This window comes from Miscanthus floridulus, chromosome 5, assembly GCF_019320115.1.
Source record: "Miscanthus floridulus cultivar M001 chromosome 5, ASM1932011v1, whole genome shotgun sequence".
Taxonomy (NCBI): Eukaryota; Viridiplantae; Streptophyta; class Magnoliopsida; order Poales; family Poaceae; genus Miscanthus; species Miscanthus floridulus.
The window spans coordinates 137,130,021-137,200,784 of NC_089584.1; the positions used below are offsets into that span (position 1 = coordinate 137,130,021).

Below are 70,764 nucleotides of genomic sequence, written 5' to 3' on the forward strand. Positions count from 1 at the left end.
GTAGAGCCTTTTCCAGACAGAACACAGTGGCCTGTGGTGGATCTTGGGTTCACAATATTTCCACCCTTGCTAGGAAGACCACCAGGCAGACCAAGAGTACAGAGAATTAGGGGCTGCCTTGAAGGGAAAGCGAACAAGAAAAAGGTGAAGTGCAAAAGGTGTGGTGACTTCGGTCACTTTGCCAAGACTTGCAAATTTGCTGAGGTTGACTCCGATGGAGAAATTAGGGGCAGATCACAGAACAAGAGGTTAGTGACTCATTCTCAAAGCATTTCTTGTGCATTCTGTACTGAACCTAGTGCTAACCACTATACTATGCAGGAAACGGCAACAAGATGATGACACTGCTGGGCCATCAGAGGTGAAGAAGAAGAAGACAGCACAAAAGAAGAAAAAGAGTCCCAAAAGGAAAAAGACGCCCAAGAAGAAGAAGACTCCAGTGAAGAAAAAGCAACAGAAGGCTACCGCCGCACCACAGCCTAGAGTTGTCACGAGCTTGTCACAGTTCCTTAATACCCAACTCACTGCTCACGTCACCGATTCCTGAATCTTAATGTCGAGTGCTTTTGATGGTTGCTGTGTGTAATCAGGCTGTGATTGTGAACCTGTAATAAGGCCATGCTTTTGAACTAGAAATCAGGCCGTGCTTTTGAATTTTATTAATCAGGCCATGCTTTGTTCAGTTAAAGTCCTGTGAACTTTATCCATTTAAAGTCATGTGAACTTTGTATTCAGTTAAAGTCCTGTGAACTTGTAGTCAGTTAAAGTCCAGGCACTAGTCTGTGAACTTGTTATCAACTTATCTGTGACCTTTTATGGCATATGCTTTGTTCAGTGTGTTCAACTTGTTATCAAATTATCAGAAGTTTTCAACTTGTTATCAAATTATCTATGACCTTTTTATGTCATATGCTTTGTTCAGACGGGTCAGCTGGGCAATCCAATGCAAAATACAGGTCAGCTGGACAGCCAGGCACGGTATCGCCCAAGGAGCGGATGCTGCAGGCAATGTGACGTGCGGCGGAGGTGCTGCGGCGACTGGACAGGGGCAATACGGGCCATACTAAACATGTTGCCGTATACGAACGCCTGAAAGCCTACTTAATGGCATGAATCACGTTTCACGGGAATTACAATGGCATATTTACAATATCACGAATTGCAATGGTATATTTCTAAACTCGAAGAGTTACAATGGCAGCGTTCGAATTAACCCTATTTGTTAACCAGGAAGTTGTATTTGATTTGGACATATAGTTCAGTCTCCTTTGCAATGTCTATTAGGTTGCAAATATGAGAGGCAACAGCTTGGATACTACGGACATTTGATTGATTCACCTCTCAGATTTCAATCACTAACTGCATGGAGGACGTCTTTAGTACTGCAGTAACAACTTTGCATCTGCGGTTCTACAGCATGTCAACAATGTTCATATTCATCTCTCTGGAGATGCCAGTATCAAGGACTAGTGAAATATTCAGTGATCAACATTGAAACTGTATTGCAAAGATGCGGAATTGTAGAAAACCCTTCTTTTGGTGTCACAAACAGTAATGGAATCACCCAGTGATTCATATATGCTCGAAGCAAATACTGTAACGGTAATTCATTCCGCTGTGAATCGAAAGACACGCAAAGCAAAAAAAAAAAAAAAAAAAAAAAAAAAAACGCAGCAATTAGTCGTTTCGCTGTAATTCGAAAGACATGCAAAGCTCAGTAATCAGTAAACACGTCACAGTATCTCTCATGCAACACGCAAATACAGGAATGAAATCTCTGGTTGGCACGCACCATCAGAAACGAACTGATATTTACATTGGTGCCGCAAATAAAATGACACTCATAGAACCACGGCTGATGGCTGTATCAACTTACAAGAGAAAAAAAAAATGGTGGTGACTTTATTCCTCACTGTTCTTATCACATTAGTTTTACCACCCACTGGCTAGAGGTATCGGCTCATCCATCCAAAGACCATTACTCTATTATAATCTACTTCACGAAGCTCGTCACTCTGCCGCCGAATATGCATATATCCTCTACTCCGCCAACAGCATGGCAGCAATGTGGCTTTAGAGACAATTAGGTCAAATCTGCTAAAAAATACTCTTTTCCTCTGTCATGGAGGAGCCATGTTGTAAGATAGTCAAGGTACATGCTGCTCTGTTGAAGAAACAGTGCGCCTGCTGTCAGAAATGGAAGAGTTTAATTCAGAGATGTTATGGATGTTGTGCACTTGTTAAAAGGATAGCACACATCTTTGTAACAATCGGCAATTATTTCCTCCATTCCAAATTATAGTTCATTTTGGCTTTGTACTAAGTCAAACTACTCTAACTTTGACTAAGTTTTTAGAAAATATTAATATATAAAAGTCCAAATAAATACACTATCAAAATGTCTTTTTGTTTTCCTCTTAACACAGATACACAACTCTCATGCATGTTCAAGAAAAAAATCTTTGGAGAATTTAACAAAACTAATTTGATGTTTTAAATATTGGTGCATTTTTCTATACGCATGGTCAAAGTTAGAAACTTGATTTAGGAAAAGCCAAAGTGAACTATAATTTGGAATGGGAGTACAATCTACTACAGTAGAAAGCAAGGGGAGAACCACCTCTTCTACAAAATCATACAGGAAGAAGTGGCTGCCTCTCGTCAGATCCATGGCGGTGTTTAGCCTTCATGTAGAATGACCATTAGTTATGAAGAAGTATGAAACAAACCACCTGAAATTCTAGGCAGTAGTTATTTACCTCACTTGCCACTGAATCAGGCACATTGACATAACTAGGTTCCTTTCTGCTGAGCATCATAAAAAATGTATGTTGTTAACAAACATGAAAGTCCATTAAATGCAATAAGATGCACTACACCAAGTTTTTGGAAAACAAGAAATGCCACCCGATGGTGGTAGATGACAGAATGGACCTCAAGAACTGTTCCAAATATCTAATTTTCATGGTATGGAAAGGGTGTGAAAACCTTACCCAAAGCACAAACTACTCTAAAAGGAGCACCTGAGCACAAGACTTTAAAGGCTTGCCTTGAATGTACCTAAAAGATAAAGATGCTACTTCGAAATGGACAGACTACCGAGGAACCGCTACTACATACCACGCTGACCAACATATGGCCACCAAAGAGGAGGCAAACCATGTGATCAACACCACAACATCAGCTACCTGATCAAACTATGAAAGTAGGAATTGTCATCTTTATCCCTTCTATATATCTTGTTCCGACTGTTAGAGATATGTGTGTGTTTGTATATTCCCATATGTATAAGGGCCTTTCTGCTATTGTACATGTACACATCATATTGGGCTTCAGCCCCTTCTACTGAATATAGTGTCCATTCAATCCTAACATGGTATCAAAGCCAGAGGTCTCGAGTTCGAGTCATGGCAGAGGCTTCATTTCTGCCTCCACCCCCTTTATTTCCACGTTTGCGCCTTCATCTCTGGCTGCACGTGGGCTTACGTTTGCGCCTTCGTCTCTGGCTGCACGTGAGTGGGGGCGTTGAAGTGTATAGGTGGATTTCCTACCTCGTCCCAACGCCTTAAGCTTTTGGGTTCATTTGGTTAGTGCAGTCCACTCTAACATCGACGGTCGACCACATGGATATAAACAAAAAAGCCTACACAAGTCATTGGGTTCACTTTGGCCCTCATGGAAAGGACCTATGTGAACGAGGCAAATGAACTCATTTGGAGGACTTAACCAAACTTAATATTTTAGTCAAAGTGACAGACTATAGACCCGACCCGGTGCAGGAGCAAGCACAACTACAGTATAATCGACAATATGATATGACAAACCTGTGATCGTGGGCTTCAGCCATTTCAACTTTGCTGCTAGGCACTTCGTCCTTAATTTGGTTAGAAAGATACTGAAAAAGAATAAATAAAATAAATTTTAGTAGTAGAAAAACTTCAACACTATTGAATCAATGCAAGGGGAAAAGCAAGTTACCTGATGCATAGATACGATTACTATTGAAATTCCAAGAACAAAATTAATCGTCAGTGTGTGGCCAAACAATACAGCAGAAGCTACTCCAGTGAAGATAGTAGCAATTGTCGATGAGTACTTCTTCAAAATTGTATCTGCATTCACCATTGATTTGCTTAAAGATAAATGTAGTCCACATGCAAAAACTACTACATACGTGTAGCAACCAACACGGAAATGTACTGATTTAGCTTATTCATGTACATGTACAAATTTTTTTCTTCAGATATGTAGAAGAATTGAACACCTTTATACTAAGAAGAAGAATACCATCCATATTACAAACCAAAAAAAAAGCAGAACTGCCACAGAGATAAGCACGCGTGGCACAAACAGGATATTTGACCAACCACTAATAAATGTGCAATCTTTTACCTCCTAATAAATGTCCATGATGCATGCTCATGCAAGGTAATCTTTTATGGGTACATCCATGCAAGATAACAAGTTTTCAGAGATCCCTGTATGTGATATATACAGTGCCATTTAAAGAACATATTCAATAAGAACTAATGTTTTTTCTCTTTGCCGATAATATACCTGCATACTTGAAGAAAAATGATGACAGTATGCCCTGCGCAGCATTGTTGCAGATAAGAAACATTGTCGCTTTTGAGTGTCCTTCCAGAATGTTAAAGCTACTGGGCCCTGTAAAATGTACAGGACAACTGATTTCTTACAGAACCATCAAAGTACTTAATCACGTGAGAAAATATGTGGGCAACAGTTTCAACAGAATTTTGATATCCTGAGTCAAAGATTACCAGTTAAAGTTTAGTTTAGATATCTAAGAATTGGATGCCTTATCTTCTAGATATTATATTTACCGAGCCAATACATCAGATCAAGTTGTAAGGGTAATCTCTAAATCATGAAAAACACAAAGTTACAAGGACAAACCAAAATAACCTACCAAAAAAAAAATGATGACATCGAAAACCTACTAGTATTTTTTTTATTTATCTAAAAAAACTAGTATTTATATAGCCTTGAGTAATTGACAACTTTGCTCAACTCAATAGAACATTTTAAAACGACTTTACATTAAACTATGCAATAGCCAATAAGCACATTGTTTTCAAGTAGACATGCATTCTCAATAATTACCTTGGATGATGGCAGTGATCACAAGCCCAAGAAAGTTAAATATCGCACCATAACCATACAGAAACAAGTTCTGAAACCATGAGATAAAAATCACGATCAAATGGTAGCTTCACACAGATCATAAAAGCATTAGCAAGATAGCTTAGAATAGAATGCCAGGCCAAGAAAACTAACCAAATGGACACATACCTGAAGGTAAATACTGGTATCAAACTGGCTTTTAAGAGCCTTTTCATTGTAAACTGAAGCCAATGCGGGAACTGTTACCTGGTTTTGCATCAAGTTAGTATGAAATATCAAATGCCAAATTTATTTCTGCTATTTGCAATTTTCAATTTCAACTAAATGAGAAAAAAACACACATTGTCTCTATGTGAAGCAGTAATACTAGTAAATTAGTCCAAGAGTGCTTAGAGCCTATTGTTTCTCTCCAAAGGGCTAGCTAGTTCTGAATCCTTTAGTTGTGAATATTGTTGTTTTGGAAAGAGATAAATGAACCTTGATCAGTTATATGACTGAATAGAGAATGGCTGGAAGCCTGAAACCTGGAAGTGTCAAACAAAAGGGCTCAACAAAATGTCGAAGAGATGGAATGGTTGCAGAATCTATTAATATTATTACTACAGCTAATGTACAATGCAGATGCAACATTGTGCTGCAGTCAACTGACTGCAAGAGCACCATGCCTATTCTGTACACGAAAAAAAAGAGCTCACCAAGAAAAATTGAATGTTCCAAATTTCATGGGAGATGTGTTTTACAATGCATCAACATGTACATTACAATAATTATGAGAAAATCAGAACTTACAAAAAATAGTGTATATAGGTAGGCTCCAGCTGCAACAGGAAGACCTAGTGCACTAGAACCTTCTGGCAATGATTTCAGCTGATTAACAGATATTCCGATTAACAAAAGGGCAAGGGCCTCCCACTGTCAATATAGAAAAGGATGATGTCAACTAAATAGGTTGTTGAAGTCACTAAAATATCGTACACTCAGAGATTCCTATATGTTAGATACAAATTGTTAAGTACCAATTACTACAATTGGAATTACCCAATTTCAATAAAAATCTAGGTTTGCGTCACTTTTAAGTAGAAATAGACATAGGAAAACAAAGAGTATACTTGCCTGGATTATGGAAAATCGCCTCCGCATTATCATCTTTAGAAGCACAGCGATTACTAGAACCTGCAAATGTTACAATTCAGTATAGCATGAATACATGATTAGTGCCATGTGCAGCCAAACTCCAACAGATGAAACATCAAAACATAAACATGTATCAAGGTGGTGGCTAATAGATAATTTTAAAACAGGCGAAACAAAGAGTGCATGCCCAAGCCACCAAGTGCATATGCATGTACATACAGGCATTTGGCGAGTTGCATGCCCATGTCCTAACGTATGCATATTTGCAGGCATTCAAGTGCGCATATTCTAATAATCCTAACATTTTTTAAGAAAAGGTTAACATAATAATTAACCATAGTAGCATACCTTGAGATTACTCAGCATTTTCACGCTAGCAGGATTAAAATATAACTGCAAAAATCATAGGACTGGTAGTTAGAGAAGATGTACGAGATCCAAGTTAGGTCAATACAACTGTTAGAATCCACTACTACAGACAGATAAAGAACAGTAAAACCGGAGTACACCAAGTTCTGACCACTGGTGTGCTTAAAAAGATGTTTTACCTGCATTATGAACTTCAAATAGTTGTTGATAGCATAGAGAAAAGCAGGTACTGCAAGAAGAACATTATTCCGAGCAGCCTGGCCAGTGAAGAAGGATGGTTAGTGTGGCAGACATGATCACTAACTTTGTATGGTAATATTTCAGAGCAAATCAATGGAGACCTATGGACTACAAGAAGTAGTAAAAGATTCACTGTACAGTTTCTGTATATATGTTTAAATGAGCTTTCTAGTAAGCTGCGATATTATGCATCAAAATGACAGCATATGGCCAGGTAGTCAAGGTCCTATTCTCTTCAAAACTAGCACATATTTCCAACATATGGGTTTTCCAAGACCAAGAGAACAATAAACTCAAGATACAAATCAGGAAAGAACTGATCATATCCAAACTATAAACATGGCATGGTTTCAGTCTTGCAAATCATATTACCTGCATAAATATTGATACTGTGAAGAATGGCTTGTCTCCCACCTTTAGATGTCTAGCCTACAAAAGAAAAAACCAACTCAGTAAGAAAAGCAAAGATATCAGTGATAGCAGAAGTCTACAACACTCAGTGCTGAAATTAAATGTGAGAAATTTTAACATAACACTACACAAGAATAGCATTACCATTGCTATCGTTTCAGCTGCATCCAACAAAACAATATGAAAAAGAAAATGAATAGAAAGCAAAGAGCGGTAATGGAAATACCTGGATGAATAACATGACAATGGCAAAGATAATTTTTGTAATCTCTGTCAAGAAATTCACACTGATTGGGCTAAATTTGAATTTCCCATCCACTTTTGACATGTACACTAACATAGGCTACAAAAAAAACGAGGTAGAACTGTGTCAAGCAACTTTGAAAAAAAAAAGCACAACATAGCAAACAGACAGATGAAAGAACATGGTTATTATTTTGCAAAAAATACTAGGGCAGAACCACAGAAGTACTCCATCCCAATATCCAGACATATGGTACTCAGAAAAATGGGGACTAGAATGAATTCACTATGATTGATATCATGTACTCCATATTGATCATGATAATCAAATCCTCTCCTAGCAGTAGCAAATGAAATTAAGACCAGTGCTCAGGAGGCACATCCAAATTTGGGTGTGTATTCTAACAAATTCCGAAAAGAGAAAAAAAGTCTGACCATAACCGTCTGCAGCATCCGCACAGCCTGGTAAAAACACAGTCCCAGAACAATCATAGGCCCTGAAGCTCCAGACAATATTTTGAGAGTGTGCTACAGTACAGCTAGCCAAATTCACCTGGCTACAGACACATTCGTGGCATTATACTTTCACCTTGCTACTCAATTCGCCTCCTCATGCAGTAATCGCACCTATCAGGTGAAGTTCAACAGTCCTATGCAGCACACGGCGATTCGACACAGAACGCACTGATCAAAACCAACCAAATGCAGATGGGAAGCAGCCTTCACCTGGAGGCCAGCGAGGACGCAATCGCCGGAGACGAGGAGCACGTTTAGCGCGCGCTGCCGCGACGACACGGTGCTCCGATGGCTGTCGTACGCCTTCGACACCGCCGGCGGCACCGGCACCTTCGCATGGCACACGCTACATTCCACCTCCCCGTTCATTCCTGCCGCCTCCACCGCCTCAGGCTCGCCAAAACCCCGCGGTTCCAATCAGCTGCGCCAAAAAACGGCAGGAAAATCAGAGGAGAATCAGCAAAAATCGCGGGAAAAACCAGGAGCGAACCGGGACAAACCAGGAGAATGGTGGGAACTGGGAACCCTAGCCTCTGGTGCGCGCCCCCACCATGTGAGCTCGCGGGGACCGAGGCGATCGGGATTCGAAGCTCCTCGAAGGCGCGGTGGGCGAGGCCGCGAGGGAGAAGGGGCGAGGGAGGGCAATGCGGCAATGGGGAGCGGAGAGGGGAGCTGAAAATGTATATACAAAAATAATTAAATTATATTCCTATGGAATATGCCACGAGAACGGAAGAGTGGAGGGCTTTTCTGCAAGATTTCTTTTTTTTCAAATAAGCCCCTGTATTTTACTGTATTTTAAAAATATTTTTTATCACTGATGGTCCTATATAGCACTAGTTTTTTTTGTCATGTTTTATCCCTGCCCAAGCATAATGTAAGTGAGGCTTGTTTGGATACACAATAGATTCTAGAAGCTAGTTCAAAAAGTTGAATTGATAGAAACTAGGGCCCCGTTCGGCTTGTTGAATCTTGACTGAAATTGACTGAAAACGCTGTTCTGGCTGAAATGTTGTGAGAGAAAACATTGTTCTGGCTAAAAAAAAGAAGTCGAACAAGTCGGATATAGGATAAGCCGAACGGGGCCTAGATTATAGAAGCTAGAGTGTGGAGTTGTTTGGATCCATAGATTCTAAGAGCTAAGGTAGACTACTATTTATCATGAAATTACCTTAATACCCTTACCCTTTGCTCTTCATGCTCGTGCATTGTAGTACATTGGATAGTGGGATAGTTAGGTTTCTTCAGCTTCTCATATTGTGGATTTTGCATTGTGTATAAGTTGGGCATGTTTGGATCCCTAATTGGATTTTGGAAGCTACTTTTCCACAATATACTGGAATCCATGAGTCTTCAAGTGTTACTAGGGATACAAGTCGAAGTGCCAACAAGCGCAAAGATAAGCTATTGTAAGTGTGGTTGTTCTTTGTGAAACCTGCTTAGAAATGACCTATGTTCGGGTTCGCTAGCACTTCCATTTGCGTCCTAAGTGTCAATATTTATCATAAAACTAGTATTGAGAAGATGACCACCAACATAGCGAGCTTATACAAAAGAAAAATGCAAAGGTTTGTTTTATATGGTTCAATAAAAAGACACCTGCTTTGTTGGAGTCAAATAACAATTATCACATATTCTCATATGAGTGGAGACTATTATTAAAGTGAGTAACCAACTATTCTAAGCCATTTTCATAGTTCACTTCTTTTTCTTTTTGTTGCTTTGAAATCCAAACTAATTTCATTGTAATATGTTTTGGTCCACCTTTTTTCAATAAAGGAAGATTTTATTAATTTTTAAGAATATTACATCGAGATGATACAAAGTTTTGAAGATAACTCCCTGGCTTTGCTTGAATAAAGCATACAACAACAAAAACAGAACATCACACAGACATGCACACTCTGGACTGAACCAGAGATCACTCATGATCTGGTTGCATGCATCATCCCTTCTTGGTATATACTGTAGTAAGTTATACACAACATAAACCTTCAAAATTACCAAGTTATTACTTATATGGCTTTGATCCCTAAAACTTCACACTAAGAAGTCATCTCTACCCTAGGCATGTATCATATAGTAGCATGATTCATAGTACATCCATACACACGGGCGCTTCGATCCCAATCCCCTAAAAAAACAGATTATGTTACGATTGCATCAAAGAAATCAAGAAACCACAGGGTCCAAACATGTTAATGATAGAGATCGCTGACTTTGCTGATGATAGAGATGACAAAGTGGAGACCAGCGAGACAACGCCGGAAAATCCAGAACTACCCCGACCCCTTGGGCAGTATTTGCACACACCCCTTTGAGGTGCTGGAGGATAGGAAGGGTGCTCCCGGTATTGGACATGAGTTTGGTGTGGCCGCGTCGAACTGGTTAGGGGAAGATCATCTCGCTTTTCTTTTGCCTATGATTCCTACTTTTTCAGCGAATGAATAATATTTTTCTTTAAAAATAAATCAGCTAACAGTACTTACAATCATGGCTTATCAATTAAACGAAAGGTGAGTCTAGAGCTCCACATGCAAGCTTCAGAATCATCGGGCCCCGTGCGGGTGGCACATGTGCTGCGCTTGCGGACCGGGCACAAGTGGTGGTACTCACTACTCGCCGACACTGATCGATTTTTCCCCTCTTACACTATTGACTATCCAGCGTCAACGTCCAGCAGAGCAAATGCATCGTCAGTGTGTGAGATCTATAGAGATCTTTAGGGCTCTACGGTGTCATCAGATGTTATACAGGAGTGTCGCATAGGTGTTCGAATACTAATAAAAAAATAAATTACAGAATCCGTCAGTAATTCACGAGATGAATTTATTAAGCCTAATTAATCTATTATTAGCACATGTGTTATTGTCAAATCATGGACTAATTCATCTCGCAAATTAGTCGCAAAACTGTGTAATTAGTTATTTTTTAATCTATATTTAATACTTTAGGTATGAGTCCAAATATTCGATGAGATAGGGAGTAAACTATAGAGCGAGGAACCAAAAAGGCCTTAATCCTGCTGACTCCTACTGTTGATCAACAGTGTTCTCCTGTTTTCTCCTCACAGATTCCTGTTCATTCCACAGTGTCTCCTTCCTATCCGTGCGATCGCGGCTCCAGGCAACGGATGCCCGCCACGCACGCCTCCGCACCTGCGGGCCCTTCTCCCACCACTGCACTCTATCCCTGCCCCCCACAGACATCGCGCACCTCGCCCGGAGAAAAGGAAAAACAAAACGCGTCAGTCCTCAGCCGCCGTCGATCCGTACGACGCCGCCTCCAGCCCGCCGCCGTCCAGCTCCTCGGAAGTGCACGCCGAGGCGCGGCGGCGCGGCGCGGCCACGCAGCGGCGCCGGCCCGCATCGACTCATCTCGGACGGCGGCGGGCTGGAGGCGGCGCCGTACGGATCGACGGCGGCTGAGACTGACGCGTTTTGTTTTTCCTTTTTCTCCGGGCGAGGTGCGCGATGTCTGTGGGGGGCAGGGATAGAGTGCAGTGGTGGGAGAAGGGCCCGCAGGTGCGGAGGCCTGGAGCCGCGATCGCACGGACAGGAAGGAGGCACTGTGGAATGAACGCCCTTGCTCGCTCCTGCAGCGGCGGCTTTCACACGGTGAGTGGACCAGCAGCGTCCCCTTTTTCCCTCTCTATTCTCATTTTCTGATGTTATGTGCAGATGCCAATTTAGTGCATGTGCATTTGTACGAGCATACCAACCTCCTAAAGATTCATCATCTATTAGTAAGTGTCCTATTTTCATTACCAGTGAAGCAACATTATTTCCAATGCTCTTAACAAAATCCAAGCGGTAAGAACGTACGAATCTCTAACAGATGTCTATTTTAATTGCTTCTCAATAATCTGATGCCATGGATTAAGGTAGCAGATTGAACAAGCCTAAAATCCTTATATAACTTCTCATTCAATGTTAAGAAGACTTTAGGATCCTTGCCAATCATGCCACAGAGAGGCAGACAAAGTTAGTACTCATTTTCATCATACTATGAATGTTTGCATACTTGATATTAGACACCAGAACGAGTTTGTTAATTTGCTCTCCCTTTTTTTCCATGCCCTCCATCTTATTAGTTTCTTTTTTGCGCTGCTCATACAAGGCTGTGAGTTGCGATTGATTTGTTCATGAACACCAGGCCAGCTACGATTGATTTGTTCATGTACACCTGTGTGCTCTAGACATGCCTCCCTTTACCATTCCATTCTACTGCTCTGATGTTGAGTGCCCAACTACACAGCTTAATTCCTTAAAAACATACTTTAGGCACGTTTTGTACCAAAGGATGAGGCAGCAACCACCTGATTGCTTATCGGCCCCTGGACAAACAGCATCAAGATCCCAAAGTACGGTATCTCCAGGCACTTATGCATCGTTCTACTATGCTGACTGAAAGTATGCCGAGCTCCAGTAATGCCACCTTTTCTCATGGTATTTGTACTCCTCTTGCCAGCTATATGCATATACGACATGTGCAACATGTTTGCCTACATCGTACTGCACAGTTATTCAGTACACTGATGCATGCTTATCCTTTTTCCCAGCGTCCCCACCATCTGAGCCATCCGTTGCTATTTGTAGGGGAAAAATCAGTGCAGACTCATGCCTTAAGCTTTCGTATCATCCCCTACCAAGCACTGATAGTATTGTGCATACTTCTTTTTACATGTTACCCTGCACTGAACCAAACACTATGTTGTGCAGTTTTTGCAATAGTTCTTGCTGCCTCATTTACAGAACGATTGCATGAATAAAAGACAATGAATCAAAACCAGTGATCTGCAGGTTAATGCCATGATTAATATTTGATAACTCTGGATTGAGATCTGTCCAAGGGTACATACTATACTGTTACCTTGACAAGCACTGTTATATTTTTTTTGTGGGTTAATCAGTTTAATTTTAGGAAACCAGCGTCTGTCTTTTTTCCTATGACAGTGCTTTAGCACACAAAAAACTTTTGGCGGTAAAATGTTGTGTTTTTGTTGATCTCTTTTACTTTTACTACCAAGTTTCAAGCCTCCTTTTCTATCTGTACACAGGTATCAGTAGCTTCAAGCAGAAAGAGAGTACGTTTCTGCACTTTTCGTTCAACACATATGCAAGATCAGCATCTCCCCACCATCAGCAGGTGTCCATCGATGGTTCGTGCACAAGGTACCCCTAATTGTATATTTCCTCTTCTATGGTTTGTGCAAAGGAATTGATGAATCTCAGTTTACAAATAATTAGGGCTCCTCTCCATGTTTTGATTTGCTAGGTTATTTTCCTGTTGCCTTGTACAGTACTAAGATTTGGGATCAGTTTCCTTTTATATATGTGGACACCGACTTTCCTTCTCTCTGGTCATATTGAAACAAAAAAAAGTTCGACAGCCATGACCAATTGACCATAACATAGTAACAGGTCAACTCTCTACTTGATAATTTTATATGAGACGATTATATTTCCATATTTCTTATAGGATACAGGATACTACATGCTCTGTTGTTTCTCTACCCTTTTGGAGAATGGGTAACCTTCCACCTCAATTTCATTAAGGTTTCAGGAATTTACTGGATTATGTGTTGTCTTACAGGCAGCCGCTACCTATTGAATATTGATTGTTTGGTTGAAGAAAACATCATGCGAGTGGTCCCGAAACTCTCTAACTGGTGTATGGATTTTGTGATCTGCAGAGCCGCGGCATGCTCATAGAGTGTAAGAGCTGAACAAGGAGTCACCTGATCCCTGAAAGAGCCAAGGTATTGTTGGTGTCCAATCATACACATAGTGTAATTCACCCTATAATTGTATGATTGTTTTCTCAGGTCGGTTTCTTTATTACTAGACATAGTATTATGCGGCAAAATATTTTGATTTTTTTTTTCAAAAGATTCAGTGTAGTTCACCCTATTATTACTTCTATAAGTTATCTCATTGGAATGCTTTTGCCTTACCGTTTATTCCTTCCACTGAAAAGATGAAGTGGAAGAGGTAGATGCTTTACATAAAGAAATTGTGACTCGATTTGCTACACTACACAGGGCATGCTTACCCTGATGTTTATGAAAAACACATGCTCAGATTTTCCTGATAGTAAGCAGGTTGGAATGCCTGAGAGTAAACAACACACCATGTTTACTAATTTAGTTTCTCATTTTTCCCCTTCTATTGGCAAATTTATATCCTTTAATCTTTCTCCTAGGCTGATTGTTTTCCAGCTGCCTTTTGACATAATGTTTCAATCACAATATGTCTGATTATTTACTTGCATGATGGATGTTTCAAGCTAGATTGGTCACTGTATCAATGATACCAGCTAATTAGTTTCTTTGGTTACCTGTCCATTATTTACTTGTCTGATGGATGTTGCCTTCGGGGGATAGAATAGGACAATGTTGGTAAAATGGTTTTATTGGGTCAGTTTGCTCAGCCCTTACGACAGTGATGATTATGATAGACCCTTAATGTTCTTTTAAATTGTCATGGTTACGAGTGCTGATTTTTACGCCCAAGAAAAAAATGTACCTCAACCTTTTTCCTTTGGCATTTACCTATACTTCTTTAATTACTTAGTCCTTAGTTTTGTGAGCCAGCTTTGTTCATGGTGTCTAGGATGCTTTCTTTTATTATTATTAAAAAAACTAAAGTTTTTCATGTGATTGTTGCTCAACCATTATAGCTGATCCTAATAGCTAATGTTTCGTACAGCCATGCCAACTACACTGTCCGTGCCACAGTGCCCTTAAAGAAATCTGACACCAAATCAAGGACATGCAGGAACAAGAGAGTTCTCATCTCCCTCATAAACGAAAAGCTTCCATTCAGAGCCATCAATGTTCGGGTTAGTTGGATGTGGCCTTCCCATATTTGTTCCTTTCCAAGGAGATCATGAACGCGTACATTTAGTTTGTTAGAATCAACGTATTATAGATATTATTAATTTTCCCATACCACAATATTTTCTTCTGGAACATCTACCTACAATTAGTTGTTCCCTAACACAACTCTTCCTATTTCAGCTTTGACCTAAGGATTGCATACACTATATGCTCTTTTCAGATAACTGTTTCTGCTGCATAATCCATATCAAGTTTTAAACCTCCTTTTCAATCTGTACACAGGTATCAATTGCTTCAAGCGGAAACAAAGTACATTTTGCGCTTTTTGTTCTGCACATATGCAAGATCAGCATCTCCCTACCATCAGCAGCTGCCATCCAAGCACCAAACCTTCTTACTTTTGTAGTCCTATTCTCCCTGTATAAAATATGCCATGATTTACCTCTGTTTGTACATGATACAAAACGAAATGTTATATTTGAATCATGGTTGGCTGATACATATATGCCACCTTTGCCAATTCTCCTAAGTCTGTTCTCTGTTGGACACGGCGTGTTCTGTTGCCTGCGTTCGCGCGGGTTTACCTGCTAGTCTCATCTTGGAGTGTGGGTAATGGACACCGGGGAGGCCCCATATGTGTTGACGATTCTCGCCTGGATTCAATTGTAAATTGCATTATTAGCTGGTCACGCCTTGCGTATACAAACGGAGATACCGCGACACCGACGTGCGTGGATCCTATCAGCTGTAGAAATCTGTCATCCCATTGGGTGGAATCATGCATGCATATGGGAACCATTTTCTGCAGTCTGGTGACGTATTCCCTGAGGCGTTGGATCTGTTAGCGATACGTCACGAGGTGGTTCTAGTTGTAGTATAAATAAAGTGGTTGCAGTATAAATAAAGTTATCCACGTAGACTAGGAAATCTTGAGATTATTATTCACACAATGCAAACTATCATTACTTGTGGTTTGCAAAGAAACTTTTTCCTTTTATCATACCTCACTTTTATTTTCTCTTCATCTTCTTTTTTAGTATGGACCATCTTCTCTCTCCCTATTTTCATTGTCTTCAGAATAGTAGAATAATTTAATTTGGAATAGCGGCCAAGATCCTGGGAAAACCTAAGTTAATGATTAGCTTCTGCAAGCCACTATAATAAGTATAGAGCATATATTTTTTTTATCCGATCCTGCATGGCACTTATTATATGTGTTCCGTCACAAAGATACCGTGCGATACAGCGATAGGAGTAGGGCAATCCATCTGCAGCAGGGTTAGAAACACAAGATCAGTAGATCATTATGTATTATGCGTGTTACAAATCTGTGGAGTTTCTTCTCTGCGCAGTTTCAGCTAATTTGCAGCTAGGCTGAATAAATACATCTTTTACACAATTGAAGCTTGACAAATGACAAGCAACCATACACTTTCTTTACTTTTGCAAATTTATTATAAAACAACATAATCTACATATATGTCCATGTAGTACATGGCAATATCAGAGTAGCACAAAACAAATAAAAATTGGAACTAATCAACCCTTGGATTAGTAGCCAAAACTCAAAACTCCATTCAGTACATTATTACAGGAGTACGATAACTAGAGCACCTAGTGATCATTACAAGGAAACAGCAAAAAGAGCCAACAGGTCCTGCATTTGCAAACGCTGCATTATGCAGACAGCAGACCACCCTGAGGAATGACAAGCTTCTGAATCCTTTCGTAGGAGCTCAGACCATGGATCTCAATCGAGGTCTGTCGCTGTTCCCGATCATGATTCCTCCCCCTCCCAAGTTTTGCAGAAGCAGATGAGATCACTCATGTCTTCCATGCCAGAGAGCAGAAGCACCCCCTTTCGCTCCCCGTATCCCAAAACCATATAACCAGATTCTTCAACCTCCAACCGACCTTCTTCGGTTCAGCCGTCATAGCGTACACTAACAGAAAGCAGCTAGCCAGCCTCTAGTTTAGCTGCAGAGCTTGACAGTGCATGCTACTGCTTGAGCCCAATACTTCAACCTGGCCTTCACTTCCTCTGGATCGTCACCTGCCAGAAGCAATGCTGATCAGCAAAGAAAAACGGGTCTTTCATAGTAGAAATCAATCAGGCAGAACAGAATCTCAGGACTAAACGGGTAACGGCCCAAACTAGGTAATATATACGGTCTCACGGAGGACATGGTTGTGTACTTGTGCTGTTTTTTCTTCTTCTAAATATATATATATATATATATATATATATATATATATATATATATATATATATATATATATATATATATATATATATATATATTTCTGATTACAAAAGTGCCGGTTTCCTTAAAATGGACCTTTGGTAAAGGTAGAATAATCTTTCTTCAAATTTACGCTCCTTTTTTGAGGAAACGTGTGCTGGAAAGGAGATAGCATAATTCAGTGGAGCCTAGTCTTGCTTTGCTTTGTCGTGAAGATTGTCTTGGAGAAGACTGTAAGCACTTACTGAGAAAAGTGACATCACTGAGAATGCATGCTATGTCTGGTCGCTTCTATATGGTGATATAACCAATAATGCAAGTATCGCTTTGTTCCTCCACTGTGAATCAAAATGATGAAAGTTTTCTTCGTTTTCGTTTGCTACCGAATTCAGATAGCACCAAAAGCATAGAATGGACAATACCCAAAAGGTAGGTAGAATCCCCTGCAGTGTCTATCATCCATGTTCCTTCTATGAAATAGAGTATAGAAGAAGAGGTTTTTATTCTCTATGCCAAGCCTCCTATAAAGTACTCCTATAAAACTTTAAAGGCAACACAACCCTTCAAAAACAAAAGGAATGAATCAGTATGGCTCCTACTAAAGAGTCTAAGACCAAAAAAAAAAAAAGAGTTCTGAACCTGGCAGTCCGAGCACCTAAGTATGACTGAACTCATGAGTTTTCGAATTAGTGTTTCTAAAAGAGATACAGTAACCTACTCTGCAACATCTTGAGTTCTTTCATAATTAAATGTTGTCACAAATCCTTCTTAAAAAAAGATCTCACAGCAAATTATTAATCAAGATGCATTCAGCACCTTACTGAAAACGAGAAAAATGATGCACTAATTGAATCGAGCAAATTGTTATACTAGCAGCTCAAGGAGCACCTAGTTCATCAATCATCCAACCATACACCAGTTCAGCAATCTACCAAAACATGCTTAATATATTTTTTCTTCTGATTTTCACTATTCTGAAAAAAAAATACACGACTGCCTCTTCCTGCTCCTCCACCCTCAACCGGGATGCATAACGTTTGAAACGAATTACTCAGAAATAAAACATCATATGATTTATTGGTGCAGTGTATTTACACGCATAGTGAAGTATGCTTTGTTAGAAACTTTTGAATTTTGGACCAAAAGTTGTGATTCCTCCAGGACAGAAACCGCCACGCCTTTACAGTTAAAGCTACTAATTCACATCATCCCAGTTGAATTGAGAAAGAAATTTCACCAAATTCGAGAACTGAGTAGATAAAAGTAGTTTTTACCCGGTCCAGAGATCCTCCAATTGGGGAGAGGCGGCCACGCAGGCTCCTCCTCCTGCTCCTGCCCCGGCGCTCTCTGCTCGTCGAGGAACCTCCTGGTCATGGAGTAGCAGAGCTCGAGCGCGGGCAGCGTCCCGCAGAGCTCGGGTATCTCGCTGTACGCGAAGCCGAAACCGAGGTCGAGGCAGCCCTTGAGATCATCCAAGTCGTCCTCCGTGAGGCTCTTCGTCCTGGCCACCCCGCCGTAGCTGCCGCTGGCAGAGGACGTCTCCACCATCACGTAGCTGTTGCTTCGCCGTGGCTGCCGCACCAGCCTGTTGCTGGAGGCGGCGGCGGTAGGGTCCGCGGTGGAGGTCGGCAGCTGCGGCTGCGAGGAGAAGTAGGCGGTGGAGGTGGAGGAGACGGCCGCCATTTCTCTGCTCGGCTTTGTTTGCCTGATGCCACTTCAGGTACTCAGGTTCGAGTTGGGCGTCTGGCCTATTTATAAACGAAGCGAGTGTTTCTTGGTTTAAAAATGGTTTTTGTGGGGTAGTATCTTTTAGAGTACTTTATTAGGCAATTTATATTTATGGTTGTATTAGGTGGTAATTTAGTTGTGACATTTTTTACCAGGCTAGTACAACTATTTTAAAACTAGACGTATATATCTTTAATTTTGTATTTAGACATGATGTATATCTAGATACATAGCAAAAATTATATATTTAAAGAAGTTGAACGACTTATAATTTAGAACGAAGAGAGTAAAAAAAAACTCGGCCTACGGTGGGCAGACAGCCCCGCAACTTTGTGCTTAAGGAAGAAGACCTTCTCACGCAGACCGAGAAAACCCCCGAACACCGTGTCCCGCCCTTACACAGGGGCCCGTTACCCTGTGAGTGAGTCGGTCCGTTGCCTGTGCTTTGGAAAACTCGAGACAGGTGAGGAAATTTTTTTAACTCCGGGCAGACGAAGGAGCGCACCCGTGGGGGCTCGAACCCTGCCCGCGAGAGTACCAGACGGACGTCCCGACCAACCGGTCAGAGGAGCCGCTGGTAACGGAGAGAGTATTGAGAAAGGTTTTGGTGGTAGACTTTATGTTGAGGAAGGTTTAAATGGTTTGAGGCATAGGACAACTGTTTGTGTCAAGTACAATTTAAGCCCATTTAGATTAGTTATTTTTTTTATAAGCTACAGCCTGCAATAGTTACTAGGAGCCAACCAGTAGTTTTTTATAACCAGATGGTTAAATAGTTCAAAATGGACAGTAAGTTAGGCTATTTGAAACAACTAGAGCTTTACCATGCTATAATATTGTTTAGCTCTGTTTATCAATTGTTAGATAGGTCCTCTACTAAATACTCCTTTTATTTTAAATTATAAATCGTTTTGACTTACTATGTATCTAGACATAGCGCAAAACTAGGTGCATAGCAAAAGCTATCCCTCGCTCCAAATTATTTGGCTTTTCTATATACATAGCTTTTACTTGCACTTATATATAAATTATGTCTAGATACATCAATAAACAAATGTGTCTAGAAAAGCTATGTACTCACTTCATTCCAAACTTAGAGCTTATTTGGAAACATAGGAATCCCTTTCAATCCATACATATTGGGAGGTGTGAAGCGGAAAACTAGTATAGTTTCACTCCATTTCACAAGGATTCAGTTTTCGGGCAGGGTGGCGTTGACACAGGTGACGCTCTCGGCCATCCCGGTGCACCTCTCCATTGCCGTGTGTCTGTCGCCATGGGCGGTCGACCGCATCGATAAGTGCGTCGATCGTTCATATGGTCTGGGTCGGCCACGGTGGCCGCGGGCAGGTGTCGCGTGGCATGGGACGTGGTTTGTAGGCCCAAGGAGCTCGGTGGTCTCGACGTCATCGACCTGCGCAGGTTCGGTCTGGCTCTAAGACTGCGCTGGGAGTGGGTGCGGAAGGTCGACCTGAACAGAACTTGGATCGACCTTCCGACAACAACCGACACAGCCACGCGTGCCCTCTTTCGTGCAGCAACAATGATGGTAGTCAGGGACGGGACCTCAACGCTGTTCTGGCAAGACTCATGGATCCATGGATGCTGTGTCCAACAAATTGCGCCTGCGGTGTTTGCCTCAGTCCCACGAGAGAAGACGAGGTCACGGTCTATGGCGTCAGGACTGGCTGATCATGCCTGGGTGTCCGACATTACCGGGGCGCAAACTGTTCAGCTCTTCCTCCAGTACCTGGACCTCTGGGAGCGGGTGCGCGGGGTACAGCTGGTGACGGGGGTTATGGACTCCGCCATCTGGCGTTGGTCCACTGACCACAAGTACTCCGTGGCGTCGGCGTATGGTGCGATGTTCATCGGATCGACCTCGCCATTCAGTGCCAAGTTGATTTGGGGGACGCGCGCACCGCCCAAGGTCAGGTTCTTCTTCTGGTTGGCTATGCATCGTCGTTGCTGGACCGCGAATCGACGGATGCGTCATGGGCTGTAGGACAGTGACGATTGCATCATGTGTCTTCAAGCATCCGAAACTCTAGATCATATCCTGTTGGGTTGTGTCCTCAGCCGTCAGGTCTTGATAATCCTCATGTCCAAGCTTGGGCTCACTGTCGTGGCCGCTCACGGTGACGTCGACACCTTCCTCTGGTGGGCCTAGGCTAGGTGTAGGGTGCACCGAAGCAGCAGGAAGGGCTTTGATTCGCTACTCATGCTAACCTACTGGGTGCTTTGGAAGGAACGCAACGCACGGACGTTCACGAATGAAGCCAAGGACGCTCGAGAGCTGTGTTTAGAGATCCGACAGGAGGCCGACTTGTGGTTGAGGGCGGGGTATTCGACCCTGTCGTCGCTCACTTCGTTCATGTAATTGGTCACTTGTGTGATCCCTGCCGGCTAACGCTAGTTTTTCTTTTGCCGCTCGGTTTTATGTTTGTGCTACTAGACGGGGCAACCTTTGGTTACCTTACGTCGATGTTGCCGTTGTTTGTTTGGATGTTCTCTACTTCCTCTTAATGAAATACATGCTACAGAGCACGTTCGAGAAAAATGAAGAAACATTTTGAGTGAAACGGGTTTGATTATCCAGAGAAAAGTTTCTCCTAATCTCTAGCAGAATCCAACAGTCATTTTTAATGAAGATAATGTTTGGTTAGAATCCAGATTCTCCTAGAAATGTTTCATATCCATATTCTCTACAAATGTTTCTCTGTTGAATCAAAATCACTTAGTAGAACCGCTTGATAGCTTGTTAGATTCTTGAAACTAGAACTGGAATCAAGAGAAACCAGATTTTGGGATGTTTGCATTGTTTGATGTACTAGTAAAAAAAACTTGTTTGTTTTTTGTGTCCTTTTTTATACTAGTATAAAAATAAGAATATATTCTAAGTGATTCTTCTTGAATCGTTCCTCTCTTTGTGGAGTTTGACAGGATTGTCCTAGTGATTCTGTTGAGAATCTAAATCGTTTCTCGCCGCAAAACGCAAATCTGACCCTGAATCGTTTGGTACAGATCCTCCGGTTGCTCTCCATAAACTTTTCGTTTAATATGGATTCTCATGTTTCTGCAGAGAGACGGCTCAAAAAATTATATGAAAAATAGGCCCTAAGCATATAAACCCACGCCGACAAGCCTCAGCCAGGAACTAAGTTTCCAAAACTACTTTTATCTAATTGCACGATTAGGTTCAGCTGCCTAAACCGCAGTCCGCAGACGCTAAAACACTTTCGCTCACATTTCCTTCACGAAAGTCTCTTTCTTTCATCAACGATTCGATCCAGTTGCCTACCTTTTCCTTGCTGTACGTATCGATATATGATGTCGGTATGATGAATCTTAATTTCTGTATACGGGCCCGTTTGGTGGGGATACAGATTCTTCTAGAAACGTTGCAGATCCAGATTCTGTTGAAATATGAATCACTCAGTAAGAATCAGTGAAACGTTTGGCTATTGATCTAGATTCTCCTTAAAATGAACTGGAATCATCGTGAAACATCAATTTGGGTGATTCTGCTTCCTAGTACAAAAACGAGAAATGTTTCTCTAAGAATTTGAAACGTTTTTTTGTCACCTATTTGGGTGTTTGGCAGCGATTATGGTGATTCACCTGAGAATCTGAAACGTTTCTATCTTCCAAACGAGACCTACATAGCTGCTATTGGGTTCTGGTGTTCTGTTTAGGACAAGTCTCTATGTACAATACAACCTGAACACTTATTATGCAGTAATGAATTGAGTGAACTAAATAAGAGATGCAAAAATTGGCAATGGAGACCGAATATTTCAGCTCAATCCAGTTTATTTTATATACTGTGTTTTTTTTAAAAAAAAAATCCTCAGTTTCAAAAAATGTTTCAGCTCGCAGCTAGCTGCTTGTCAGTCTCAGCCATCACCACTCACCGTGGTCAGTCAATCAAAACCCAGACGAGGACCCTCTCTCTCTTTTCAATCACAGACGAGGACCCTTCATTTATCCACCCGTGGCTTTATTAACAGTCAGTAACAGTCGCAGTTTTTTTTTTACGTACTCCACTTGTGTTGTGCATGTGGCGTGTCGCTGTCTTGCCTCTTGCGCATGTGCATACTGCATGTGGCGCATGGCGCCCGGGCGCGGCGGCCCCACGGCCACGGCCACGGCGAGCCAGGGAATCTGCTGCACGGGTATAGGAGTCCATGTGATGTGGGTTCCGCCTGATTATCGTTCATTATTGGTTGGAGTTGGACACAGCGGCCCATCCCTGGCCACGATTGTGATCCCTCCCCTTGAAGCGCTGTCCGTGTGATATGCCAAATGTGCCTCGCTTTCGCCCCACGTGGCAACGCGTACCGTATTCGACCTGGTGGTGAAGGGTGGATGGCTGGATCATGCACGCAGGGACGTGCGTGCAACCTGCTGTGTATTGCAAATTCGCAGCAGCATGCATTGTATGCAACGAAAATGGAGTTCGTGATGCATGTGCCAAAACCAAAAGGCGAGGAGTCCCGCCCGCGCCCGGGCAGTCGGCGACATGCATGTCATTCTCACGAATTTGGACGGATAAGTGCTTTTGTTTTCTCGTATTGTTAACATTATATTGCGCCGTGCATGTCAACCACAGTTCACGAACAAAGACTTTTCGCTAACCAAAAGATGATCGAGCCACTTATTTGCGCCCTGTTTGCGCCAAACTGTGAAGTCGCAATCCATCTTTGAGAATCTATATTACCGATCGAGGCCCTCGAGCTATATGTATTTGATTTGATCCACACAACGTAACCCACATATGATTAAAGCCAGCAGCTAGTGGTGTGGATTCGGCCCCACAGGGACCTTTTCCGTGGCCTACCTAAATTCTAGCACACATTAATTTTTAGCCAAATTACCGATCGAGTCGTCCTCTCTGTCCAATTCGAAGATGCTGATATTCGCTGGACCACCGCCACTAGTCCGGGCACTACACTACACAGGGTCACACAAATTCAGGTCGTTTTTGAATTCTGGCGACTAATATACGTGTCGTGAGTCGGTTGTGCTTGCTTCTGGACGTCAACTTGTGCATGATGCCTGCTTGGTGTTCAATCAAAATAAAGAATAAATAAGAAAATTAAAGTAAATAAAACTCCGAGGGCAGTGAATAAAAGATGCGCCCTGTGCACGTAGTAGATGAGTATAGTGTCCATCTCAAATTAACTTTTTACTGGAAGATATGTCAGAGGAAGAGGAGTGAAAAAGAAGAAGGAAAAAGGCAGCTACATTTTCTTGCCAATTGCTAACTAGATCACCCAGGCGTTTTTATTTGAGGAGTTAGCAGGATTGCACGAAGTACCGCTACCGGACTCCTTGAGTTTGCCGAGTGTCCCAAACACTCGACAAAAGGCATAAAACACTCGGCGAATTACACTCGGTAAAAAATGACTCGGCAAAGACGTCTTTGCCGAGTGTTTTTTATCGGGCACTCGGCAAAGGCTTTGCCGAGTGCCGGACACTCGGCAAAGGGCGGACACTCGGCAAAGTTGGAACCGAAAAAAAACCCGAAAAAAATGAGAATTTTTACCCAAAAAAAATGTAATTTAGCGCCCATCTAACTCCAGCTTTTTTCGCGTAAATTTCACAGCTATGCTGCCGACGGGATTCGAACCCGAGACCTCCTGCTACGCACAAACCTCCTTTACCACTACACCACACTGTCACTTGTGTCTAGATTCCGTTTTAGTTCCCAATATATTATACTAAACTGAGTGTAAATTGTTTGTTTGAGGCTCTAAACGAATTCAAATAAAAAAGTTGTGAACTACAAAGTTTCATAACTTTTCGAGATCTACACTTTTACTTTAGGAAGTTTTTCCATTCGAGGTCGTTTACAAAATTTGAATTTTAAAATTTGAAAATTCAAACGCAGTTTTGCATGACAAGATGTTTTCAAATCAAAAAGTTGCCAACTACAATGTTTCATAACTTTTCGAGATCTACAGAGTTTATTTTGGTTGTTTTTTCATCCGAGGTCGTTTATAAAATTTGAATTTTAAAATTTTGAAATTCAAACGCAGTTTTGCATGACAAGATATTTTCAAATCAAAAAGTTGCCAACTACAATGTTTCATAACTTTTGGAGATCTACAATTTTTATTTAGGAAGTTTTTCCATCCGAGGTCTTTTGAAAAATTCAAATTTTAAAAGTTTCAAATTCAAACGTCGTTTTTCATGACAAAATGGTTTCAAATCAAAATGTTGCCAACTATAAAATTTCATAACTTCTCAAGATCTACAAAGTTTATTTTGGTCATTTGTTCATCCGACATAGTGGTAGTAACATTGTTCACAAATCATATATATCTCTCTTCTACTTTCATGAAACTAATATAAGAGATGAGTGATGTAGATTTTATGAACAACGTTATTGTCGCTTTGTCAAATGAAGAAATGACCAAAATAAACTTTGTAGATCTTGAGAAGTTATACAACTTTGTAGTTGAAAAGTTTTTCATTTGAATTCATTTAGGGCCTCAAAAATTGCTTCGAAAAACTGATTTGCCGAGGGCCAAAAAAAAATGCACACGGCAAAATGCCTCTTTGCCGAGTGCCAAAACATAGGCACTCGGCAAAATACGGCTTTGCCGAGTGCCAGAAAAAAGGCACTCGGCAAACTGAGAGTAAATTACTTTTTTGAGGCCCTAAATAAATTCAAATCAAAAAGTGGTCAACTACAAAGTTTCATAACTTTTTGAGATCTACAATTTTCATTTAGTAAGTTTTTCCATCCGAGGTCGTTTGAAAAATTTGAATTTTAAATTTGAGAGATTCAAACGTAGTTTTGCATGATAAGATGATTTCAAATCAAAAAGTTGTCAACTACATAGTTTCATAACTTTTGCAGATCTACAATTTTCATTTAGGAAGTTTTTCCATCCGAGGTCTTTTGAAAAATTCAAATTTTAAAATTTTCAAATTCAAACGTCGTTTTTGCATGACAAGATGATTTCAAATCAAAATGTTGCCAACTACAAAATTTCATAACTTATCAAGATCTACAAAGTTTATTTTGGTCATTTGTTCATCCGACATAGTGGTAGTAACATTATTCACAAATCTTATATATCTGTCTTCTACTTTCATGAAACTAATATGAGAGATATGAGTGATGTAGATTTTATGAACAACGTTATTGTCGCTTTATCAAATAAAGAAATGACCAAAATAAACTTTGTAGATCTTGAGAAGTTATACAACTTTGTAGTTGAAAAGTTTTTCATTTGAATTCATTTAGGGCCTCAAAAATTGCTTCAAAAAACTGATTTGCCGAGGGCCAAAAAAATGCACACGGCAAAAAGCCTCTTTGCCGAGTGCCAGAAAAAAACACTCGGCAAAGACGTATTTTGCCGTGTGTTTTTGTTTGCCGAGTGTATTTTTCTGACACTCGGCAAACACGGTCTTTGCCGAGTGTCCGATAAAATACACTCGGCAAAGCCTCCGGCACTCGGCAAATCGCCGGTTTCCGGTAGTGTACAGAGGAGGTATCCCTTGTGTGGCTGCAGGCCTCTTGCACGTACCATGCGCTTCCACGATCGATATCAACCCGTGATGGAACGTGAAATTGTTGATAAGAAACGACAAACAACGAGGAGCCTGCGGTGCACATCCAATCCAAGCAAAACACATGTGTTTTTCATTTTCACTCTACTCCTATATATTTTGGTGACGATCACAAGAGCATTTTATATTTTTGTGCACATTAGCTCCATAATAAAAGTTATTTAAGTTTTGACCTATAAATCAAACTTCTCTAATTTTAGTAGAGTTTATTAAAAAATATGTTAATATATTCATGATGTGGATTTTTTTTATCCAAACAATTTATAGATATTGACATGTTGTGTAAATTTATATGAACTTGTTCATCGAAGTTGGCATAATGAGTAGCTTCGAATGGTGTACACTAAATTACTTATATAATTAAAATAAACTTGGTGTTACTGTTAAACTAATCTTGAATTGAGGCCGAAATTTGCATGGCCATCGATGTATCGTAGTATGAACGACGGTGGTGCACGCCTAGCTAAAAGTGGGCAATTCGATGGAATGTCCCATACTCCCATCCGCCGTCAACAGTCAAAGCTGCCTCAACGCGGCGGCCTGCAGGCAGCAGGCTGCAGCGACCTTACATTATTGGCTTGTAAATTAGCGCTGATGATGATGACCCCAGGTTTTTCAAGTCCAGAAAATGGGCGTGTACTTCTCAAACAAAAAAAAATGCACATATACATGTAATATACTATTAAAACCCCCCTTAGTTTGAACGAACTACTCTATCATGTAGTTCAGTACTAGTAGTCCCGGCAGCTAGCCACACTAATCATGAGCGACCTGCAGGAACCCTTGATTTTAGTAAACAACTAATCCTGCACCATTACCAAATCTAACGACTAATTATGACCGACCCGACCCTCGATCATTGCGTTCTTCCGCGGCGCACAGCAGGCACAGCGCCGTACTCAGAATGCGCAGGCGCGGCTGATGATTTCACGATGCTCTAGGCTATCTTCACACACATCTTGGCGTTGGCGACAAGTCGATCGCGTCGTGTTCTATCGGTTGTCCCCCTTTTCCCCTTGTCGATCGATCGAAGCGGGACTCGAGGCCAGCAACTCCCTAAAGCCTTCTGCTTCTTTTAAGCACACTGCCACCGTAGTGCAGGCCGGCCGTTATTAGCTAGCTAGGTCCATGTCCTGATGTCCATCCATCACGACGCCCAATTTCAGCTCTCCAAAACCAACACTTATTACAAGTGCTGCTTCTCACTCCCATCAAAAAAAACTTTCGAATTCTTGTATTGTACGGCCGGTCTTTGTCGGGTAAGGACTAAGGTGACACTGTTGCTGGGATCGCCAATCCAGATGGTACGAGTACGACGACTGTGCAGCTGCAACGGGATCCCCCACAAACGTGCACCAATTATCACATCAAGAGGTATCACCAATAATAACGATGTAGTTCGGCTGATGGTTTAGGATTTCTCCGGCTGATAAGCCAGCTAATGTTATTTTGTTGTGAGAGAAAAGTACTGTACTATGGCTGATAAGCAGGGCTGATAAGTTCAAGCGTACAGAACGAAGATCGACAGCACTAGCGCCTGGATGTCCGGATGCCTGCGTCTGTCCGGACGCCCACGGCTCCTCCGCCCCGTTCGCTCAGATTTGCGCGCCGCCCACGCCAGCTCCGTTTCACGTGCTCGCATCCGAACCGCCGGCTTGAAAGTGCATCTAGCCTTTTAGTGGATTTTGGATGATTGAATGAAAACATGATTAAATGTCTAACCCGTTTGCTAAGTGTGGATAGGAAATATGTTATCTCACATATATTTAATGAAAGCCAAAATGATGTATTGTTGGAAACAATCTAGATCAAACACAAGATGGCAATGCAAATATAATTCATGTATGGCTTATTTATTGTGGGATTTCGATAACTCATATGAAACAGGTATGTTGAAAAATAATTAATGAGACAAGAAGGATTGCATATGGAATGGTCTTAAACTTGCTATATGAAAGACAAGTATACAAATGAACTTAATGAATGATTCGACACCAAGTGTGATTAGATATCTTGAGATGATGAAGATAGCAAGAAAAGGCTTCGAGGTACTAAGCAAGGGTGAAGGACAAGCGACGGCTTGGCGACCAAGGAACTTAGTTAGGGTGAAAAAAGAAGTACTTGCATTTAGTCAAGGCACCAATCAAATCATGTTGGTCATATTGAAGTGAAGAATCAAATCCTAGATGACTTTATAAAGGGATGACTTGATATCTTTGAAGCCAACTGTCATATATTGAATAGAATCAAGTCAAATGCTCAAGATGGCAATGCTCAAGGATAAAATCAAAATCAACATGTTAACACCCTCACTTGATGAAGATTGAAGGCTATGGCATTTCTGTTCAAGGAAATTCAACTCAAACGCTTCAAACCCCATTTTCATTTGATCTTGAGTTAATAGGTATGTCGTACTATCAAGAGTGATGCATCATGTTGATAGATAATCATTTATAAGTGCTCAAGCCAACCCATGTGAGATCTGAGTGTTTGAGAGACAAAAGAGCTAACTTGTTTTCTGCTGGTCTGGCAATATTGCCTAGTCACAACAATTCCTTTGTTGTCTCGGCTTTGCTCGTCGGGAGTTTCGACGTCTCGCGCGTCACTGACAAAGTGACCGTTGGGGCTGTATGGCCTTGATACCGGACGTGTCCGGTATTGCCCAACGGTCACATAACGACTAGTTTTTCAAAGAAGCTATAAATACTCCTTAGCCTTCATCTTTGGAGGCTACTGATTCTGCTGACTCTCTCACACATTTTTGAGCCTTGAGAACACTCTCCAACACTCTCTTAGTGAGTGATTGATTCAATCTTATAAAATCCATCTTGTGGGTTAAGAGAGATTCAAATTTGAGAGTAAGCCACCCTTGAGCACTTGTGAATATTGTTAATCTCGTGATTTGCATTTGTTACTCTTGGACTCTTCGGTCCTAGACGGCTAGGCGTCGTTGGAGAGCACCCAAGACATTGTGGTGTGCCTCGAAAAGTTTGTAACGGTTAGATTCTACCGCCGCAAGGGAAGAAATAAAACTAGTGGAAGGAGGAAAAAGAAGTTGGAAAAGACTTCGACTAGAGTGGCCTTCGTAGTCCTCTAGAGCTGACCTTTGCTGGGTCGCTCGTAGCCCCCTCAACGGAGAGTAGATCTCGATGGAGGCCAAACTTCGATAAAACACATCGTGTGTCTCGATCTCTCTTTTCATTGAGTATTTGTGATCCACTTGTGTTGCTTGAGCTTGTGAACAGGTTACTACTAAGTGCCAGCAGCTTAGTGTGAAAGGAGAAATTAAAAAGGATCAAGTTGAGAGCTGATCGGGAAGAACCTGTGTATACCAGACGCATCTGGTATTGATACCGGACACGTTCGGTATTTGTGGTCTATGTTGTTTTTATTCAATCTCATTTCTAACCTTTATGGTGCAAAGTTTTAGATCCTAGATACCTTACACATACCTTGTTTACTCTGTTAGCTGACTCGTGAGGGGTTTATTTCTCTGATTAGGAGTTGCCAAGAATTTTTAGAAACACCTATTCACCCCCCTCTAGGCGGCATCCTCGATTCTTTCAATTGGTATCGGAGTCAGGACTCACTAAAAGCTTCACCGCCGTGAGAAAAGGATGTCGACGCCTAACGAGTCAAAGCCGGTGCTTCTCCAAAATGATGGTTCAAACTTTCAAGCTTGGTCAATTCATGTACTCAATGTTTTAGGGCTATTAGTCCTTTTGTTGAGCATATTATGGATGCAAGTATACCTCTTCCGGTAGTTGATTGGAGCAACTACAAAAATATTCCAAAAAAGGAAGAGATATGTGTGCAACTCAATGCTCAAGCAATTAATGTCATATTGAGTACATTGAGTGCAGAGGTTCTAGATGAGGTTATTTTCAATGAACAACCACTTCCGGAGAGTGCTCATCTCATTTGGACTAGACTTGTTGAGTTATACGAAAAATCCAAATGCGATGATGCATATGAGCTCGAGTCTATGGAAAACATGTCCAATGAATCCTCATGCAGTGAAGAAGCCTCAAGGAATCAGCAAAGCATCGAGCTAGAGCAAAAAGTGCAAGTCGCAAATATCGTGTTGTTTGGGCGTAAATACTGGACATGATGGCCACGTGCGCGCAATAGTGGCGGCCTCGATCTAGGCTGGTAGCGACGCAGAGGGTACAACGGACAGGCACGGACGCGACGACGATGCGACGGCAGCGGCAGCATCGCGGTGCGAGGCGGATCGGCAGCGCGGCAGCAGTGTGCGGACACGACAGTGAGGTGATAGCGCCGGCAGTGGCTTCGTCGTGGCGTGGGACGGCAACAGCTCTGCGTGGCGGGCCAGCGGTAGCCGAGCCATAGCCAGGCCAGAGGTAGCCACGTCCGGCCGGGCGCGGTAGCGCGCGCACGCGCGACCAACGCGGCGACGCCGAGCGCCCGAGCATGGTGACCGCGCCCACGCGGCCAACCAGCCCGAGACGAGTCGTGCACGAATTTTAAACCGTCCAAAACAACTAAACAGTTGCTTCAGGAGCCAAACCATCTTCACCATGCTTAAGATGGCATATGAGACTACCAAATCGAGCCATAACACTACACCACCCCTTAACCCAATCTCTCAAAATAATTTGCTAAACATAGTAATGTCTAGATGTTGACAGACTTGGAAATTTTCTAAGTTTTTGAGCTGAGCTTGATTTCAATTTGTAATTTCTAGGCTAGTAGAAATATTAGCTAGTAATATCATTTTTTGACAGCAAATACTTCACTATCATCTACAAAGTTTGTACTTCAAGCTTTATTTAAGTATCACACATATGTTCTATAGCATTTTTGCTTAATAAAAATTAGTTTTAAACCCTACTCAATATACATGAACTACTAAATCAACTTTCGTTTAACATTTTTATTAGTCATTTTAAGTTACAAGAAATTTATATACACATTCTATCACATGCATTAACACATAAACATGATGCTCATGACATGTTTTAGTAAATGATTTTGGGGTGTTACACCCCGCCTCTTCCACAGCAACACCGCGCGGCCTGTGCCTCCACCCCACACCGCCGGTGGCGGCCTACACCTCCTCCACGCGTCGGTGGCCGCGGCTTGGCCCTGCTCGCCCTCATAGAAGCCAACGCCAGCGGTCTGCACTTGCAACTTGAAACACTCAATGTAACATACATTTGAAACATTTTAGGACATACGCTTGCAACATATGTGTGAAACATATGCAACATCCAGATAAAACAATTGCAACATAAAAAACACTTACTGCAACATAAAACTAAAACAACTGAAAATATTTGGAACATATTATTGCAACATATGAGTGAAAACAATATCCAAATAAAAAACGATTGCAACATGCGTCTTTAGCAGGGCTCCCCTGCCTCCGACTCTACGCTACATTAACCAGGGAAGCTGGAGTTGGATGAGCGACAAATCCTGGCTCCTCCTAGGCCCTTGTTGTTTTGGAGAAGATAGAGAAAAGAACTTTTTACTACAGTGGTCACTATAGTGCACTCGGAGGAGGAGCCAAAGCACTTTAGACCTGTGCCAAACAACCCCTTAGCTAATAACTATGGCACTGACTGCTCCAACCCAGCTAATGGATTGCTAATAGCACATAAAAGAGGAAGAGTATTATACTGAAAAATACCGGTGCATCCACAATCTTGATCTGAATAACACCAAGCTAATAATTAGCTAGCCAATTAATGTATAACTAATGTTAGTCATAAACCATTAACCAGCTAACTATTAACAGTAGCGAACCAAACAGGGCAAGTTGTTGAGCAGCAGCAGCCGTTGTTATTAGAGCCGGTACATAGTGCATGCTAGCTAGCAACCAATGAATACGCTTCCTATACGTATGTGCTAAGCACTTGGCTTCGTTCCGGTGAGTGTCGAACTCCAGCCAGCTGTGGTTAGGTGTAACGATTGGAAGATAGATAGGTGATGGTGCACTTGCACGATGATATAAGATATATATATACATTGTGATGAGTCTGTGACGTGCAAGCCAAGATATTTCCCTAACGAGCGTGCATAACTATAACGATGTGCCGGCATGTTATATGTGCAGCAAGTACAGTGGCAGTTTGCTAAAACAAATAAGTTCTTAGAATATATGGTTAGGACTAAGAGTACTGCATCATTGAGGACAGCGTGTTCCTAAGGCCCTGTTTGGTTGGGCTTTTGGCTTTGGCTTTTGGCCCCAAAAGCCAAAAGTCCAACCAAAGGGGCTGCTTTTGGAGGGCGCTTTTTCAGAAGCAGCTGCTTTTCCGTAGTTCATTTTTGAAAGCTGGTTTGACCCTGCTTTTAGCTTTTGGCTTTCTGCTTTTCGAAATTGGTGGAATAAAAAGCTCTTCCATAGTTGTTTCAAGAGAGATAAAGATAAAAGGTATATTTTATACTTGTTTAACTAAACAGCTTTCAGCTTTTCTACAGCTCACAGCCCACAGCAGCTTTTCCACAGCTCACAGCCCACAGCAGCTTTTTCCTACAGCCACAGCCCAACCAAACAGGGCCTAAAAAGATGTGGCTGGATGGATGTGAGTACGTGACTAGGAGAGCCAGCTGGTAGATGTAGAAGCTTGGCATATATGGCCAAAATGAAGCCTCCTAACAGGAAAGGAGACGCATGCACAATCATAGTTTTAGCCGAAAACGTATATTGAAAGATAAAAGCAGTGTTTACTAATAGAATAAGTGATTATGATATATAGTTAGGACTAGGAGTACAGAGTACTGCATCATTGAGAAGTACAGGGTGTTCTGAAAAGGAGTAGCTGGATGGATGTGAGTACATACGCGACTAGGATCGGAGAGCCAGCTGATAGAAGTACAAGCTTGGCATATGGCCAAAATAAAGCCTCCTAAACAGGAAAGGAGAAGCATGGACAACCATAGTTGTTTTAGCTGCAGACATATATTGAAAGGAAAAAAATAATCAATTTATATATTGAAAGTGCAATTTAATAAATACATATTATAAGGAAAAAGATGAATCTGTCTAGCTAGCAACTGGTTGTTTTAGCCCCCTCTAAACAACCAGATTTTTTTCATGCACTTACCCTGTCTTATAGTTATATTTACATCGCCTTATTACTGTATTTACAATGATTTTTTCAGTGTAATTTATTGGATAGAGTGATGTAATTTGGAAATAACAGAAATATATGCCATTTTTTCAAAAAATAATTTAAATTATTTCTATGGATTCCAGACATCAGGAAAATATATGTCAAATTCTTCATAAATTCTTCACAAATTTGAAAAGAAAAAAAAATCTTCACAAAATCTTCGCCGTGGGCCTTTTGGGCCACGTGATCTCTAGTGAAGCAGCCTGGTCCTCCACGCGGGCGCTGAAGTCCCAGAAGCGCGTCCAATGCCCCGGCCGGCGCCGACTGCAGCCGTCGTTGGAGCCTTGGCGGATCCGTGCAGCATCAGCATGTCAGCTGTCCGTCCAGCATCCAACGGCCAAGAATCCGCATGTTTTGAAGCTCCAAAACATGCGGTTGCCATTTAGCAAATCTGAAAAAGATAGTTTGGGAGAGGAACCTAAATACCTAAATGGCCGTTGCTCTGATAGGTTGGGTACCATGGTTCGAAGCCAATAATTCTTACCGTGTACTCTGGTTTTATAAAAGGAAATGTATTACAACGTAAAACTGTAGGACACGCTATGCAATTCCTCTGCAAACTACCTAGATTTTTTTTTCTAAAAAAAAGGATAATAATAAACAGTCTGGCATTCAAAGAAATAGATTACAGAGCTGCCTGGACTGCTGAACAGTCACATAATAAACTTTATTTTTAGTATACAAGCAATGTATTATTCACTGCCTAAGATGCAGATACACCAACTCACCATACCATAAAAAAGTTCCACACCCACATTACACACAGCTAGACAACCAGACGCCAGGGCATTACATTTTGTCCATTTACAGGGCTCCAAGCAACCATATCACTTCGCCAATTACCATTTACACATTCACAACTTGAAATACACACATGACACAACAGGTCAACAACTGATAGTAATATACACCAGCTCCTAAGACGGATGGAGTATGCGTTCAGAAGACCTTAAGTTTCATGATTTGCTATGACCGGCATCCAGTTCCATGTTCTGAAGCCTAAGCTTCCTCTCATCAGAAAGGAGCTTTGCAAACCGTGTGAGCATAGCAGCATAGGTCAGATTACGGCTATCTTTCGGCATTGTCTCGACGTAGTTGATCTTATAATCATCCTTGCTTAGTGGCTTATGCAGAAGGTTTTCTCCAATCTTAACCAGACCTTGAAGCCTCTTCTCCGTTGAGAGGTCGGCTGGCACAGCCCCTATTGGTATGTTGCGGTCCTGCAAGAAATAAATGAACATAGACATAAGTATATAATGAGCATGTTCGTTTGTTGTTTCTGGGCTGATAAGTCCGGCCGGTGCTGGTTTGTTGTGAGAGGAAAACACTATTGACTGGTTGATAAGCCCTGGCTGAAACCAACAAGTGAAAAGGCTGAATATTTGATCGCCGGAGCAACAACTTGGATGGCACTGTGAAATTGCTCTGTAACATACTGATGTCTAACCGCAAAACAACCTGAGCCAAATTCAGGTATGCTGCCCATATTTTTGGTCGCCCGCATCCTACCCAGAGTTGCCTTCGTACTACTATGGTCATTGCCAAATTTTCATCGGCCTGAGTGCCTGACAAACTAATACGGAGCAGTAGTGAAGTCGTAGTTGGGCTGGACTTTGTAGTTTGGTGATTGGGCCGGCCCAGTAACAAAACCGAAACGTCTTCCGTCTACCACCATTGGCCGGAGGAGAGCCGCAGACCACAGCGTTGGCCGCCGCACCCACACGGCGCCGGCGAATAGCGATGCTCCGCCTCGGAGGCCACCTCCTTCCCGCTGTCCGCGCCGCCTCGCCTCTCCCCGCCGCATCTTCCCTCCCCCTCCACCGCTTCTTTCTCTTCAGCACCACTCCCGCCTCTCAGTTCGTCGTCGAGGACTACCTCACCACCAGCTGCGGCTTGACGCCAGAGAAAGCCCGCAGGGCCTCTAGGTACCTGCCCAGTCTCAAGTCGCCCGACAATCCTGACACCGTCCGGGCCTTCCTCGCCGGAATCGGCGTCTCCAAAGCCGAGGTCGCCGCCGCAATCTCCAGGGACCCGAGGGTCCTCTGCTCCAAGGTGGACATAACCCTAACCCCCTGCATCGCCCAGCTCCGCGACGTCGGCCTTTCCCCACCGCAGATCTCCCGCCTCATTTCCATCGCCCCCACCATCTTAGTCTTCCCCAGATTGGTTCCCCGGCTCGCATTCTACCTCTCTTTGTTGGGCTCCTACGACAATTTACACACCACCCTCAGCAGGAGCATGTACCTGCTCACTCAAAATCTCGAGCGTGTTGTCAAACCCAATATGGTATTCCTGCGACAGTCTGGCCTAACTGATTCTGATATTGCCAAGCTCCTTTTGCGCGCCCCGCGCATATTGGCATTGGAGACAGGCCGTTTCAAGGAAATTGTGGCGTGTGCCGACATGCTTGGTGTGCCACGCAGTTCAGCAATGTTCAAGTATGCCATTGTGGCCGTCTACAACATAAGTCCTGGGAAGATAAATGCTAGGTCAGATTTCTTGAAGAAGGCGCTTGGATGCTCTGAGGCTGAGCTGGGCATTGCCATACGCAGGTTGCCAGAAGTTCTGAATTTTTCAGATGGCAGGGTGAGTCGCGTGGTGGATTTCCTGAAGACGGAGGTTGGTCTGGATGCCAAGTACATAGTGCATAGGCCAAGCCCTCAAACTTGCATGTGTGCATAGAGAAGATGTCAGTTACCTAAGCAGATAAAATTTCAACTTCCGGTGTCCGGTGATCAAAACTATGTTATGTCGATAATAGTGACGGTGTGAGAAAAACTGCTAAGCTATATATACAGTAAACATGTAGAATTTACCTGAAGTTTAGACTCAAGGAATGCAAGGAAGGTAGCAGGGATGATACCCTTAACCCCACCACCATCGATACTCAAGACTGTGATCAGGTTTCCCTTGCTCGGTGGTGGGCATGCATAATTATTTTCCATTGCAATGGCAAAGAAGTATGATCTGTGACCGTCTTCTCAGCTTTTGTTAAGGTCAAGTACTCATGAATTCTGACCTTTGAAAGGCTATTTATAGGCGTGGAGGCAAAAGACAACTCATACTGAAAAAGCAAAAAGTTTTGATTTGGCAAGCTTATCCGAGATGGTTTCGGCACTGTTTCTCTGGAAGTATCTTTATGCACTTGTCCAATCAACAACAACAACAACAAAGCCTTTAAATCCCAAATAAGTTGGGGTAGGCTAGAGTTGAAACCCAACAAAAGCAATCAAGGTTCAGGCACGTGAATAGCTGTCTTCCAAGCACTCCTATCTAAGGCTAAGTCTTTGGGTATATTCCATCATTTCAAGTCTCCTTTTATTGCCTCTACCCAAGTCAACTTCGGTCTTCCTCTGCCTCTCTTCACGTTACTATCCTGACTTAAGATTCCACTACGCACCGGTGCATCTGGAGGTCTCCGTTGCACATGTCCAAACCATCTCAACCGGTGTTGGACAAGCTTTTCTTCAATTGGCGCTACCCCTAATCTCTCACGTATATCATCGTTCCGAACTCGATCCCTTCTTGTATGACCGCAAATCCAACGCAACATACGCATTTTCGCGACACTTAGCTGTTGAATATGTCGTCTTTTCGTAGGCCAACATTCTGCACCATACAACATAGCAGGTCTAATCGCCGTCCTATAAAACTTGCCTTTTAGCTTCTGTGGTACCCTTTTGTCACATAGGACACCAGACGCTTGCCGCCACTTCATCCACCCTGCTTTGATTCTATGGCTAACATCTTCATCAATATCCCCGTCCCTTTGTAGCATTGATCCTAAATATTGAAAGGTATCCTTCCTAAGCACTACTTGACCTTCCAAACTAACATCTTCCTCCTCCCGAGTAGTAGTGCCGAAGTCACATCTCATATACTCAGTTTTAGTTCTACTAAGTCTAAAACCTTTGGACTCCAAAGTCTCCCGCCATAACTCCAGTTTTTTATTTACTCCTGTCCGGCTTTCATCAACTAGCACTACATCGTCCGCGAAAAGCATACACCAAGGGATTGCCCATATGTTCGACACCTTCAAGACCCTGTTCTTTTTGTTCTGATTTTTCTTTACTTCTAATAGAAATAGCATACGAGTACAAGCTTGGTTATCCTGCAATAGTCATATTGAGACACAACTGGGCAAGTAAATATTCATCCTTTATGATTTAGAAGTACTACTTTGTTTTAGCTTTTAGTTTCTTTGAGTTTTATCTTAGTCCAAATTGAGGATTGAGTAAGACAAACAAATAGAGATTGAGTAAATGGAACCTTGGAACCTTCGAAAAATCATCAGCTCAACATTATTGTTGATAAACTCAGAACCCTGCTCCTTGGACGTGAACCTAGCGTCCTCTGCTGTCATCTATTTTGGATGTACAAAGGAAACATAGGAAGATTTACTTGCACAGCATAACATTAAGGAAGTTCTCCTCTTAGTGAAACAACGTGCCGAGGCATGTATGTGAAAAAAAAACATTAAGGAAGTTCTGAACTTAAGATTATGATTATGTTTCAGTAAAGAGTGTCAGGACTTGTATAGCACAAGTACACAGCTTCAACTTTCTAGCCACCATGACAAGGATTGTGGTAACAAGTGAACTTTTTTTTTTACTTTTAGCATTTATGTAAGCTACTATAAATTAAATTGTAAACAAGACGTGGAAATTTCCTAAAAACGATAGAGCCAAAACTTTTGTAGGGAAAGATCGAAATAACATTCAGTCCATAGTTGTTTATCTTATCCCAATATCATTACACTACACCATGTGACATAGTAGTGTCATGGCATCAGCTACCCTATGAGTAATTAAACCATCAGGGGTAGAACCAGCTCCAAAAAACTGAAGTAACGAGCCCTGGCATAGTAGCTTTTTTTCGGAAATGCAACTTGTTGTGCATTCGATGGACCGCACAAACATCGGACAGTTTTTCCACCCCACCGCTTGCTCCCGCCCGCATGTATATTAAAAAAAGTCCCTTAGCGTCCTCATCTCCATCCTTACCCTTCTACGCTCCTCATCCCCTGCCACAACGCACCCACGCCCGACGTCCTCCCCCACCCTGGCGTCCTCACCAGGAGCCCCAAATGCCCAAAGATCCGGCGACCCTCTCCCGTATCCCAGCGAGATCCACACAACTCCAGCGAGATCTACGGAGGTGGCGCGACGGTATTGCCGGGGAGTGGATGGCTCTCCCCCACCCCGGCGACCGAGCTCCCTCCACCCCGGGGGCCATGGCGCTCCTCGTCCCTCCCCCACTGTCGCCGCCGAGCCAAGCTGGGTGCCGGTGGCGCTGGTGGTGGTGGTGCTCGCGCGCGCCACTGGTGCTAGTGTTGAGTGGTGCTCGCGCACAGCCGCTCGCCGCTAGCTCCCACCCAGTTAGTTGGAATCAAACGGCCCAGACCTCTCCCCCTATGTTGCAAATATATGTTTCAATTATTTCAGACGTTTCAGAGGCATGTTGCAAAAGTAGATCGGGGGATGTTGCAAGCGTTTCAGAGGCATGTTGCAAGTATTTATTCAAACTGTTTCATTCGTTTCCATACGTATGTTGCAAGCGTTTTGATATGGATGGTGCATATATTTTCACACCAACAGTATGTTCCAAAATATTTCATTTGTTTCAGTCTTCTGTTGCAGCAAGTGTTTTCATGTTGCAAGTTGCAAGTGTTCTATCTGGATGTTGCATATATTTCATACATATTTTGCAAGTGTATATTCGATGTTTTCATCTGTTTCAAACGTATGTTGCATTCAAGTGTTTCATGTTGCACGTGTTTCCTGCTGTTCGAAGAGTCAGGGGGCACCGGGGAATAGGGCGCGGCGAGCCGGTGGCCGACGGTCGGGGGCACGACGGGCGGGGGTGCGCGTGCGGGCTGAGGGTGGGGCGAACAGATGGGGATGGGGGCGCCTACGGGGGCGAGGTGAATGGATGGGGATATGGGCGGGTCAGGCGTCGGGATGGACTTGTCAGACGTGCGAGCGGGCGTCCGATGGAATTCATCCCCATCAGACATTCGTGCGCTAGCATTTCCCCTTTTTCTTTGATGCAGACCAACAGCCTGTTCGGCATGCCATAAACGATCGTATATGATCGTGGATTATAAGCTGGAACAATATTTTTCTCTCACATCAAACCAGCCAGACCAACTAGGAGTAAATAATCCTAGATCAGCCCAGCCAGCCGCTGCAAGACTGAAGTGATGAAAATCTATAAAAGAGCATTCAAAATTGAGCAAACCCGTGATGTGAAACATTAATACCGTGTAAATTGCCCAAGGAGCATTACGAAGTTCTGATTTGATTGCCTTCACCTACTTCCGAGTGCCTGAGGTTTCTGAATCCCAATTCCCAAATCAACACATTGGCTGCTCATCATTCTGCCTCCAAAATAGCTAAGAAAAAAATCAGCGATTTTGCTTCATTATATGCAAAGTTGCCGAAAGGCGCGACCTCCTGCCTAATCTCAAATCATATGTGGGAGCGGAGTGCCGCGTTACGCATACAAGGTGTTCATCACTAGCTCAATCCGCAGTCAGCAGCAGAACAAGTTCGCCGCCACGGAAGCTGTAGCGTTGTAGAGCGATCGGATGCCGCGGCGACCGCCGCGCCTCATCCATCCCGTCTCCTTTTATCCTTCTTGTTTGAGTGCGGAGGCTTTGGGGATGGGGAAACGCGCGAGTGCTCTGGTCGGCGGGCATGGAGGCGGTCTGGCCTCAGACGAAGCGGGTTGGCGGGGACCGGAGCGGAGACGCTATGGTCGTGGTGAGATCGCCGGTCGCCGCGGCGGCGGGGTCGGCTGGTGGAGATGGAGCTCCTTGACTGATCCATATTCCTCAATCGGACCGCACAGTTCGGATCTGACGGCTGCAGGTTGCCCCATTTTTCAAAAGAAAAGGTCGGGCCCTGCCTTCCTTTATATTCACCTCCCAAATTATAAGATGGGTGACTTTTTTTTATCTCAAATTTGACCACTCTTAAAGTCAAATTTAAGTCATTCTTGAAGAACTTTATTAATAAAGCAAGCTACGACAAAAAAAATGATATTTTGCACAAATTTTTGAATAAGACGAGTGATCAAACTTGGTGTAAAAAAGTCAAATGTCTTATAATTTGGGATGGAGGAAGTATAGCCTTTTGCATTAACCCCTAGAAAAAGGATCAACTCGCCGACAAGAGATTTTTATAATTGACATCACAATTCAGATTTTGATAATTGACATCACAATTCGCTAGCTTTTTAAGATTTGACACTCATCACAATGATATATAGGCCCCGTTCCCTTCGCTGAAAAAACAAGCCGAAACACTGTTCCGGTTGATTCGTTGTGAGAGAAAAACACTGTTCCGACTGAAAAAACAAGCTGAAAAAGACGGATTATAAGATATACGAATAGGGCCATAGGATCAACCTGAGGGTTATTGAAAGGCTCACGAATTAGATGAAGTTTAATGAAGCGAAACCGGTATGGGGATAACACTAGAAAGTGCTGTGCGGGCTTGCCGTGCAGGCCCAGTATTTGACCTCGAGCGCATCTTCGTCGTCCTTGGTGTCTCTCTGGCCATCGTCTTGCTGAAGCCTTCCTCAATTGTCAAAAGGTTTTTATAGTCTAGGCATAAGTGTAGGCCAAAGCTTCCATTTGTTGCAACTAATCCATGAGGTTACAGATAATGCCTTGGCAAACCACATGCTTATTGATTTGTGATGGGCAATCATAGTCATAATAAAGGAATATCTATACACACAGAGCTCCTAATTAAAATGTGCTTTATTGAATCACTTGTTTGAACTAAAACAGTATAAACAAGCATGGTACTGTACCTTCATTGAATCAATAGGATGCAGCAGAGAGGTAGAGAGCGGACTTGCAAGACCTCTAGCTAAAGCAGACCTCAAAACACTTCCTGTGGATATTTCTATAGGTGGGGGAACAGCAACAACAGTAGCAGCTTCAAACCAGATGTTCCTGAATGCATTTGTAAGTGAAGAAAAGGTAAGATGGAAAAGAGAGCACCATATAATGTTGAAAGATAGTCAGAATTGGTGATAGTTGCAGAGTCACAATTCACTAAAGCCAATTCAAGCACAAGTTTCTTGTAACAGGATACATCAGACATACCGAGGATCATCCTCAAGGCGTTCTGACGGAAGTAGAAGCATGAAGTTCCGAAAATGGCCATATGAGGTTGATGCTTCTGAATCAGAATTTAGATACCGTAGCATGACAATGGCATTATCTTCATTGGCCGGAAGTCCAGCACCTTTCGAGGAAGTCAAAATTTGATTCTTGTGAAGTGTTCCAGACTTGCTCAAACACAATGTGGTATATGCTCGGAGAATGGTTGCCTCCTTCTGTTCCATCAAGGATAAAAATTGCTTCCACCCAATTGATTTCGAAAAGAAGTTCCTTCTCGTATGGCGGAACAATTCTCTAGCATACCTCCTTGGTAACCGCCTCTTCCTCATTGCAATTTCGAGATCTTCTAGAGTGACTTGGCCATCACCATCTCTGTCTAACCCTTCAAAGAATCGCTTTCCTGCAGCAGCAGAACATCAGCTACAAATATCACCTTATGATCCAGCTAATACATAAAAAGAGCAACCTTTTCATAAGTATCACTATGTTATGCAGAATGCTGAATTGCTGAGGCACCGATTAGAGCCATAGTTTGAAAATCCTATGATGGATATAGACCGTTGCTTGACCAAAAGTGTACTAACAGGAAAAATAACAGATGGATCAATTAAAATGTCTGATAGTAATATCTTTGATAGTAGTCACCTAAATTTTCTAGATACAATGGTACAATAATGGATAACATCAGTACAGATTTTAGAATCTGCATATTTGAATAAGTCTAGTGATTAAATTGTGCACAATACAAGAACTTCGACATAAAAACTGGCATTTCAGCCTTCTACAAAGGACTGACGGTCACTGATCTAATTTGGTGATTCCCCCGACTGGTGCCATATGGTAAAATCGATGCATGATTGGCAATTGCAGACCATGAGCCTACATACTGAAATGAGGACACCTCTCTGTTCGAAAATGAAAAATGATGTTACCTTCAATTTCTGCATATCTGAAGAAGTCTTGCACTGAGAAAAGCTTCTTCTTGTCAGGATGTGCATCTGCCGATGTCGATGATCTACTCACCAGCTGCGGGACTAATTCAATAAGTTCTGTCAGTGAAACTGCCGACAGCGTAGACCGCAGACGCTCCACATTTGACAAAGGAATGTTAAGCAGCCGGGCAGGCAATATTTGTGCTGGCTGCTGTGTACCACTAGCATTGTCCACTGCCTCGCTGTCCCCAATTCCACCACCATCCTCCTGGTCGCTTACTGGTGCTGGTGCTGGTGCAGGGACAGGGACGCACCACCCATGATCCTTGCTCGTGGCGGCGGTGCCCCAACCTTTGCAAAGCCCAGGTTGGAAAGGAACCCATCGAAATCGGCCCTCTTCCCATCGATTATCTTCCTGAGAACCACAAATTGCTCGAGCTGTCGGGTAGCCAAACCAAATTCTTCACCTTTCTGCCTGCAGGCAGCCTCCAGCAAGTGCAGGTTGTCGGCGAAGGCGTCGAACGCAATGCAGAGCAGGAGCTCCAGTTGCTGCTGCGGGGTGGCGCCATTGCTGTGATCCCAGTGGAGCGGCGGGGATTGTTTGCCTCCCCGCCGCTTGGGCTTGAAGCACCTGGCGAATGACTTGAGGGGCTTGTGGAGGAAGTTGGTGACGACGACGTGGAGATGGAGCAGTCGCCCAGGGCCACTGCCGGGAGCCGGCCGTGCCAGGGAGATGCGTCTGCGCCCGCGGCAGGGGCCGGCCACCGCCGGGGCCGCGTCGGGGGAGGCGTCGACACTCGGTAGCGGCGGATGCGGCGCGGTGGCGCGCGTCACCCACAGGGGGAGGGGGGAGGGGACACGACCATGCTAGGACCGGGGGCGGGCCCCTCTCGCGCCGGCGCGGCAGCGCGCGTACGGTGGGCGCGCGGGAGCGGAAGCCGGAGGAGGCGGCGGAGACGTCGGTACTCGGTACTGGCCTCGCGGAGGCCACGATTCGCGAGTGCCCGGTTCTACAGCTTAACGGGCGACGGATGGGTCCGCGCCCGAACCGACCCGCAATCAGACGGTCCAGATCGCCTGATTGCTCAATCCGACGGCTTGCGGCTTAACGGGCGACGTGGCACGATGGTTAGCCCGCTTTTGGAAGCAGGATTAGTATATAGAGATGGATTGTCCACAGTGGATAATGCCATTACCCATTCTATCGGCATGCGGCTTCCAGCGAATTATGGCGGCTAGCCTTATTTTGCAAGGGTTAGTCCAGCGTGGGACGTCTTCTGGCAGCGCAAACGAACCCTGTGGCATAGCAATGGCTGACAAGACGAAGAACATCATAGGCAACAACGGCACAAGCAATGACGATGACTTTTCGACTGGTGGCTTTGTCAACGAGATGGGTGATGCGTGGTGTAGTGTGGCAACCATCTAATAGGGATGTGGAGCGCTAATGTGGCGGAGCGGTGTAATCGTGTACAGCTACAACGAGGTAAGAATGTAAGATATGGCAAAGACTTGTGGTGAAGTGTGAAGAATGTAAGATATGGCAAAGACTTGTGGTGAAGTGTGGTTGTGCGTCACGTGTTGAGGTCGCAATCCCCAACCGTCTGCTGCCTTTAGTTGCTTTAGCTGTTCTCTTTTTGTTGCTAGTTTGTTGTTTTCTATTGTGGTGATCCTTTGGGATCCCTGTTGCTCTATCGTTTTTCTTGTAATAATCTCTTAGGGCTATTTGCTTGTAATTTCTACTATATCAATAGAAACAGATAGTGTCACCGTCAGTTCGTTCAATAAAAAAAATGCCATTACCAATTCATTCTTTAACAGAGAAACGGCAAGATTTTGGTAAAAAATATTCCTTTCACGACCAATAAATGAACAAATACTTGTGTGAATATGAGCAGGCGCGATTACCTACACATTTCGGTTTATTCTAAAGCCTCCAACAGTAACAGAACTTTATACACCTTGTCGAGGAATGTAAATATATACACTTGAAAGAATTAGACTCCGAGAATGAGAGGGTACCGAGGAATGACTTGTAATGAACTCTCATGTATACAGACTTCGCCAAGTTGCCACAACTGGACCAAGCTACCGTCCAGCCGCTTTCAGGAACTTGTCGTATGGGCTAGCAGGTGGCAGCCTGAACGAACAGTCAGATTCGCTGGATGCTGAATCGCAACGGCGCATGCGACCCTTCCTCAACTCTGGCTCAGATCGCAAAGAAGGCTGCAGCGCGTGACAAGTGAGGACAGTTAGCTAAGATCTGAATAATATTTTCCACAAGAAGGAAAAGATATGGAATCTGAATGAAACATCAGTCGGTAGATTTCACAGACAAGGACATACATACCTCATTCGTTTCGAGCCCATCCACACCGGCTGAACCATGCGAGTCAGTCCTCGAGTGCTTGAAGCTCAAGAGAACAGACATCTTCTGTTGCTTTTTCCATGACCAGGGCTTCACACTGACTCTTCATTTGGTCGTATGGTACAGGGTTGGCGGAAACTGGAACATTAGCAACTTGCCTTGCAGTCTCATGAACCTGCATGGCAAACAGCACCACGTAAAAACATGATGGCACATGGTCTAAAGCTAATATAGGTGTGGAGGTCAGTAGATAAGGGCACATACAGATTCTATTAGTTGATTGACAGTTAGAACATCTGACGAGGCCATGGAACCTGATGTTTTCCTGTCAGATTGAGATCCACTATGCTCAAAGATGATGTCGTCGTCGTCCAGCTCAGAAGGAACAGTATCCTGTGGACAGGAGATGAGCAGACAAAAAGAACAGGTTACAACAGCAATACTGCAATTGTCAATACTAACATTGTAACACAGGATCAACTATTTTGTGAAGGATCAGTAGCTACCTCATCAAAACATTGTTCATCCTTTTCTGCATACACTAAACAAGAGTGTGGCGTCTCCATGAATAGTGGGGCACCAAGAGGAAATGAATCATCCAGAGAAAACTCTTGAAGAAGTTGTTCTTCTATCCCATTAAACTTCTGAAGATCACAGGTAAAGACAATCGGTTATCTATTAAGTTATTGGTTCGAGACAAATAAATAAAAATACTAACAAGAGCTAAACCCACACCTCTGGTAAATTTTCAAACTTCTCCTTAAAGTGGCACATCACGGTTTCTATTAGTTCCGTGTCATGCTTGTTTATGGCTGAAAGAAAGGCCAGTGCATCACTTTCATCTTCCTCAGAACCATAAACCATCTCACTGTTAGATGACTCTGCAGAGGTATTAACAAGTTGGCAGTCATCCATCAAGCAAAGATGAGGGTCACCCTGCAAAATCAACAAAAGCGTAAGTGCAAACTCGAACATTACTAGACAAACTGCGTCCACAGACAGGTGCACACAATGCTACAACGGTTAGCAAAGAAACATGGGAATCAACAAACCATTTTCTCTGGTGCTGCGGCTTTCACAAGAGGAATTATCTGGTGAAGATCAGCATATTTTGCTGAAAAGATGAGCATCGCTGATGCCATCATATACAGACACCTTCTACGAGATGGCTGCAAATCACCTTTATTTACAGTGAAAAGGGTAAGTGAAATCAGCAGTAAACTTAGCTGCAATAGATATGATATTTGATATGGTAAAGTAAAATAAGAGAACAGCAGGTTATAAGTTCTTGAATCATCATTTACTTATGCTTTTTTTCTCAAATACACAGGAGAGCTGCATATCATTGTATTAAGACATCATTTACTTGTGTAAAAGTGGAAAAGGGAACAAAGCAAAAAGTGAAGGAACATACTTTCATGGCTAAGAGACTTTCTCCTGAGAGAGAACGCCAACTGGAAACAGCGAACTAGTGCCACATGACTGGAGCTCTGCAACAAAAATTTCAGCGGTTACACAGGTCTAAAGAACATGATGATATCGCAGGACCCAATTAGACAGGAAATCTATAAGGGTACTTCATGCTCTCCACATAATAACATATGCAAAAGTGTCTATGCAATAAAAAATGCCTAATGGAACAAAGGACAGCTTAACACAAACAGCGAGAATCTTTCTCTTTCTCTGCTCTGTAATTATTTAAGGGCTTCCTTCAGAACAAAACAGTAGCATCCAAGCTCACAGATCTTAGTTACATATGCTTGACATCATTACAAGAAACTAAGAACGAAATGGTTTCTTTGAAAAAAAAAACTTAGAACGAAAAACTTAGAACAAAGTAGCATCTAAGCTAAAAAAATCCCAGACATGTGCTATTTGATAGGTTTGTGGTTTGCCTTGGCTATGGGATAGCAATAATAATGTATCTTGAACCTTGACTTACTTTTGATTTTGAACATAATAAAGCAATGCTGTAGGCAAGGCCCATTGCTTCAAAATTTGCAGGTGAGTTATCATTCAGAGATGCTTGACTCCAAATAGTTGAAAGGAGGAGAACAATCTGGTGGTTGTTCAACTTCATGAATTTTAGGTTCTGCATGGATGGAAGAAAATAAGATGAAAAATCACTAGGGCACTTAAAAGCCCACAAAGCAAGAGAAGTACATATGGCGGCTGGATTTCATACTTCATCATTAAATGCATAATGCTCATTCAGACATGGGCTCCCTGGATACTTCCTTTTATCTGGTTCTGTCTGTGCGTATCCATTCTCAGCATCAACTATAGCTTCTGATTTGTTGTTTGCCTGCAAGGATGCTTGGATCTTGTTTTTGGTCCGTGTTTCATTGATTATGGCCTCGGAAGAGAAAGCTGAGAGAACCAACAAATGCAAGTTCTGCGAATCATCACCCTTCATTGGGATAGGAAAGCTCATGCCCGACCATGGACACAGCAATGAAGGTGCTACAATGGTGGATAGAACACGATGTGAACCAATCCTCGTCTTATTGTCTGGGTGCAACATTGCTAACAGAAGCTGGTGAAATAAAGCTTCAGGAAATGCCTGAGATATGCACAAGGAATATCCATTAATATTTTTAAAGCAGAAATTACTTCTCATGCAGTAGTTGGCATGCCAGGCACTTGCCTTCTGATGGTATGATGACTTGTAGACAGACGCTGCTATTTGTGATGTGCGATAAACAGATGAAATTGTTGTTCTTGCGATTGTAGCAGTATGAGAGAGATTCTCAAGCATTACCCCAACCATGTCAAGAATAGGACCAACATCCCCAACCTATGAAGTGATTTGAACAACTTAAAGATCTCAACAACTAGAGAAAGGTTTAGTTAGTAATAATGAACCAAAGTAATATGATAACCTTTTCTGTCAACTGCACTAGGCACTCCTCCAAGGCCACATAAAGTGCACTGTGCCACTTGTCATCATCAGCATGTGCATTAGATGCTTCAATAGCAAAATGCATACATTTGCGCAAGTGCTTTATTAAGTCACTGATTGCACTTGCTATTGTCACTGATGCCTTCAACTTTGCATGCCTTGCAAGATGTGAAGCAACTTTTACAATATTTATTTGCTTGACAGAATTCTTGGCAATACTTTTATGATCTATGTGCTTTATAGTGAAAGATAACAACAAATGACCATATTGCCCTGGCAATATAAGGGGGAAAAGGATGTTAATAGAGTATTCAATTTCTTTGCTGTTGAACGCTGGCAATTGAAAGGCATAATGAAATGGGGGAAAGGAGAAAAAGAAATTACATGGGTGAAAATTGCTGCACCTGATTTGTCCATCAGTTTCTGCATTTCTTGCAGAACAGAAAGGGCAATCCCACTTTCAGGAGACCAATAGTCGTGGCTGTCAAAAAGGCGGAAAACAGGATCAAGAATACGCCGCACAGTTGTGGCCTCCTTGGCAATATTAGCCATATTTCGCAAGCAAACCCTTGCCCATTGTGCTGGATTTTCAGATGCAGACCTGCTGACACATTAAGCCATTATAGCAGTGAAGAAAGATGCACAAGGCTCTAGAAATGGGGGCATTACACTGGCAGGAGGGCTCACATTGTATCAGATGCCACTTTGGCACTATTTTGTCCAGACACTGGTAACACAGCCAAGTTCCCATTAATGACCAAATCATCATCATCTTGAAATCTGACTACCTCTTTTATTGAGAGTGTTTGATTAGCCTCATGACAGTTTATGATCACCTGAGACAACCTGTGTTCAAGAATAATTCAGAATTTAGGGCAAAGTGCTCCTAGTTTCAGCAATGCTGCTTGAATTTATAGTTGATAAAGTATTGTTTTTCAGCACCCATTAATTAATATTAGTTCTGTACTCCTTTCTATATTAACTAGTCTAGATCTACAATTTTCAGAATTCTAGTAGTCTCTCTAATACAATGAAACGCAGCTCTCCTGCGTTTTCCAAAAAAAAAAAGAATTCTAGTACAGAGTAAATGCGCTCATTCATATTTCATTTCCAAGATGCAGATAAGAAAGTTCAAGAACATCTGCTAGAAGTTATCCAGCTATCTTGTAGCAATATAAAAAGCAATAAAACTTACTTCATCAAGTTAAGAAGAGATAACCATGAATAAATTAATTATGCACCTAGTACAATATAAGAGTAACAAAGACTTACTTCATCAAGTTCCATTGAAATGTGTGAGTGGTCACCCATGTATTGGACCTGATTACAAGAGATGGCACGGTTAGATGGTGCACACAAGGCAAAAAGAATATTAGGCACAAGGCATACTGGGTAATTTAGACATGAAGAAGAATATTGACACGAGTAAATATAAGACGCGGGCTGTCAACGGAACAAAACAAAAGCAATGTTTTCCTTTTATCCTACTTGATTATGCTATATTACTGTGATGATATGTTTTGCTAGAAAAAAGGATCCTCAATGCAAAGCAACAAGGAAAACTAAATCTTAGAGACTAAATGTAATATACATATTGGACCTAAAAATCTTCAAATTATAACAATGTAGTCAACGCAATATATCTGCAATGAAGACCTTATACCATTCATAGGAACAATTTTGAAAAAAAATGTCTTACCATAGAAGCAAGAGCCTGAAGAGCTGCAGATCGAAGACGGAGCCCTTCATCATCTTCCCTTAATTGTTGACCAATTTTGCAAAGTTTGGGTATGAGACCTTCCAAATTAAACATATGTGTGCTGTCAACCTACAAAACATATCAAATTAAATTAAATATATGGGAACATCTACCAGTAAAAGTAAATTGTTGCAAGTTATGTAAACAACCTGGCCATTGAGGAAGTCAACAAGCATAAGACAACCCAGAACCTGTAGATCATCATGTGCTTTCATATCAAGAAGAGTGCAAATGGTGCTTAATGAGCTTGTGGCTAGCAATGGCCTGAGTTAGGAATAATTATGATAAGCACAGGAGCAAGGGGTGGTTATGAATGCATCATTGGCAGAACAGAACTTTAACGCTTACCTGAGCTCCTTGCATGAACAAAGAAGTTTCCTATAGATGCATGGCACAACTTTGGCCAACGTAAAATTCTCGTGCCTCAGATCTTTATAGAATCTCTGCTCAAGATACTCTGTGATCTGCACAAACAAGACGCAAGTGTGAGTGTCTGACCATAGATCATGGTTTCACCAAGCTCATCCTTTCATTTCTTGACATGTTAGCAATTTAGCATTAAGTACAGAACAAATGCATCAGCTTTTCCATTGTGGTGATTATTCAGTTCAACTCAAGATCATTTCCGGGGGGGAGTCCGTTGTGCTTGCACTGTTGCATTCGATTTTTCACTGCCTTGAGTTCAGTCCTAACTACTGGGAACATCTGCAATGGTTGAGTATTTCCATTCTACGAAAAAAGAGGAGGATGTTGAGTGTGTTACCTTTGGTATGCGTGTTGGATTTCTCGAGACATAATCACAGAGCTTCCCAATCCTTCTATCATTTGGCTCTCCATCCTAAAACATCATCAAAACTTCAATTGTCATCCAATTCCCTCACAGTTTGACCACACCCCCAATTGCAGAATACAACTAGGATTGAGAAAATGACTGAAATGCAAAACGCACTGCAGAATTTGACATACCGGTGGCAGCTGGTAGATGTCTGCTATGATCTTCTTGTACCGCTTGACAGGCTGCCGGGAGCGCGCCCGCAGAGAGGGGCAGAAGTAGCAAAGGCTGCTGCAGGCGGGCAGAACCCGCTGTGACATTACCCCCATTTCCCTAGTCTTTTGATTCGATCAACAACGAAAGAACGAGCTGAGCAAGTCGTCTTCTTCCTCAAGCACTCGCCGAACAGGTGGACAACAAGAAGAACGAGCTGACCGAGCCTCCTTGTTGTTACTCTCTTGTAGCCCCAAAATCGATTTTTTTATGCAATTGGGATCAAACAGCACACGCCAACAATTCACGGCCTAACTCGCCCTGTTTTAGGATGGGTATACACTGAACTAAAACCCTCCGATCCAACTGAGCTCAGGGAGCAGAAACTTTAGCAGCAGCGATTTAATGACCAACCCAACCGCTTCCCACCAGTTGTCGTAGCCAATGCACAGCCTTTCGGATCCAAACCAGACCAAAAAAATTCCCCTCGTCGGCGGTCGGCCTGAATTTTGACCGAATCTACTTCAACGCGAGATGAAGAAAACCGATTCTTCAGTCAAATCCGACGTGTGGGGATTTGCTGGAAATTATTAAAAAAAAGAGAGAAGCGGAGAATACACCGTCGCGCAGGAGGGCCGCCCGATCAGATCAAGCTCCTGCGAAAGATCACAGCTTTGTTAACGCCGAGGCGCAGATCACGCCGCCAAACGAGGATAAGACGCGGCAACGAGCAGCAACTCGGGCGAGAAAGCCGAAGCGAGGACGGGGACGGATCCACCCACCTGGAGGAGGCCGGAGGCGACACGATCGCCCCCGCGCGCGCGGCCGGCTCAGCTCAAGCGCTCGACTCAGTCCAGCCCACCGGACGCCGTGCCGCGCGGGTGCTGGTGCGGGTGCCGGCGGCGGTCGCTGCCGCGGCGTGGAGCGGGGGCGGGGGCGGGGGGACAGGGGGCGGCAGGGTAGTTTAATGCACGGCACCGCAACGGTCGCCTCACCGCAGTCGCTGTAATTCACCGGCCCGGATGCTGGGAAGCCTGGATGGAGGCTGGAGCGCCGCTGCGCTGCTGGATACTCGTAGCCGGCGTGCGGCGCGATGTGACGCAACGCGTGGGCGAATTTTCCCACTGCGAGTGTGGGATGGGAGTGAGCCCGTGTTTAGTTGCTGGACCAAAATCCAAAAAAGTGCTACAGTCCATCACATCGAATTTTACGGTATATACACAGAACATTAAATGTAGGTGAAAACAAATTAATTACACAGTTTAGTTAAAGATCACGAGACGAGCGTTTTGAGTCTAATTAGACTATAATTAAACACTAATTGCTAAATAAAAACGAAAGTGCTACAGTAGCCCAAAATCCAAAATTCACCCGCTAAACATCGTCGAAGAATATTTCCGGGGGGCTTTTTGGGAAAGAAAAAAGGCACGTTCTGTTTGCCTCTTTTCTGAGGTGCTGACAGATGGGCCTCGTCGGACGCACAAGGCTCAAGGCTGGCTGCCAGCTCGGGCTCGGCGCTGCTTCGGCCGGCCCTGCAGCCTGCAGGTTAGTGGGTGAACACGCCTCTATGCCCTTGGGGGTTCCGGCTTCCTCGCTCAGCGACAACTGGAGCGGCGGAGGGCAGAGTGGGCATTCGCTCTGGTCGCCCGTGCTGTGACTGCTGTCCCATTTTCCGGATCGCGGGGCGCTCCAAAGCTGTGTCGCGCGCGATCCGAGCCCGAAGCACGGCAGGAGCAGCACGCGGAAGACAGGAAGGGTTGTGAGCTGGGCCAGACCACCTGTGCCTGTCCTGCCCTTTCCGGTCGTGCACCCGTGGCGGGTGGGCCGAGTGGCGACCGAGTCCGTTCTCCTCGTCGTGGCGTGATTGCCCTCTCTGTTGGCCTGTTGAGTGTCGATTGTTGGTGATTAGCCAGCGAGCTTCTTGTTCGTCGGGCGATGATGATTAGTTAGTAGTGTAATTAGCTGGGATCTCTTCAGTTGGGTAGTACTCCATGTATTGGTGGTAGCTAGCTTCTCAATGGTTTTTTTATTGCTGACGACGACAGCTGGTGAGCTCGAGCTCGACAGGCAGGCCCTTAGTTACTCTCGCTTTGAGAGGTGCAGAAAGCTATAGCTCGGCTCTCGGCACAAGGCACATGCCAAAGCTTTCGTGTCTTTTGATGCGCGGAGACAGCAGGAGCAGTAGAAAGAGATGTTTCACACGGCAGACACCAGACAGGACTCGCTGCATGGGGCCATGTAGGCGGTTTGATTACGTAACTGTACAAATCTTGCTTGGACCATGGACAGTAGTACAGTGTAGATGCGATGCCAACAGAGTAGATGCGATGCCAACAGCGCGCCTCGTTTAGCCCGTAAAGTTTACTCCGTATCCTGTAGAATGTTAGACATATATACGGAGTATTAAATATAGACTAAAAATAATTAATTCTACAGTCTATGGCTAATTTACGAGACGAATCTTTTAAATCCAATTAGTTCATGATTTGATAATGTAGTACTACAGTACACACATGTGCTAATGACAAATTAATTAGGCTTAATAAATTTATCTCGTGGATTACTGACGGATTTTATAATTTATTTATTTTTTGTTAGTATCTAAACACCCTATGCAACTGAACTTTAGATTTAAACAAGGCCATTGACAGGAACGGATGTTGCAAGAGGAATGGATATCAGCCGCACACACGTGCTGGCGTATGTTAATTAAATAAATAAATCCACAGGCAGGATTTAATTTGTTTATGTATTACTACAATGGAGGCGGCTTTGGTTGATGATCTTGCGTTCTAGTAGCCCGGCCGGCATCGTGATTCCTTCTTTTATGTTATTACTTTTACGCTTATTTCTTATTTTTCACTTTACGCTTGATATATATCGAATCGCATCAAAGTGTTATCTCGACTAAATTTCGTCCGTTTATACATATCCTAAGGCTAATCACAGCGATATGATGGCAATAGTTTTATCAGCTTCCCCTAAAAAATAGTTTTATCAGCAAATGGTCTGCGCGCGTCACAAAGGCAACTAGCCAATACCCCGGGCGTTGCCGCGGGTCAACCAAATGCAGCGATTGGTGCGGTATGTGATTTTGTTGTACATGTTTGTTGTTTGTGACGCTATAAAGAACATATGTGAAGACTTTAGTTTAACTACCTATTATAAGTACATGAAGAAGAAAGGCTACATCTCCAATAGGTGCTTAAAAGAACTGATGGCAGTATGGCACTTTTCTAATCTTCGGGGTAAGGCTGCAATGGTCGTTGTGAGGTGATTAGCACACAAAAAAGCTGAGAACTAAAAAGTGATTACAAATGCAGAATCGGATCAGTAACCATAAATTCACAAACACATTGCTGCAGCCCCGGCTCGTGTATTTTTTTCACCTTATTTGTATTGCAATTTTTTAGACAAATTAGCAGAGCCGGGAGATGTAAAATCAAGAACGAAGGGACCAACAATTGTACAACATCATTAGGCCCTGTTTGGTTGGGCTTTTGGCTTTGGCTTTTGGCCCTAAAAGCCAAAAGCCCAACCAAAAGGGCTGCTTTTGGAGGGTGCTTTTTCAAAAGCAGCTGTTTTTTCCGTAGTTCATTTTTGAAAGCTGGGTTGACCCTGCTTTTGGCTTTTGGCTTTCTGCTTTTTGAAATTGGTGAAATAAAAAGCTCTTCCATAGTTGTTTCAAGAGAGATAAAGATAAAAGGTATATTTTATACTTGTTTAACCAAACAGCTTTCAGCTTTTCTACAGCTCACAGCCCACAGCAGCTTTTCCACAGCTCACAGCTCACAGCAGCTTTTTCCCACAACCACAGCTCAACCAAACAGGGCCTTAATAGAGCAGGTGTGAAAAAACCAATTGGAAAACTACTATTTTAGATGATAACAGAATCGGAGATACAACAGCAATAATCTTTGAGACAGTTTTGGTCAGGGCAATCTTTGTTTAATCAACCAAAATCTCAACATGTCCTGTTGTTGATCCTCCTTACACGTTGTGGGGTATCCAAGAAGTTGAGAACATGACTAACAATCACAACGGATAGCTGTAGCAGTACCTGAGAGAATAGGTCAGCCAGGCAGGTTAGCATGCTCTTTTCAGCATCTCCAGAGATCAGTGTCACAACAAATTTTGCAATGGCGGTTAGAATGCTCTTTTCTTTTTTCTTAGACACTGCACATGTGTAGTCCCAAATAATTAAAGAATCACAGATACACAATTATTTTCCTACATTAATGTTAACCTAATATGAATTCCAACATTGCATACTTTGACCCAAAAGAATGTGTCTTTGAAAAGGCTAAATAATGACGGGTGTCGGAACATCTTTTGTGAATAAGTTGTGGGAAGGCTTGTATGCGCATCTTAAGAGGCATTTTTGTTTTTTGCTAACAATTTGAAGTTTGGTTGTTCATGTCAGCATGTTATCTGTAATATGTATGCATGTACCTACAAACAATGCCCTGCATAGAATCGCAGTGAACGAAAGGAATATCTAATTAAAGAAATTAAAATGTACTGTAAAGATTTTTGTTTTTCTGATTTTGAGAAGCAGGGGGAAAATATGGTACCTGAACAGCAGGGTTAAGGAAACTGTGGCTGGGGACAGAACTATTATAAGACGCGTTGATTTGCGAGAAGATGGATAAATGGTTTCCTCTTTCTTTCAGTTTCGAAGCCACTGCACATCAGAAATTAAGAACTATTAACAGGTGGCCCCCATTTCAAAATTTAACGCATTGAGGTAGGGTGCAATGGAAAGGTGACCTTTTGAAGCAGTCGGAGCTTGCCTGATGCAGCAACCAATGAAAGGAAAGCATCTTCTGCTTGGTATTTAGTTTGAAATTCTTGAAATGACATAGTAAGGATAGCTGCAAAGATTTAGGATTGCAGTGTTCGAAAGGCAAGATAACCTTTTTTGTGAAACCCAACCGAAGCTGTACAATCAGGGATGTTCCATTCTGGCATAGAAGAATTACGTTATGCAGAAAATATTCAAAGTAAATTAGGAATGGATAATAGGGAGGAAATTAATGAGAAACTGTAAAAAGCAAACATTTGAGTGATCTAACATGCACAGCGACAGTATTGTATGTCGATACCTTCGGAGCACCTGAATGAATTGAAGCGAAATGTCATTAGTCTAACATTAAAAAATGCTCCCAAGTTAGTCCAGACTTCTGTATTAGGCAACCTGGGATAAAACAGGGAACTAACTATTGTATTAGATGTCAAAGTCATTGGCAATTCGATGGAACCATATTATGAACAGAGAGCATTGTAGATGCAGGTAAATGTGAATGAGGCAGGACCTATAGAAGGGAAGAGTGCGATAATCCAATGCAAAATATGTGAGTTATCATAACATAGAAAAATGACTGGAGATTACACACGCATTACATTAGCTGAATCTAAAATCTGCTATTTCTGTGTTCATCTTTGCACGGGACCATTCTAAAAAGAATAATCTATATATTATTTAATCTATGAAATATTCTAAAATATGCTATTTCTTTTGTTCATCTTTGCACGGACCATTCTAAAAAGAATAATCTATATATTATTTAAATCTATGAGAAGAGCGGGCCTGGTGCAAGCGGTATGGCCTGTGACCGGAAGGTTCCGGGTTCGAGTCGCGGTCTCCTCGCATGCACATGCGAGGGTAAGGCTTGCCACTGACATCCCTTCCACAGACCCCGCTATGAGTAGCGGGAGCTCTTTTTATTATTATTTAAATCTATGAAATATTTTAGCACAAACTTCGGCAGGTCAAACCATTCAATATCGCAACCAAATATGAATTTCTTAGAGTTAGAAAACACATGAGTCATGAGTAAACACTGAACAATGTATGAAGCAGCCCAACGTTAGGGTGAAAGGTAGGAGCAGATCGGAGGTGCAAGTAAGGCAGAGACGGCAGTACCTAGATCTGGTCGCGCCGGAGGCGTCTCGCGCTAAGGCGCGCAGGCTGCGCCAGAGGTTTGCCCACGCCGGCTCCAATGGCAACACGGCACAGCGTCGGTCCGCCGGAGCCAGGAAGAGGGAGGAGCGGAGGCATGGAGGCGCGCAGTGAGGGCAGAGCGACGGCCTCGCGGGGCCGGCAGCGTCTTGGCGACTAGCGGCGGTGCCGCAAACTCCGGAGGGGCGCGTACGGAGGGCGGCGCTCGGCAGAGCAGCCTTGCCGGGGTCGGCGCCGGAGATCGGCGGGGGCGGGAGCGGTGAGGGTGTGACGCAGCGGGTGCGGGAGAAGCGTCGAGAGAGTCGAGACCGGGGGAGAGAGGGACGGGTGAGAAAAGAAGCCGAGTATTTTTTTTTTTTTTGGCTGGCTCTTGAGCAGGAGCGTGGGAAGCTCTGAAGAAACATGAAAGCAGCTTTAGACGAAATCCACTTCAAGCGATCACAGCCTTTGGATGGGGGATCGGATGGACAGGATTTAATGGTGACGTGGCCACGTAAGGAAACGAAAGTTGGTATACAGAAACTGTAGTAGTAATAATGGTAGATGGTAGATGAGTGACTCCTCTTCGGAATTCTCTCGAGCCCAGAAAAGTCTCTGCGCATCTGTTGCGAAGACTCCAGCTTCGAATCCCTTCAAAAAAAAAAAAAAGCTCGCCACCTTTGGAAGTGGAACATGGAGCCTCGATATGGCTCTCACCACCACTTTGTTTCATATTTGTTCTTTTCGCAGCAACTAATTTAATTAATTAATTTTCCAGCATAACTGATCTTCGTCTATTTGTGCCTGAAGATCCAAATCTTGAAAACGAAACTGCTGACAGACTCGAGGCTGGTTTTTCAGATGCCATGGATGTTTCGCGTATTGATTTTGTTCCGAAGCGTTTTGTTCTGTTTTTTTCTTCAAAAAAAAACCCGGACGGGTTCCTGTCTGATTCTTAGCGAAATGCATATGCATGTTTCTCTGTAGGGCGATCAACCTTCTAGTCTGCACTTCCGAAGAGGCCAGCAGTCTTGGAGCCGAACTCTTTTTTTTTAAGAACCAGCCAGCAGTCTTACGTGCGTGGCCAGTCGTAACCGCGTCGGTCAACAAGGACCGTAGCCAACCCAACAGATGCAGAACCACTAAAGATCGTCCCGAGAGCTTGCTACGCTACTTGCATCGGACGTCGCAACCTAAACCTTCCTCTCACGGGGGTGGTTGGTTACACCTCCTAAATCGTTGTCCACATAGAGTATTAAATATAAATTAATTATAAAACTAATTGCATAATTTATGACTAATTTACAAGATGAATCTTTTAAACCTAATTAGTTCATGATTCGACAATGTAACGCTACAGTAAACATGTGTTAATGACGGATTAATTAGGCTTAAAAAATCGTCTCGTGGAGTACTGACGGATTATGTAATTTGTTTTTTTATTAGTATCCAAACACCCCGTGCAGCATTCTCTCGACACACCTCATAAATTTAAGTCACCGGATACAAACACCACCTAACTCTAAAGGTCCCGTTCGCTGGGAGGAATTCTGGAGGAATTCTGGATGAATCTGGAGGAATTTGTGAGAGGAAAACACTGTTCCGGATAAAAAAAAAACGGATCCAGCCGGGTTTAAGGGCACGCGAACGGGACCAAAGTTGACAGTAGTCTTGCACTGTTGCCACCAGTGTATCCACTCTGCCTCATCAACCAAAGGAGCCACTGTGACCCCGCTGAAACTGGCCGCCGCTAAGCGAGACCATTCGCCATGGCCACGACCACAGTGAGCCATCGTAGACCTGAAACACAGCCAATCTAATGCAGCGCCAGTCGTTGATGGCCGTCGTCAACCTGACAAACACCCGCCACCGCGGAATGCCCTAGGCTGGACGGGCATCCCCAGCCTAGCAGTCCCACCAATGTCCGCGCACCAGCCACCGATAGCCGACCGATGCAGCACGAACAGGGGAGCGAAGCTACCGCAGAGCAACACCACCTCCGTCTCCAAATCGGACCGCAGCTGAACAAGCCGCAGCAGCAACCACCTGTGACCACCGTCCATCCACCCTGCCGACACTGCACATCCCAAGCACTTGAACCGAAGCCAAGGGCGCAAACGGCCACGTCCTCGGCCTCCACGGCTGCGGTCTTCGAGCGCGAGCCCGGTCGCCCCCGCCTTGGCCAAAACACGAGGAGGAGGAGGACGACGAGACGAAGCCGCCGCCGCCGCTACCTACGCGCCGTTGGGCCCACCGGGGGGATGCTAGATCCTAGCCTGGCTAGCCGCCGCCGACCAGGCCACCAGCGCTGGCCGCCTCCCCGACCGCCCCCGGCCCCCGGCCAGATCGTTGTGCTGGGCGTGGTCCTCCACCCTAGAGACACCGGATCCGGCCACCCGGGCGACGTTGGATCGGCCCCCCAGACCCTGGAGCGGACCAGGGCCGATGTCGCCGCTGCTGCTCTGCCAAGGAGAAAGGGGAGAAACAGGGGAGAGCAAGGAGTGCCCACGCCACCACTACACTCGCCAACACGAAGGAGCCTGTCGCCGTTATCCCGGCGGCGCGGCAGGAGAAGGGTGGGGCGGCGCTAGGGGGGAAGGGGGGCGAAGATGTAGTAACCTTGAGGCCGAACTCTTAGTCATATTTTAATAGCAAAATTGGCCACCGGACACTGAGGGTGGTCTCTTTTTATTAGCGGACATGCAAAGAGAGGTCACTTTCAGTCTCTAGTGACCAATTTTGCCTATTTTAATTGAGGTTTATATTCTAGCTTGTGCTTCTCAACGTAGAGTAGTTCTTTTAGAAAGAAATACGGAGGGGAGAGATTCCTCGCTTGGATTTTATTAAAATGGAGCGAGCGATCCAGCACTAGCACTAGTCGTGAGCTGATCAATGATACATGAACAAAAATACATTTTCCATTCTCGCAAACCAGGGACCATGGAGGCTAAAACAAACCGTCTTTCCATACCCGAGAGATAATGCTTCGCCAATGGTGCGTCTCTTCTCTGAAGATGGCACCATTCCAAGCATCCCACATGTGCCATAGAAGTGTAAGAAGAACCAATGGCCATGTTGTTGAATCAGCCTTCGAAATAGCTAAAACTTCCATTCGTTGTTGGATACTACTATGGCTCTTCTCAAGGCCTTTGGGCGATGGTGCTCTCCTAGGCCTGCGGATGGGGGTTGTTCGTCTCGGTCGATGGAGGAAGTTGGCGAAAGACGGTGACTCCGGTGGACACGAAGGCTCTCAAGGACTTCCTTTTATTTTTATTTTTTGCTAAGGGCCTTTGTGTAGTTTGGATGGGGCAGCTTCCTCTCCTGTATCCTTTGCAGTTTGTGTTCGTATGTGTATGCATATATGTATGTTTTTTTACTTAGTAATATATGCCGCAAGTATTGTGATAATTGTGATCTATCCGTACCCTATAATACACCAGTTAGAATAAATCTACAGCCACACAATAAATGTCTGCTCCACAGTTATGACCTATGCTACATCCACACCCATGAATGCACCCAGAAAATATAACACCATCAAAACAGATGCACCAGATTATCTCTTAGCTATTTTCTCTCATTACTCATCCAAATCTGACGACTCATGTTTAGTGTGTCTGCCGCTGTGCCTCCTCTCCCCTAGTCGACACATGCGGCGCCCTTCACCCCCGCCGCTGTACATCATGGGATCGTTTTAATGAACTCATCATCACTGACCCAGACTTTGCCATTCAAGACCCTGTACTTCTTCAACATTTTTACATGGGTCTTATGAAGGATTACATGGAATCCCTTAATGCAGCCTCTAGAGAAGCTTTCCTTTATTTGTCTACTAGTGAAGCAAGGGCTATGCTTGATAGAATTAGTAGAAAGACTCCCTGCACTAGCATTCATAATTAACTCCCCAAAAAAGAGAAGAAACCATCTTCCGAATCGAAGAAGAGATAGTTCTGATAGCCAAATCACAACCACTTCAATCCCAATTTTAGCTATCAATCCTGAACAACCAATACCCCCAAAATCCCCCAAGAGAAGAAGGAATTCCATCTTTGAAAATTCCTGTTTAAATTAATAATGACCTCTTTGGTGCTGATTTTAGGAGAACTATTAAATTCTCATCTTCATAAGAGACCTTCGAGCAAATATAATTATAATCCTCTCAAGGAAGGATCTCTTAGAAAGTGTCCTTATTCCCATATAGGACATTAGGGAAGAATTCAAGGATGACATTTCAAGTAATGCCATAGAAGGAGAGCTGAGCCATCTAGAAGCCATTCATATCATCTCCCTCTTCTATGTCCACATTAGATGTCTCGTCTGAACCCATCTTTCAACCCATCCTTGACCCCAATGATCCCTCTTATGCTCTCTCTCCTAAGTCTCATGATGACCCTAGAAATCCACTAAGACAACCAAAGCATAGGAATCATGAAGGCCACAAGGATGACCAAAAAGAGCAATGACAATGTGGCTGAAATGTATTAAGAACTTGTTATGCCGTTGCTAAAGAATGGATGGATAAGGACGAAGCCTCGAGGGTAGAATCCAAACTTGGCTTAGATCCAAACTGGTGAGCTTAAATCAATCTCTTTAATAAACATGACTCATCTAAGTTTGGAGGAGGCCTTAGACGAGATCAACCCGAGAGTCACCAATGCATGGGAACTCATGGACAATAAAACGTTCAATGAATGTCATAGGCATGGAATGATGGAGACAATGTTTTCGTCTATAGACATTCATGAAGAAACACCCTTAGAGCCTGAAAAGGAAGATAACATCAATGAGCATGGAAATTATTTCATGAATAGAACACATCATCAAATCCATGCTCGCATAAGAAAACTTCTGAATTAATTGGTCTCTCCAACATTGCCACACACAAGATCTTCAAACCCCTCATTCTCCTTGTCCGTAAAGACTTTGAAAGGGTGGTTGTAGATGCATATGTTTATCATAAATATTGTAGATCTCGTTGTGTGAATCTTGAGATAGGTACACAAATATTGATGTTGGAGGGGAAACCACTTCACCAACTTGAGTGCAATTTGAAGGTTTCCCAAGAATGAGCTTTTTTGCTAAAGCAAGCACTTTTGAGAGATAACATGAGCTTTTATTTTTTGTTGTAATGCCCTTGTGAAGTGAGCAAAGAAACATAATTGTAAAAATATTCCTTTGGATATTTTTGTCACTAACCATTTCAGGTTTGAAGCAAAAAGAATAAAGGATGATGACTCAAGGTATGTCCAACCAATCATCATATAACACTGAGTCACATCCATCCAAACTTGACTTTGCCTTGCAAAATTCAAGCCTGGGGGATGGGCTTCTTTGAAAAATTTTATGCCATGTTGCTAATTTATCTTGGTTGTCCCTACCTTTAAATCATGTTCATTAACAATCATGCTCTTTTATCTCCAATTGAATAAATCTTTGTAATACTTTTTTGCTACCTTTGTTTACTAGAGTATGTTCGAGGTTTGGAATATGTTCATACATCTTTTAAATTAAGCATGGAGCTTAGTTTAGGGTGCTGATCATACTTCCAAAGGCTTTTAAATTAAGCATGGTGCTTAGGTTAAAATGCCTTCTTGAATCCAATTTGGTGTGGTGTCTAGGTTAATTTTTGAATCAAGAATATGCTATAGTAGATACTGGTTATTTTGTTAGACTAACCGTATGTAGGAAACTTTTAATTCAGTATTGGTAAGTCACGAGATGAATTCAAATTAGAGATGAAGCAAGACACAACTCATTCATTATAGATGTAAGAACTACATACCTCATTCAACATGGATGAAAGAACTGTAAGTACCAAAGTTCATTCACTTTGTTTTCTACTACAAGTTACCTTTGCCTTGAGCCATGCTTGTATAAAATATGATCTCTATACTAAAGTAATCCCAAAACCATCTTTTCATTAGCATAAAGGAAAATTACAAAATTCTGGACAAACAACCCGTGTTTCAAAATTGTATATTCCTTCGGGTATGTGTTGTCCATTAATCCTTTGCAGGCATAAAACAATGAGTGAGGCAAAAGGTCTAACAAGGTGTCAAAAGATCGAAGAGCAGAAAAATGGCATGATAAAAGGATGAGAAAGAAAATGTGTGAACTAGGAAACAAGAAGCTCATGAACAGCTCAACCTGTGAGACTAGCCAAACAAGGAAAACTTCAATCAAAAGGGAAGGATCATCACGAGTCATCTACCCTTCGTCATATGGTGACATTATGCTCTAATGACAAAGGTAACATCCTAACGTAAATGGTCATTATTTAAAAAGCTTTTCTTTGATTCTGGTAGGCACATAAATAAGAAACAAAATATGTTTGAGTTATAATTTACCTGATCAAACCTGATTAGCTCAACATGTCTTCAGAGTGAAACGAGGTACTTGATCAATGAACTTCATAAGGACAAGTCCAATTCGAAGGACTTAAAACACTAAACCCTCTTTGAAAGAGCTAGCTTGGGGGAGAAGCACTCCCTATGTATCCAGGTAAGTATGATTTCCCTTTGTTCTAGTTTTAGTTTCTTTTAAATAATTAAGAAAATGGTGAATTGAAAACAAAATAAAGGTGTGTCTAATTTGCTTTAATTTATTTTTAAGAGTTGAATAAAATAAAGAAGACTTAGAATAATCTCTTAAATGGAAATGATGAATAGTTGCTCTGTTGTAATTCCTTTCAAGTACCTAGTTTTCAATCTTGAATTCTCCCTGAGTTTTGGATACGACTGATTTGATATAAAGATTTACTCTGAACTTGAAACTCATGGGTAGCGAATGCTTGATCTAAGTCTAGGTAATTGACGGATATGATATGAGAAGGTCTGAGCTGATGTTTATCTTGTTCCAAGTGACACTAAAGTTTTGGAGATTTATCTTTTGAAAAACACAAAAATGTTACATGATGAGTTCTTGTATGACAAAGCTTGAATTTTCACCAGAGTCATACATGTTATTTAGGCTAGGAAAACCTCCACATATATGTTGCTTGCTTTTGTATTGAGTTTTGTCAAGCTTTATTGACCCTTATGAGAGGTTTATCATGCTCTTAAAATCAAGATCATGTACACACCACAGATACCTGCTGCTCCTACACTGTGAGTACGCAAAACATGTCTTTCATCTAGATCAACAAAAAATATTTTACTCCTACACTGGGGTGAACACAAAACATGCTTGATAGGTTTTTCATCTACCAAAAAAATGCTCCAAGTTCTTGTTGTTATCTCTCAAAGTTTTGTTGCAGAAAAGAGACATGAGGCTATGCAAAAGTTATTCAAAAGTAAAAAAAAGAAAGAAAAGAAAAGAAAGGAGAGAATGAGAAAAAATGGACAAGTGTCCTGAGATATTTAAAATAATGGGTACTTAGATGCCCGCCTGAAAAAAAAGAAAGAGAGATGAATAAGATAGGCCCCTGCTCTCTAGCAAATATTTCCAAGTTTCAAAGGAGAGATATGTTTTCAAGGAGCATAGTAGAATTAGGTTAGCCACCTTATATCCACCATATTTCACACACATGCACATCTTGATTTGATTGTATGACTTACTCTCTTTGGATCCATTGTTTGACTTTACAATATATGCATTGTAAGTATGCTCTAGCTTTCTCCCTACCTATGAACTCCTCATAAGCTTTAGTTGTAGGAAGAGAAAGAAAAGGCATAACATCATTATTGCCTTGGTAAGGATCCACAAATACCATATATATAAGAGACTTGAGAGTATCATACAATAGAATCTCTGAGTTTTATTTTGAAAACTTATAAAAATCTCAGAACAATGGTGGAACAAAGAACTTGAGACATAGTGCTTGACTTGATCGTTCTGTCTTTCAATTGCGCAAGACCCAAGTAAAGGTTAAGAAGCCCTATGGTTGAAGGTAATATGGGTAAGTTTGAAAGTCAGATTAAGTTTATTGTAATCCAGAGGAGAATTTTTGATTGAACGCATATGTACTTTTGAGGACGTGAAAACATTGTAGCAACTCCTAATCCATTGCTAAGTTTAGCTTTGCTCCAGGACTAGCAAATGTTAAGCTTGGGAGAACTTGTTGACAGTCACTAACATCAATTATAAACCGTCAACATAACCTATATTTATACTTAACTCCATCACCAAACTTAGGATATAGGGGTTTAAACTAATAAATTCTATGAGTTTTGGTGAATCTGTATTTTTAGCAGGGTTTATCCAGAAAACCATCAAGAGGGACCTATTCGTCAAAGGAAATTATGGAATTTCCACCGCGTAAAACAGTGTGGGAAGATTCTAGAAGGATCTAGGAGGCTCTCCACTGAAGCAGACCCCGAGGGGCTACCATGTGGGGCCAGCCGCCCCCACCTATAGGCCGTCCAGCCCTTGGGCCCATCTGTCAGCCTCCGTGTCGTAATGTCGGTTCTCCACCACCTCCTATATTGCATCTACACCGTCCTTTAAGTCGGTTTGATCCAATGGCTCACGTTGGACGCTCTAGCCTATATATACCAATCCTTGTCACCCTCCCTAGAGCCATCCTGAAACCCTAATTCATATCATGAGGATCAGAGCCAGCTATTCAAGAGAAGATTAGTCCTCTATAGGATCTAGTCTTGTAAATAATAGGGAGATAGAGAGTGAGGGAAGAGTTTGGAGGAGGTGCCGGCCTATTGGTGCTCTCTCTATGGCTTGTACCTTGGTGGATCCAAGTTCTACTTGAGCTTGCCATCAAAATTTATCTGGTAATCAACTTCTGATTCAAGTAAGTAATTGTTTATATTGTTCATTAGGATCACTGACTCTCTTTTGAGTGCTTTAATCTATACATGCTCTAGGTTAAAGTATTAATCGTAAGTGTAAGCATGGTGCTTAGACTTAGGTTAATCATGGATGCACCCTGTATTCTAGATGGTGGTAGATCGCGTGTGTGACATCAGTTCTATATAGCATGTACTATATAGCTTCGTTGATCCTTTATAGTCTACCTCCCATCTATAGGTGCAAAGTAGGACTCGGTTATGAAGGAAAGCATCCTTTGCTGGTGTCTTTTCCTAGTAATGTCCCAAGTTGAATAGTAGAAGACATAGCTTACCCAAGTCAGAACTAGAGAACCTTAGTTTTTCTATCTACGCTCCTATTTATCTCAACCTTGTTGCTACCCCTAGTTAAGTTAGATCATAGTTAGTCTCACATATTTCCCTATGGAATATGATGCTTGGAATACTTCTAGGTGAAATCTACAGCGGTATCCAGTGTGCTTACGGATTTATCTATGTGCGTTAAATATACCAACACACTCGAGACACAAAAGGACCTATCCTTGGTTTAGGCCTCTAAGCCCTACGTCTAGCAGTGAGTTCTTCACGTTAAAATGCTCAAAACAATCTCATACAATGAGAGAAAGATGGCAGAAGAGCGCTAAGCTACTTCTAATCTAAGGTCTACTGAGGTTCGTCCCTAGTGTGGGATCGAGTCCTCTCCTTCTATAGGAGCCTATGCCCCCTGATAGGATCTAGATGGCTAGAGGGGGTGAATATACTACAAAAATTTTATACAAAAACCACAACACTAGAGCTAAGGTGGTTAGTAAAACAAATGATCCTAATAGCCACTACTTGCTCTAGCTCTACAAACACCCATTGTAAGCCCCTACACAAGTCTAGTAGCTTTGATTTCTAATCTAAAACACAACACCACACAAGTTACAAAGAACACTAGCTACACTAGAGAGCTATTAAAAAGAGAGTAACCTAAAACTAGTTACTACTACAACTAAGCTACTCTAGCTAGCAACACAAGCAAGTAATAGGAATGTAAAGAGCAAGTGTGTAGTGAGCAAACCACTAAGGCAAGAGATGAACACAAGATTTATCCTAATGGTTCGGTTGCCTATCGACAACCTAGGTCCACATTGTGGCGAGTCCCCAAGTGACGATTCATACACTAACTAGCATGACAAGCTAGACTCACAACTTGGGTACCACAAGAATCAATCTAATGGTGCATTTCATCTAGCCATGAGCATTCCACTAGAGTATCCCTTTGTAGCATTGTGAGGTGGGATCAATACCTCTCACAAATCACAGGTTGGAGGTAGAGAACAATCACCAACACTCCCCTCAACAACCATAGTTGCTCCAAACCATCTAGGAACTAGTGCCACTCACAACTATAGATTGATTTATCACTGTCGCCACTTTCATTGCCGTAGCGATAGAAGCGACCGTGTGATACTTTCACCATCGATTGGAATGATGGTGAGGCCTCCTAGGAATGAAACCGACAATTCAGACTTCTACCACCGATGGGTTAACGTTAGATGTGGCAGTGGTATTAGGGTTGCATTTGCTCCATCGCATGAAAAGCTAGGCTGACTAGGATACGCATTTTGTCCGCCGACCCTAAACTAGTGTTTGGTCAAGCGACAGTAAAATCAGCGTGAGTGTTGAATTGCCTCAACTTCTAAGTCCATCAAATCACCTTTACTTCCGCCACCTGAAGCCTAAGAGTCATATCCACTGCGCTACATATACTTCAAGCCCGGTGCCCTCTGAAACCACCACTCTTCTTTATCCATCATCCCCTTCTCTTCCAATCTATAAAGAAAATGTCAGACAACCCAATCAAGTTTCTAAGCAGCCCTGTCGTCCAGTGAGGACTGACTTGCTAGCCCACCAGTCCTCTAAGGAGGAAGTCTCCTTCGATGACTAGAGTCCTTCTGACTATAGTCATCCATGGAGCTCCTGAGAAGGAGGACCCAAAGGAGGAGGATGAGGAGGACGAGGACGAGGATGAGGACGATGCCGATGCCGATGCCGACTGCCAACGCCTAAGATGACCCCGACTCTGACTCCGACTTCGCCTCACCTCCTCCCAAGCGAGCAAGGCGATATGTGTAGATTAAGTAGTTTATAATTAGTATAAGTAGTTTTAATAGTTTAGGTTAGTTATTATGCTTCTAGACAGATACAATCATGTACTCGTCTAAATTGTATCTATATGTTACATATACATAATGAATCAATGAAAAAAATTCTATTCGCGTAGATTTGATCTCTTCAATGCCACCTTTTATATGAAATGCAAAGCAAGTTCTTTCCAATACTACTTCCAAAATGGCAGTGCACGGATTTGATCTCTCAACAAATGTTTTTTTGTTTTTCTATATATTTTTGGTGAATGAAAAGGGAAAAACTATCATGTATAGTTGTGTTTGTTTCTAGGAGAATCTAAAAGCAGTTTAACCACTGACAATCATCGTATTATAGCGTTGGATTAGCGTGGCGATGGTCGGCTTAATATGGACACTATTTAACTTATCCCATGCCATCTATTCTCGCTGTCGATCAATCTAGACCAGTCTAGTTTGACAAGATACATAGAAGCGCCTGGCCTATTCCCAACTCCCCTCAGGATCCTGTTGGCACCTTGGTGGTGGTTCGACCAACTAAAAAACCCCAATACGAAACCATTAGTTCTCCCCACCTATTATTGCTTCATCTTCATTCTCCCCCTCCCCTGTTGCTTCATCTTCATTCTCCCCACCCGTTGCTTCATCAGTGGACAACTGCCCCATGAAAGTTAGATAGATTTGGTCACCTAGCCTATTTGCATTTGGTTCCAATTAGTTTTGGGTTCGGTATCAGTTTTGTTTATATTAGGAATTGTTCATTGCAATAGATGTCTTACTTCGGAAGAAGCCATTTCAATGAGAGCAACCTTGTATTTTGGTGGCTAGGGGTGGCACCAGGACCCCAGATGATGTTGTTTGCTACTTGGGGATGGAGCATTCACCCTAGACCGACTATTGATTGTTGAAGCCATTGTACGTCACCTTCTCGGACCACAAAATTTGACAAGAATCAGTTCAAGACCCTATTTGTGGAGATATTTTTGTGCTTTGTAGGACTGGATAGGAAGTAGACATACTTTATAGATACAATGTGTCCATGGATAGAGATGTTGTCATCTTCACTATGGTTCACTACCTCTGGCTTTTCGGGACCACATCAACCAATTGAGTACCTTAGCAATTGCCTACCCATCTGACATTAAATCTTAGAATTTATGAAACTTTTATGTTAATGAAGTTTATATATACTGAAGAAACCTCTAGATTAGTATGTATGGGTACTACATAATCGTTAAACTATTACTTTGATTGAACTATTAATTGAATCAATTGGTCTTGATTGTGGTCCACGTGTACACCTCTATGTAAGCACAGAGGATCCAAAATAGGCCTTCTTCTATAGGCGGATAGTACCCTAAACCGACAGTGAGTGCGAGGGTTTTGAAGGACATTTTGGCGCCTTAGCGGGAGGCAAAAGCATAGACAAAAGACCTGGGCCGGCCTCTTCACTCAGAGTGTGCTACACTTTGAACCCTGACTGCTCCATGGCTGCATCTAGCTCCAACTCCTCCCAGTGGTCGGCACCATCGCTAGAAGAACACTGGCTTCCAGTGGAGGAGGCTACAATGGGAGGGGTGTGCCCATCCCGTGCTATGTCAAGAACCACCCCTACGCATACCAGCCACCACTTTTGTGTCGCTGTGGCTTGAAATGCCTCGGTGGATTTTGTGGAGTGATGGAAACCTAGGAATAATATAAGTCGATTTCTTTCTTGTTCATTCTGTTTTCACAACACAAATGCTGAAATCCCACTGTACTTATGGTAATTTGGTTTTTTCATAGCCCGACTTAGATTACGGGTTCTTTAAGTGGCACGAACCCCAATATAGAAAATTTTTGAGGACTTTGATTTTGGATTTACGTAACAAGACTTGGGAGCTGAAGGCGGAGGCCAATGTTATAACAAATGAAGAAATTCTATAGGAGGAGGAAGAGATTATGCCACAGATTGAAGAAATGACCAGGGTTCCAATGAAGATGATGGAAGATTTCGTTCCTTTAAAAAGAAATGTGCTTCCTGTTTTTTTCACCTATTTTGTACTTACCTTAGTTCTTGGCATGTTCATTGGCAAGTTGTTTAGTTCACTGCACTGGATTCAAGTATCAATTTATGATGTATTGGACTAAAATCTGTCACTTTTGTACAACTATTGTTAAACTAAATGCAAGGTGATTATCCAGGTGTTCAATTTATTGAAATGTAAATGCTAGTACATCCAAGTATCAATTGATGTGTCGGACTAAAATCTATCACTACTGTACAACTATTGTTGAACTAAATACAAGGTCATTAACTAAGTGTTCAATTTATTAAACTTTAAATGATAGTAGATCCAAGTATCAATTGATGTGTTGGAGGCATCCTACTTCCCTGGACACGAGGCCCTAGTACAGGGGCAACTAATTTATTGAAATGTGTATATACACTCCTATGGTCCTACCACACCCTCCCATATTTTCCCCACTCTGCTCCCTTGCTCTGCTTCACCCTGCTAGCGTCGGAAGAAAGGCATCCTCTCACGTGCTCACTACTCCTTCACCTCCAACCTCGTGGGCGCACAAATCTTCAGCGCGTCATCCCTGCTTCTCTGCTCCATCCAGGTCTAAGGTAATTGCACTAGATCTGCTCCTTCACCAGATTCTATATTCCTTTGTATTGCTCTCTCGTGCTCTCTACTCCTTCACCTCCAACCTAGCTACAGTAATTTTGATGGATCTGTAGATGAAATTGCATCTTCTCGTTTTAGAGTTTATGGCCTTGTATATCCGTGGTGTGATGCTTGTGAGCCTTATTATCCTTAGTATTGGTTCACCGAATCAGTGCTTTATGAATAAAGTCGATGAGCTAAATGAAAGTGTACCAATGGATGTGGACAGGGTTGTAGTGGTCAAGGCTCAGGATGATATGGAGATTGACAACGATCCCGTGGAGGTCAACAATGACCTATAGGATATTATGGAGATTCACAATGATCCCATGGAGGTCGACTAGGATCTGCATGGAGAATGATTAATTATGCAATTAATGATGTACATATGAAGGCCTTTTAACTTTTGCATAGTGTTGGCCTAATTAGTATCTGCATTTTAGCTTTCAGCATGCTTGCTAGCTCGGTAGTGTCCACCTACTTATTCAGTATGAATGTATGGAACTGAAGTTGGATTCCTTTTAACCCAAGAGTACTGGCATTGTGCTTTCCTTATGTTTTTTAAGTGCGTAGTTTGGCTTTCTTTCAATGTAAATCTA

The 70,764-nt window shown here is 42.8% G+C and overlaps 6 protein-coding genes and 2 pseudogenes across 10 annotated transcripts in view; 2 read left to right on the top strand and 6 right to left on the bottom strand.

Moving 5' to 3' along the window:
• The window catches only part of LOC136453777 (uncharacterized), a 2,672-nt gene extending 1,868 nt beyond the window's left edge, over positions 1–804 (top strand). Inside the window, exons 2-3 of the mRNA XM_066454327.1 lie at positions 1–248; positions 322–804. The exon at positions 1–248 is cut by the window's left edge and continues 1,320 nt beyond it. Of these exons, the coding sequence (XP_066310424.1) occupies positions 1–248; positions 322–547 (474 nt within the window). The 3' untranslated portion in view covers positions 548–804. The remainder of the gene's footprint in view (positions 249–321) is intronic.
• Positions 805–1,706: 902 nt separating this feature from the next.
• Positions 1,707–8,724, bottom strand: LOC136450911 (CMP-sialic acid transporter 3-like). 5 transcript variants are annotated; one of them, XM_066451595.1, is made up of 16 exons: positions 8,559–8,724; positions 8,269–8,479; positions 7,526–7,642; positions 7,261–7,317; positions 6,828–6,905; positions 6,628–6,672; positions 6,259–6,318; positions 5,935–6,057; positions 5,314–5,391; positions 5,125–5,194; positions 4,558–4,665; positions 3,979–4,112; positions 3,825–3,895; positions 2,760–2,805; positions 2,621–2,684; positions 1,707–2,184 (listed from the first exon to the last, which is right to left on the bottom strand). In XM_066451595.1, the coding sequence occupies exons 2-15, from the start codon at positions 8,425–8,427 to the stop codon at positions 2,634–2,636; spliced, it is 1,197 nt and encodes a 398-aa protein (XP_066307692.1). In that variant the 5' UTR covers positions 8,428–8,479; positions 8,559–8,724; the 3' UTR covers positions 1,707–2,184; positions 2,621–2,633. The 5 variants fall into 5 exon arrangements, with proteins under 5 accessions (XP_066307692.1, XP_066307693.1, XP_066307691.1 ...); XM_066451596.1 differs by having other exon boundaries at positions 1,707–2,187; XM_066451594.1 differs by having other exon boundaries at positions 2,760–2,808.
• Positions 8,725–16,331: 7,607 nt separating this feature from the next.
• On the bottom strand, positions 16,332–18,876 carry LOC136453778 (uncharacterized). Its single transcript, XM_066454328.1, has 2 exons — positions 18,417–18,876; positions 16,332–16,952 (listed from the first exon to the last, which is right to left on the bottom strand). The coding sequence occupies exons 1-2, from the start codon at positions 18,823–18,825 to the stop codon at positions 16,873–16,875; spliced, it is 489 nt and encodes a 162-aa protein (XP_066310425.1). The 5' UTR covers positions 18,826–18,876; the 3' UTR covers positions 16,332–16,872.
• Positions 18,877–35,336: 16,460 nt separating this feature from the next.
• Positions 35,337–36,278, top strand: LOC136455437 (transcription termination factor MTERF4, chloroplastic-like). The gene has a single exon (XM_066455462.1). The coding sequence runs from the start codon at positions 35,337–35,339 to the stop codon at positions 36,276–36,278; it is 942 nt and encodes a 313-aa protein (XP_066311559.1).
• Positions 36,279–41,367: 5,089 nt separating this feature from the next.
• Positions 41,368–43,876, bottom strand: LOC136455438 (uncharacterized; annotated as a pseudogene).
• A 576-nt stretch (positions 43,877–44,452) lies between these two features.
• On the bottom strand, positions 44,453–48,754 carry LOC136453779 (protein SEMI-ROLLED LEAF 2-like; annotated as a pseudogene).
• Positions 48,755–48,957: 203 nt separating this feature from the next.
• Positions 48,958–51,796, bottom strand: LOC136455439 (protein SEMI-ROLLED LEAF 2-like). The gene is made up of 8 exons (XM_066455463.1): positions 51,462–51,796; positions 50,661–51,335; positions 50,458–50,532; positions 50,043–50,158; positions 49,844–49,958; positions 49,635–49,763; positions 49,208–49,255; positions 48,958–48,981 (listed from the first exon to the last, which is right to left on the bottom strand). The coding sequence occupies exons 2-8, from the start codon at positions 50,793–50,795 to the stop codon at positions 48,958–48,960; spliced, it is 642 nt and encodes a 213-aa protein (XP_066311560.1). The 5' UTR covers positions 50,796–51,335; positions 51,462–51,796.
• A 2,579-nt stretch (positions 51,797–54,375) lies between these two features.
• Positions 54,376–57,243, bottom strand: LOC136455440 (uncharacterized). The gene is made up of 5 exons (XM_066455465.1): positions 56,606–57,243; positions 55,785–55,876; positions 55,450–55,643; positions 55,254–55,363; positions 54,376–54,739 (listed from the first exon to the last, which is right to left on the bottom strand). Exons 1-3 carry the CDS (start codon positions 57,241–57,243, stop codon positions 55,564–55,566), a joined length of 810 nt encoding a protein of 269 aa, XP_066311562.1. The 3' UTR covers positions 54,376–54,739; positions 55,254–55,363; positions 55,450–55,563.
• Positions 57,244–70,764: the final 13,521 nt, after the last annotated feature.

Bases quoted from the DNA above. Each gene is read 5' to 3' on its own strand.
- LOC136453778 (XM_066454328.1), bottom strand. From the start codon at position 18,825: ATGGCGGCCGTCTCCTCCACCTCCACCGCCTACTTCTCCTCGCAGCCG. The intron at 16,953-18,416 runs GTAAAAACTACT...TGCTTCTGGCAG, and splicing joins TTGGAGGATCTCTGGACCGG to GTGACGATCCAGAGGAAGTG.
- LOC136455437 (XM_066455462.1), top strand. From the start codon at position 35,337: ATGCTCCGCCTCGGAGGCCACCTCCTTCCCGCTGTCCGCGCCGCCTCG.
- LOC136455440 (XM_066455465.1), bottom strand. From the start codon at position 57,243: ATGCGCAGAGACTTTTCTGGGCTCGAGAGAATTCCGAAGAGGAGTCAC. The intron at 55,877-56,605 runs GTACTGCCGTCT...GTTTTATCCCAG, and splicing joins TCCGGCGCGACCAGATCTAG to GTTGCCTAATACAGAAGTCT. The intron at 55,644-55,784 runs GTATCGACATAC...CTTCTATGCCAG, and splicing joins TTCATTCAGGTGCTCCGAAG to AATGGAACATCCCTGATTGT.
- LOC136450911 (XM_066451594.1), bottom strand. From the start codon at position 8,427: ATGAACGGGGAGGTGGAATGTAGCGTGTGCCATGCGAAGGTGCCGGTG. The intron at 7,318-7,525 runs GTATTTCCATTA...TTTCTTTTGTAG, and splicing joins TTGTCATGTTATTCATCCAG to GCTAGACATCTAAAGGTGGG. The intron at 5,392-5,934 runs GTAAGTTCTGAT...ATGCAAAACCAG, and splicing joins ACCTATATACACTATTTTTT to GTAACAGTTCCCGCATTGGC.
- LOC136455439 (XM_066455463.1), bottom strand. From the start codon at position 50,795: ATGGGGGTAATGTCACAGCGGGTTCTGCCCGCCTGCAGCAGCCTTTGC. The intron at 50,533-50,660 runs GTATGTCAAATT...ATGATGTTTTAG, and splicing joins ACATCTACCAGCTGCCACCG to GATGGAGAGCCAAATGATAG. The intron at 50,159-50,457 runs GTAACACACTCA...TTGTTTGTGCAG, and splicing joins ATCCAACACGCATACCAAAG to ATCACAGAGTATCTTGAGCA.